The sequence below is a fragment of the Chrysoperla carnea genome, chromosome 3 (genome assembly GCF_905475395.1).
Source record: "Chrysoperla carnea chromosome 3, inChrCarn1.1, whole genome shotgun sequence".
Taxonomy (NCBI): Eukaryota; Metazoa; Arthropoda; class Insecta; order Neuroptera; family Chrysopidae; genus Chrysoperla; species Chrysoperla carnea.
Genome location: NC_058339.1, coordinates 19,655,203 through 19,715,928, shown reverse-complemented (window position 1 = coordinate 19,715,928; position 60,726 = coordinate 19,655,203). Strand labels below are relative to the sequence as shown.

The 60,726-nt window shown below is 29.1% G+C and overlaps 5 protein-coding genes and 1 non-coding gene across 8 annotated transcripts; 3 read left to right on the top strand and 3 right to left on the bottom strand.

Moving 5' to 3' along the window:
• The first annotated feature begins 9,310 nt into the window (after window positions 1–9,310).
• Window positions 9,311–34,793, top strand: LOC123295911. Its single transcript, XM_044877373.1, has 9 exons — window positions 9,311–9,551; window positions 27,429–27,623; window positions 28,481–28,564; window positions 29,542–29,772; window positions 30,059–30,247; window positions 30,481–31,552; window positions 32,473–32,756; window positions 33,355–33,543; window positions 33,698–34,793. Exons 1-9 carry the CDS (start codon window positions 9,311–9,313, stop codon window positions 34,564–34,566), a joined length of 3,354 nt encoding a protein of 1,117 aa, XP_044733308.1. The 3' UTR covers window positions 34,567–34,793.
• Window positions 32,159–32,276, bottom strand: LOC123297052. Its single transcript, XR_006535236.1, has one exon. It is a non-coding gene; the product is annotated as a U4atac minor spliceosomal RNA (small nuclear RNA).
• Window positions 34,794–36,895: 2,102 nt separating the features above from the next.
• LOC123295108 (probable cytosolic iron-sulfur protein assembly protein Ciao1) lies at window positions 36,896–39,244 on the bottom strand. Its single transcript, XM_044876331.1, has 2 exons — window positions 38,598–39,244; window positions 36,896–37,502 (listed from the first exon to the last, which is right to left on the bottom strand). The coding sequence occupies exons 1-2, from the start codon at window positions 39,057–39,059 to the stop codon at window positions 36,948–36,950; spliced, it is 1,017 nt and encodes a 338-aa protein (XP_044732266.1). The 5' UTR covers window positions 39,060–39,244; the 3' UTR covers window positions 36,896–36,947.
• Window positions 39,245–39,388: 144 nt separating this feature from the next.
• On the top strand, window positions 39,389–52,947 carry LOC123295107 (peroxisomal acyl-coenzyme A oxidase 3-like). Of its 3 annotated transcripts, none has more exons than XM_044876328.1 (10): window positions 39,389–39,456; window positions 48,257–48,439; window positions 48,801–48,965; window positions 49,036–49,191; window positions 49,285–49,432; window positions 49,637–49,808; window positions 49,881–50,163; window positions 51,145–51,616; window positions 52,032–52,474; window positions 52,726–52,947. In XM_044876328.1, the coding sequence occupies exons 2-10, from the start codon at window positions 48,296–48,298 to the stop codon at window positions 52,849–52,851; spliced, it is 2,109 nt and encodes a 702-aa protein (XP_044732263.1). In that variant the 5' UTR covers window positions 39,389–39,456; window positions 48,257–48,295; the 3' UTR covers window positions 52,852–52,947. The 3 variants fall into 3 exon arrangements, with proteins under 3 accessions (XP_044732263.1, XP_044732265.1, XP_044732264.1); XM_044876330.1 differs by lacking the exon at window positions 39,389–39,456 and adding an exon at window positions 47,190–47,320; XM_044876329.1 differs by lacking the exon at window positions 39,389–39,456 and adding an exon at window positions 47,190–47,357.
• Window positions 52,948–53,292: 345 nt separating this feature from the next.
• Window positions 53,293–57,062, bottom strand: LOC123295910. The gene is made up of 6 exons (XM_044877372.1): window positions 57,041–57,062; window positions 55,960–56,175; window positions 55,692–55,891; window positions 54,302–54,445; window positions 53,964–54,132; window positions 53,293–53,483 (listed from the first exon to the last, which is right to left on the bottom strand). The coding sequence occupies exons 1-6, from the start codon at window positions 57,060–57,062 to the stop codon at window positions 53,314–53,316; spliced, it is 921 nt and encodes a 306-aa protein (XP_044733307.1). The 3' UTR covers window positions 53,293–53,313.
• A 1,105-nt stretch (window positions 57,063–58,167) lies between these two features.
• Window positions 58,168–59,851, top strand: LOC123295909. The gene is made up of 2 exons (XM_044877371.1): window positions 58,168–58,855; window positions 59,226–59,851. Exons 1-2 carry the CDS (start codon window positions 58,168–58,170, stop codon window positions 59,780–59,782), a joined length of 1,245 nt encoding a protein of 414 aa, XP_044733306.1. The 3' UTR covers window positions 59,783–59,851.
• Window positions 59,852–60,726: the final 875 nt, after the last annotated feature.

Here is a 60,726-nt window from a genome sequence, read left to right as displayed (position 1 = left end):
ATAAGTCTCTATGTTTAAGTAATAACTTTTCAAAATATTAATTATACTTGCAATTTTCACGTCTAGACAAAGTTATCAAATGATTTTCTTGCGAAACAAGTTCTCATTAATTCCGTAAAAATGTAAAATTAGTTAATTTACGAATATGACCTTTCAATTTCTATTTATGAAAAGGATTTTGTAATTATTTCTTGGGAACAGAGGGATTATCCTCCATAAGGCAAAGTAAGTACGTGCCTACCAGGTGCTAGGTTACATAGAGGTACGCACTTGAAATTTTTAAAACAAACATAAAATTAATTGTGTAAGTCACTGTCAATATGCAAAAAATTTGAAGTACAATAATTAAAAAATTTTGAATTCCATAATATCATTTCTGATCACTCTTGACGTATTTGCAATAGAAACCGAGATATTTTCAATATAGAAATCTAATTTATAGCTCAGAATAATTTTTTTTAAAATTATTTATCGCTTTACTCACAAAGGGGGACCCCCTTTTATTGCAAATAACCCTCGGTTTTTATTGCAAATACGTCAAAAGTGATCTGAAATGATTTTATAGAAAATTTTTATATCTACATTTTTTATTTAAAACTTTTTCTATATCTTCGTATCTTTTCTACATATTTTCAAAAAATTGATGTTGGGGGTAGTTTTTTTACTTTTTTCTACTCCCTTAATTGAATTCAATATTTTTTAACTATGTATACTTCCGATTTATGTCAAAATTTGAAAAATGCAGGCTTCCGTTTGAATGGTAGTTTAAAAGTTCAAAATAGTCGAGTACCTTTTTCATTCTTGGAAAAATGATCGCGTGAAAATCGTTCATTATATTCAGAAAAATTCAATTTTCAGAAAAAAAAGAATAGAGACAATAACACTGTTGTATTTCCGGGAGAAAAGAATGTAAATATTGACTGAAGAAAGTAGGTACTGATGAAAAAGTCATTAACACTGATCCTTGACATAACTTTCATGATCAATCCGATTGTCTATTTATGTATCAATTTTTATTATAATTTGTTTCATTTCTATTAAAAATAAACATTTTTTATTATTCAATTATTTATGCAAATATTTTAAATATGTATATAATATACCTAATGTTCATTGTAAATTGCTTCCTTTAACATAAATAAATGTTTTTTTAAAAAATAACTACTGTAAATTATAATTAATAATTAATAATTATGATTTCTTTCTTTATTATTTTTTTGAAAATATTGTTACAACAATAATGATAATTAATATGTTTTAAAAAAAGATTTCCCAGTCGTGATAATAGTATTATAACGCGTCTTGTATTGTATTTTTAACCAGATTTGTGGGAAATAAAATATAAATTTAACAAACACAACTTTATATAACGGGGATTGCCAAAAATTGAAAAAATTATACATTATTTAAGTGATTTAAATTGTGAAGTGTGAATTTAATTAGTATTGTTTACTGTTTTTGTTGCTTAAAAATTCTTATATTTTCCAAACATGATCAAATATCTACGGTTATTTTGAATTTTTTGTGAATTAAAAAAATGATTTTAAACATAAAAGAGATTCCAGTTCCCCATTTCTTCAATTGAAAGCAACAAGGTATCAACGAACTTTTGTTGATAAAATTTTTTAAGATCCATTCATTAATAAAATACCACCCTCTGAAATTACAAATTGAACTATAATACAAATTTATGTATGAGAAACTATGTTTTATATAAAAAATTCACAAAAATTTGAGACGAATTCTTCGGTCATATTCTTCATTAAAATCGCAAAGTGCGATAGTAAGCTGCTTCTTTGGTATGTTATTTAGACCCCTTAGGGGAGTGTGAAACTACGTTTTTTAAGTTTTTAACGTTTAAAATAAATGCAAAATTAGGAACTTTTACGTATTACGCAGGTAGCACAACTTTTTCTTGCTTGCAAAGCGTATTTTCGCACTCCCCTAAAGAGTCCAAAAAATCTTAAAAGATTATATAAAAAAAGTATTTTCTAGAAAACTTTTGTATCGTTTCAAAATTTTTCATAAGGCACACTAGTTGAAGCTACCTACAAATTTTCATCTTTTCTATATACAGTATGTCGCATTTAAGATGAAGACACCCTCATATTTTTGTTAATTATTATAGGAATATTCATTTAAAATTTTGCATAGTCATGCAGAGTAATGGGTCACATTTTTTAAGGTACTTAACCGCAATCAGAACTTTAAACTCAACCTTCTACAAATTGACAAATAGGGCCGATTCTTTATATTTTGCATAGCGTCAGAGATGGCTAGAGATATCGAAAAGCTCGAACAAATTAATTTAGTGAAAATATGATATTAGCATTATTTCTTTGGTCTTCAGTTATTTAAACGTTGATATTTTAGAATTAGTTACTTAATTTAGTCACCACGTTTTAAACCAAACAGCAAAAATAATACGACATTGCATGGTATAACTCGATAGAAACTAAATTTACCTTAATATAGTTAAATTAATGTGAATTAACTTGATAAAAGTATTTTGATCTTTGATATTTTATTAATATATTCGGTAAAATTATCGTTTTAAAATACAATAAAAAAAAATTGAGGGTTTAGTTCCCAAGTGAAAATATAATTTACTTTCATAGAGTTATTAAATCTTTGCTTTCATTTAAAAAAAACACATCTAACTTTATAATAAATAAATATAATATAATAAATAATAAAAGTATAAAATATTATGTATAATTGTGAACATAATAAGATAATAAATATATTTAAAAAAAAAAACTAGTTTTTATATAAATGAGACATTTGATGATTCAAATGAAATTGAGTTAACATGCGATAAAGCAAATAATTGTATAATAATAATTAATAGTCACTAGTTACTAAATGAAACAAAAAAAAATTACAACTACTATTACATACAAAAGTGCTGATACAATTCTTAAATTTTTATTCGTCATTTATTCCAAATTCATTTTAATTTGAAAAAATATTTCAAATAATAATGGTTCCTTAGAAAAATTCTTACAGATTTTGTATTGAACAATTTTTCGAAAAACGAATGAATTAAGTATTGTTCGATTGTAAAAATTTGAAAAAGAGAAACTTTTGCATGCAACGGTATCTTATACGTATGTGGAGGAATAAGAAATAAAAAAGTATGAACATAAAACTGGAAGTTGGTAAACATTTATCATCATAATAATGCAATATCAATATATCTATCGCCGTATGATGTGATACATCAATTATTTATAATCAAGCGATATTGTTATCTATTCGTAATAACTTGACCTAATCGTGCGAATCACATGTTACGGGTTCATGCCGTCTATAAACTACGAGGCTCAATTGCAGCCTTTTTGAAACCCCTGTCCATGTAGCCTACCGTAGCCATTACTATGATCCCCCCTCAATTGAATCGTAATTTTTTTATTATCAATTCAAGAAGATAATTTGTATTTTCTGTACCGGCATAGCGGCATTGTAAGAATACGATGTTCGTAAAAAATGAAAGTACCCAATGTTTGAAATTAAATATCCATCGATTTTTGGAAACTTAAAATGTTCTCAATCAAGTCGCTTCGACCGTTTAGGGGCTACGATGCCACTGAGAAACACACAGACACACAGATAAACACTTTAAACTTATAACACTCCTTCTTAAATCAATATCAAAGTGATGGTCAAGGGCATCAGATGAGATGAAAAGGATACTTAGAGAGCTATCATTTTTTGTGACAAATTTTTGGAAATATTTTAATTGAAATTGAAATATTTGAGTTGACCTTGTTCTTTTGAATTATTGTTTTGAATTACCTAATTATTTTACCATTTCACTTTTTGAAATGAATTGAGCCAGGTTTATTTGACCATTCATTTCCATAGGAATTATTTATATGTTAAAATTTAATGTCATGCCTTTTCCAAACTGAATTGAATTTGAAAATCATCGTCAATTTTTCAGTTTTTCGAGTATGTAACCCTAAGCTCGCACTTGAAACATAGAAAAACTTTAAATTACCTTTCAAATGAAACCAAAAAAGACAGACGGACAGACAAACACACAGAAACACACACATGGCTGTTAAACACCCCTTTTTATAAGTTCGGGGGTTAAAAATAGCCATTTAGTTCATCTCCGCCTTACTAAACAATGATAGGTAGTTTATAGCCAATCCCACAATAAAGTTACTCTGTCATATCGTACTCACTGTTATGTGGAATAGATAGCAATAAATGTATAATTAAATAGTATTTTTTATTTTGTGCCGTAGTTTTACTATAAATTTACTTTGTTTATGAAATCTTAAATACCGATAGATTTCCCTGAATTCGAATAACAAGTTGTACTACATTCGATATTCAATAATAAGAATAATCATAATAGCAATATTATTATTCCCTGGACAAAGAAAATATTGTCAATCTCGTATCAGGTGCGTTGTCTAAATATACCCACATAGAGTAATTTGCTCAACAATAAGAAACATTAAGTAACATACTAATTACTAAGAATTCATAGCTCATTGGAAAAGATATCCTGCATGACGCTAAATTACCGCCTGTAGTTAAGGAGATATGCAAGGATTGAATAATACTAGGGATTTCAATAAAACTTTATAAATACATTTTTTGATTACCAAAGTTTCCAAAAATCACAAAAATTCCTAGGTCATCGAGCTTTTTATTATTATTTTATCGTTCAAAGTTGAATGAAAAAATATCAAAAAATCTAGAGAATGTGATAAAAAAACAATCTAAAATATTTAGACAATCTTGTAGTTTATGATAATACCATAAAAAATAAGCTTGCCGATGATATAAAACAAAATTTTGATTTATGAGTTCATCGAAGATCTATCATTTCATGAACAGAGGCGACTATAGTTAGAGTATTGATGATTGAAGAGCGATATCTATATTGTCAAATTTATAAGCAGCACTTGCACACAATATATTATAAATTTTTGTAATTGCGTAATATTGTCAAACTAAAAATAACACATTATTTGACTACAAAGCATGTATTTGGTTAATATGTATGTTCCGTGCAAAAAACCAAAACTTTTTTACAATACTGTAGGTTTACAATCACCTTAAATATTGATGGTTGGATTATTTCCATTTTGATTATACGTAGTAATTATATAGATACAATGATTTCCCAACGAAATTTAATGATATCACTGAATTTTTAACTTACGTTTAAATGTCCCCTATTTCAAAAAGCACATAAGCACTAAATTTGCAAATTTTTTTTAAATCTTTCGATACAGCCACATGCATTAAAATCTCCGGTGTAACTAAATTCTTACTACCATACCATACCTAAAATCTGGTCTAAGCTCACTCAAATAATTAGGTAGTTCGAGTTTAAAAATAAAGATAATACGAACCTGGAATTATCATTGTTCAAAATGTAATATATCTTAAAAACGAAACAAAAACTCAATCAGTGACTTGACTTCCTTTACAAAAAAAAATTGTTAATAGATAGTTTTAAGAATTATTCAATAATCAATAAATATAACTGTAATGCTTGTTATAAACTAATATCTTTAGATATAATACGCGCCGCTAATGTGATAATTATATTTAAAATGATTGTCTCGTACATTACATTTAGTTTTTGTTTAAAAAATGATAGATCGACTTCAACAACTATAATATTTTTGTAGTTTGTAGTATAATTGAGGTGATTCAAAAGTTTGTATTCATTAAACATCTGCTGAAAAATGTTTAAAATTATCGTTTGTTACTTTTGTTCAACAAGTTTCACATTTTAGCCTTAATAACTTGCAAAAAACTTAGATTGAAAAATTTCTGACTTTTCAAAAGCAATATTTCAGGTAAAAGTAGTCTGGTTTAACGGGATCACCTATATCTGATTTAAACATTGAACTTGATTATAATCAAGATAATGATGTCCCTCTGGCTCAGTGGCCGAGTGAGTAGAGGCGCAACCGCCTTTAACCGTTTGTTTACTGTCTCGGAGGTTGCGGGTTCTAATGCAGGCAGTGGCGATTTTAATTAATGGAGCGGTAAATTGATCACACGGTCGTCGCTTGGATAAAAACGAAATAACCGACTCCACCCACATGAATTTGTATAATTGGATATAGCTTAAAATAAATAATGATTTAAAATAATGATGTGGGTGGCCTCTGTTATAGACGAGTGTCTGAAAAATAGAGGTTAAACCCCATCAACAGACTATATTTGATCAACTTTTCTGCAATTCTGCATAATAGATTATAATGGTATACCCTGTATAAATATTCGCATACAAATCTTAAACCTCAACTTTTAGGTCATTTATCTCGGAAACTACAATCTTTTCAGTTTTGTGCTCGTTGTAATTTTTGCAATATTTTTATAAAAATTCTGCGAGGTCTCTATGTACCCTGCTTGTCTCACGATTTCTCCATAGCATCGTCTCGGTGGTAATTGATTACGTACTCGTAGAGTACGACGAGTAATTTTCTATTTGAAAAAATAGAAAATTACTCGGTTGATTAAAAATGGGCAGTGATATTTGAATCACTTTTATTAAATACATGATTAATAATTATATATAAAAAATGATTAGACAGTGGATTTGATATGCAAAATAATTTATGATTTGATTCATTTCTTTAGATTTAAATGAAAGTTTTTATTTAGGTATAGTGATAATGTAATGACATTAAAATTATTGATGTATTTAATGCATTTCGTCACGATTCATATATATTTTTTTTATTTTTACATGATTTACCACTTAAAATTAGAAAAAGTGGATATGTGAAATTACGGAAACAATTTTTGTCTTAATTGGCAATTAATTTGAAAGAAGGAAGTCAAAATTTGCTAATAGCTTTATAATACCCAGTGCTTAATACAATACAATGTCCAGGCTGCAGGCTGGAATGTTGCCGAAATTAGAACAATATAGGGAACTAACGAACTAGAAAAACTTTGATTCATTTGGGTCTGTGGGCCCGTAATAGCACGGGGTGGTAGTATTTGCTACACTTAAAAGCTTACATATGGAAGTACCTTTTTATATCATGAATATATGTAATATATATCAAGGTATATTAAGTTTAGTCCTAAGATTGTAACGCTTAAAAATATTGATGCTACGAACAAAATTTTATATAGGTGTTCATAAAATCACCTAATTAGTCCATTTCCGGTTGTCTGTCTATCCGTCTCGTATTTTTATAGCGTGCTCAGGACGAAAAAAGTTAGGTCAAGTTCGTAAATGAGCAACATAGGTCAATTGGGTTCTGGGTCCGTAGGACCCATCTTGTAAAACGTTAGAGATAGAACAAAAGTTTAAATGTATTATAAGAAAATAAACATCGTTTGTTTGAAACATTTTTTCGTAAACATCACTGTTTACCCGCGAGGTCGCAAATTAGGCTCGAATTTAACAGTATGTATTATAAGGGAATATCACTTATGTATATGTGTGACATGTATATATGTATAATCAACACTGATTAAACATGGTATTTCACCCGAAAAATTTCAGCATGAGCTTGTGAACTATGTTCTTTTCGGTTTAAAGTTCAAAGTTTATAACGAATAAACAAACTTAACTTTTGGTAATTAACTCCTCAAAATATGTTGTAAAATATAATGTTGAATAGCATCTTAAAGAGGCATTTATAGTGAAAATTAAAAAAACATGAAATCCAATCTCTAGTTATAAATGCGTTCAAATCAGAAATGTATTGGAACACGTATTTGAATAAAGAACTAATAGTTCAGTAATTAATGTATACTAATACAATATAATACAATAGAATAATACATTGTTGTCATTTCTTTTATGTAATTTCTGGTAGGTAATGTACATTACTTCATCGCTTTTAATTTATGCGATACTTGGACTTCTCAATACGTGGGTTTTGCATTATTATTATATTTCAATAGCATTCGTTTTGTTTGACATTTGTTAAATTTTTATTGAGGGATGTACACCATGAAATATACGTACTTGAAACATAAACTATTTTGAGAGAACACAAGACAATAATAGAGGATTCGAAAAGAATGATTTCAGTTTTTATAGTAAAAAATTTCTCCTTTTTAAAACAAGAATATGAAGTTATAGCCCTCACTTATCCTACCTTTTGTTCACAATTTTATTGATTTTAATTTTTCGGTGAAGAACTCGCACCCTTTTTAAAATGAAGCTTTGCCCATGATACTCGCTAACATTGTAACTTTCTACAGGTCCAATAATTAAATTAACCTGGTTTTTATACTTTTTGGATGAAAATTACTCCATCCACCGAGTTTCATCAAATTTCAAAACGAAAAAATTTTTTTAACGATTTTCTCAATTTTTCCCTAAAAAAATCGCAAAAAATTGAAAAATTTTTTTTACCTCCAATTTCGATAAAACTCAGTATATAAGGTAATTTTGATCCAAAAAGTCCAAAAATAGGGTGCATTTGTTCAGTGGTCGAACAGTTTTTGAGATACGGACTAAAATCGATCCAAATATTGTGATATCTCAGAAACTCTGCATCCAATCATCAAATTAACCTGATTTTAATACTTTTTGGATCAAAATTACCCCATCCAAAGATTTTCATCAAATGCCAAAACAAAATTTTTTTTTTTACGATTTTCTCGATTTTTTCAAAGGGGTAAAAAATCGAAAATTTTTTTAAATCTCCAATTTCGATAAAACTCAGTACATAAGATAATTTTAACCCATAAAGTACAAAAATCGGGTGCATTTGTTGACTGATCGAATAGTTTTTGAGATACAGACTAAAATCGATCAAAATATTGCGATATCGCGATATCTAAATTTTCTGTGGTACTGAATAATTGCTGTTAAATAATATATGAAACTCCAACATCGTATTAAAATTGAAATCGTACGGAGAGGCAGTTGGGTACCAGCTAGTTACTAATAAAAAGATAATATTTACATATTATTAAGAAGTTAAAAAACAGTAGATATCATTTTAAAAACTGAATGAAAGAATAGCTTCAATAAGAGCAGAGCGATTGTAAGAAGGCATATAAAATAAATATAATAATAAAATACAATGAATATTCAAACGTGCGACATCGCATTAGTACCGACTTTATTAGTTACAGTATTTATATTATTTATAATATAGGTACAATAGTTGCAGGTGTAAACTATAATGGCGATATTGAAGACGTTCAGTCCGCGCTCAGGTGCCGACGCACAAACATGTGCTTATATTATCATAATAATAATCATAATCATAATATTATGTGCTATAATAACAACAACAACAACAAAAACAACACTTTATCATCTGTTAAAACATCAACAACAAATGTCATTGCCATGCCGTCGCGACGTCAATCTAAAATTCGACAGCAAACGACACAGATCAATTCATCCATTAAAAATATTTTTAGTGATATTATTACAACATTAAGTATGCATCAAAGTGGTGTTGTGGTGATGTGGTGGTGTTTTATATTGTGCACCTGCTTTATTCTGGATGTGTCTGGATCACCGGTCATTCGTATACAGAAAGATTTGGTATCTGCAAAAGATAATGCAAATTCGTCATTAAATTTGGGTACTTAATTTCAATTATTTATTTTTAACTCTTTCGGTCAGGGATTTTTTTTCAAATTTCGATTTCCCTAAATCTTTTTTTATTTTATTTTTCCTGTATTATGTGTATGATCACGATGCCACAGTGCAGACGAAAGCCATAAATGCGCCGAAAATCGAAAATTTATGTAATTCACTCCAAAATTAATTCGCAAGGGTTTTTGGGATTGCTGATTACAAATTTTATATCAAATATACGTAAATTAACCCCCTTCATCCCTTATAGACCAATCTCTGGGGTAAAATATCATGTATTCTCTATTATAATCGACTTACGTATGGTTTTCGAAGGTTTTAGTGTCGCTTATTACAAATTTTATTTCAAGTGTGCGAAAATTCACCCCTTTCATCCCCTATCGACCTCCAATGCACCAAAATTCGAAATTTTGAAAATTTAAATAATTCACTCCAAAATTGACTAGCAGGGACCTTTGGACAGGGTTGCTGATTACAAATTTTATGTTAAATTTACGGAATATTGCCCCCTTCATTTTTATCGGCCATCCCCGGGATAAAATATCAAATTAACGTAGTATAGAAGCTCAATTTTCTTATATTCAATAGCCAATACTTTTCTCAGTAACCTCCAATAGGTTCAAAAGCTGAATGTTATTACTGTTTCAATTACAAACTTGAATAATGTAAAAGAAGAACTTTATATTTCTATTTCAGCACTTTCACACGATTATGACTTTTCCTTTTGTATCTACTGGTGCTTGGGAAAATGCCACTTTGCGACTGAAAGTAAAGAGAAGTATTAGGGTACCGGGCGTCACTGTAAACGGTTTTCATTTCTCAGAAGATCCCTTGTAGAAAACTTAATGATGAAAAAGCCCTGCATAGCTAACTTTTTTAGAAGGTACGCTAAAGAGCCCGAAATAACGAAGGAGCGCAAAATATCAGAAAAATATCGTACCCGATAAACTCTTCTAACTTCTAATCGTTCTCGAAGCCAATAATCCATCGGATAGATGCTCACCATTAAGTGTTTGGAAACTGTTTTAAGCGTCTTTTCAAAATATGTTTCTTATCTTATCTTATCTTATAAATCTCATGTTAAACAAACTTTTTTCAAACAAATCTCAATTCAACAAAATGTATTTGACTGCTCTTTTCTTGGATTTGCTAGAAATTAGAATGACAGCGTTTCGTTTAATTTAAATGTTGAAATCTAGTTTTGAATATATTCTTTTACTCCTCAAAAAGAGTCTTTGGTTTAATGAATGATTACAAATAACAAATTTGTAAATTGATATCAAATATTCATATTAATATAATAAAATAAATTATTAAATTAGAAGAGTAAATGGTAATTTTAATCATGAGAAATTTCTTAAAAAAATTTACTCATCTCCAAAAATTTAACTACAAAACACACAAATCAAAATAACGTTTCTACCTAAAAGATTATATTCAGTTTTAATTTATCTTATTGAGAAAAATAAATTAAATACACATATGTTTAAAAAAATACAAATAAATAAATAAAAAATAATAATAATCAATTCATTTATAAAAAAAAAATCATGAAGCAACAGTAAAAAAAATCTGCTCTGTACGCCACATAACTTCTATATACAGGAATATAAACATAATATAAAAATTTGAAAATGAAAGAATGAAAAGTGTCCGAAATTATTGAGATTGTGTTAATTAAATTAGAAAAATTTTCAAAAATTCTACCGGTAGTATTTGATAAACTATAATAGATTTGTTAAAATGATGTAGCAAATTAAAGTATGACTTGATTTTCCCATCGCTTCCACCATATTTGATTTACATACGTCTTTTAGATTTAAATAAAAAATTAAAATAAAAATTACTTTTAAAAGAAGAAGCTTTTATAGTACTAAAAAGCCAAAAATAATTTTTTCTATGGATTACTCATACTTGACTCATTGTAAAAGCTAGAGGAGCTCATCTTAAAATATCAAAAATAATTCATATGAAAAATTATTTTTTACTTTTTCGTACAATAAAAAGCATATTTCTTAAGTATATTTTATTTTAATATTGAAATTAAAACTCAAAAACGTATGTAAATTAAATATGGTAGAAGCGATGGGAAAATCTAATCATGCTCAAATGTGCATTTAACATAAGCATGAAAAAATTTCAGCTCAATCGAAAGCGAGAAGTGAATCAAATTGCAAAATTTCGGGATATACGTATATGTATACAAAAAAATTAATTTTATTTCATTTTAAATAGACGCAAATAAATCTGATAAAAATCTGTTTCTATGAATTATGTAATAATGTTATATGCATGGACGTAAAAATATTTAAAAAGAAAAAAGATATGACCGAGCAACCAGGATTTTTTCTAAATCAAAAAATAATAAATATGTAATAGTTTAAAAAAAAAACTAAAACTACTTTTTAGTTTAGCTATAAAAGCGTGTTTTTAAATTTTTTTAAATATTATTTATTATGGAATTTTATCTGCACTTCCACATCAAATATTTTTTAGTTTGTCCTGAAGATCCTGATCAGAATAATCGAGCAAACTTAATTAAATTTTTGTATTGACTCAAAAAATCTTTTTGTTTTGGATTATCGTGTTAACGGATTGATGGATGGACGAGCGGACAGACGTACGGATAACCGGAAATGGGCTAATAATGATAATAATAAACACTTATATTAACTTGGGACCAAATTTAATATACCTTTTAATAAAATAACTTGGGACATAATTATTAATCCAAGCAATTGAAAGTAATGAGTTGAGGACAAGTGAAAACAAACAATTGACTGAGTTAATTGTTGCAATACCATGTATAAACAGTGTTGATTACGGAATCGTTTGTTTTTTCACGTCATATAAGTAAAGAGAAATAACCAGCCATACACACATATCACATACACATGACTGATATTTCCATATAATACATACTATACCATATTCGAACCTAATTTTCGCCCCCACGGATAAACAGTGATGTTTTCGAAAAAATGTTTCAAACAAAAGTTGTTTATTTTTTTTACATTTCTTACATTTAAACTTTTATTCTATCTCTAACGGTTTACAAATGAGTCCTACGGACCCATGATCCAATTGACCTATGTTGCTCATTTACGAACTTTACCAAAATGTTTACGACCTAAGCACGCTCAAAAATTTCAACTGGATATCTTTTTTCGTTTTTGAGTTATCGTGATGACAGACGGACAGACAGACAGACGAACAACCGATAATGGATTAATTAAGTGATTTTATAAACACCTATACCAAAATTTTGTTCATAGGATCAATATTTTTAAGCGTTACAAACTTGGGACTTTACTTAGTATACCTTGTTATATTTCATATACATGGTATAATAAAACCATCCAATGTCATATTAATGTCTGTGTTAATCGTTTTCAGTCCTTTCAAGGACAATTTTTAATATTATTACTCGAAATATCAAAAATATTGATATGTTAGTATTAAATTTAAAATAAAAATAAAAAAAACAACTTTCCCATTCATTACTTACCGGCTTTTGTATCTTAAAAAAAGAAACAAATGCACAACCACACACGTAAACTTACATACGTACGTAGTATATACGTTTATAATGTTATGTACATTGTATTGAATTGAATTTAAACTTGACTTTATAAGTTTACCTTTAATAAACGGACAAAGATAGATGATACCTGTTTTGTTGTAGGCGTTTATAAGTATAATATCTATCTACTGCTGATTGTTTGTTCGCTGCATCTTTTGTATATTCAATATTAAAATTTATAAAAAGAAAAAAAAAATCTTTTTTGGTTATGCATTATATTTTTTATATATTTTACAGAGAGTTTTAAGGATATTGAAGATACAATGCACTTTTGACAACACGTATTAACTTCCCAGAAAATTTCGATGATCTTAAACCATAAGTTTAATCCATTTTTTCTGTTTATCTTGAAACAGCTGAACCGAAAGCTGGGGTTGCCAACCGTACCGAAATTCAGATCATTTTATAACATCCTCCAGAAAAGTCCTGCAAAACTAACTATTATGATGTATTCCCTCAATTCGTAAAGTAATAAAAAGATAATAATGTTCTCTACACACGGCTCCATAAAAGCCTGTGTCAATTTTCTTTTATAAGTAGTACGTAAGGAGTCCAGGCTAAGATAGTGATTAAAAAAATAATTAATAAACTTGGCAACCCTAGTAGTTAGTACATTTGGCAGCCCTAGTAGTGAGTACATTTAATTAAGCCGAAAATGTGGAAAATTAGTGGAACAGTTCCTATTTCAAAAATTTGCGTGAGTGTTCTTTAGACCTTCAGGAACATTCAGCCGCACTAACCTCGGCATTACAAAGAAAACTGAGAAAATTAGGGTAGTTTTCCCATCCCCAAAGCACTCCAAATAGTAACAGTGAAAACAAATCAAAGTTTCACTTCAAAAATCGTCTCCCGAAGGTTTTCGAGGTCGCTGATCATGAATTCAACGTTAAAAAGCAACTGAGTACGGTTGCAACCCCATTAAAACTTCCCTTGGAACTGACAGATAAAAAATTTATTAAATTCAAAATTTTACACCAGAAATCGTCTCTTGAGGAGCTTTAAGGTGAGCTGTTCAAGAATCCATGGTCAAAAAGCAACTAAGGATTGTTGAAACCCCAAGAAAACTATCCCTAGTCAATGTCAATGGTAAAAATAATTTGAAATTTCTGAATTTCACCTCAGAAATTGTCTCTTTGCGGTTTTCGGAGTCGTAGTTCTCTAAAAAATCTCTTACAACAAACATCTCATTTATAATTTTTTTTTATATATAAAACAAAATTATGAATAATTTAATGCTTGTGCATTTTTTGACAAATTAGACAGATCCACCTTCGGTATTTTTTAACTATGTTTAAATATATATTATATACATAATAACATAACAAAATTATAATATTATGTAGAAGAAGTTTTTTAATAATCTATTCCGGAAGTGGTTTATCTTTGTTTTAAAATCTTGGTGTCTCTTTTTAAATTATTATCATTATATATTGTATAATTATTAAATTAACTAAGAAGCATGCATCTGCATACTATATACATACTATAATATGATGTATTATATGAGTAAAATTTTAAACAATAATATGGTCATTTTCACATCATATTTAATAAAATGAATAATTAATCAAATTAAATTTTACGAGATTCATTAATCAAAGCAAAGAATACAACTATTTATTCTAATTTTTAGTTATCTTAAACTACCCACAGCATTGATCATGTATGGGATTAAGAATAGCTGAAGAGCTTGATGACAGTAAAGTTCAATTTTTATTTTATTTTATAATTTTTATAGCTGATATAATTTTATAGTACCATGAATCATCAATCTTTAGATTAGATTAGCTAAGATTTGAGTTCGGAGTAAATCTTAGAAGATCTACTGTACTGCGGCTAGTTTGATCTATATTGTACTTCCTTTGCTCTAGAAGCTTTAGAATTTTCCCGACTAGAAATTTTAAAGAAAGACCTATTGGGGTCTCATTGGTTTCCCATGCAAGGCATCACCTATAGGCTGTGACTCAAAGGCTTGACCGTCCCTAATTAGGAATGAGAAAATTCCAGGTTCGATGAGAAAATCCCAGGGTTCCATTAAGATATAACTTTTGTGCAACTTTGGCTTCAATTGGGAATCCTAGAAATTTTCATAACAGAATTTATTATTTGATCAACCGTAACTTGAAAACTACACGTTAAAAAATTTTGTGGCCGAGATAGCTTTTGATTAAAACGATCGGAAGAACATTTCGGGGGCAGTTTGAAAAAGTTTCACAGAAAGAGAGTTTTCTATCTTATCATGCGGGGTCCTTTACCTGGCGAAGTATATGGATAGCCGTAAATGCAGGTCATAAGTTTAAACTATTTGGAATAACTCTGAGAGTAAGAAAAGAATGTACGGTTAAACCATTTTTGTTATTTTTATTATTAGTTCACATTCCAATAAAACTTGTTAAATAAAACTACTAATAACAAACACTATAGTAGATATAAGGCTTCACTGCACCTCCACCATTTCTGTTGAATCTATTTGTTTTAATTAATGTTTACTTTAAAAAAAAAAAAAAAAAATTTTATTTAAAATGGCCTTCGTTCTCTGATGGGCTTTGAGCCCAAGCTGACTCTTAAATTACTCTAAAGGACTAAGATAAACTCAAAGTGCCTTCTTTTAACCGAATAATTGCCCTAATTTTTTTTAAAATGTCTTAAGACTTGATTTGCAGATATTTGGGGTGGTATAGTTACTGATGCACTTGGTATACGTTTATTTACATTTAAAATGAGGAAATATTAGAAATAGCGGAAATACTAGAGTCAAGAGTGAGTAATCCTCGAGAACTGATAGTATTTTCCACGGTCTCTATCACAAATATATCACAATTTACCATAACTAGAAACATTTTTTATGGTCTGATGTGTTAATTCATTCTGAGTTATGATTTTTGTAGATCAATATGATCAAAAGATTCGAATGCGTTAGATTTATCTAGTGGTCCTACTCTATAACTCGGGTTTAGCCAACTAGACAAAGCAGAGTTCAAATTTACAACAATTTTCCATGGCAAACAAATTTTAGATAGATTTACGATTATGAGATTGTTCAAAACAGAATCCTTCCTAGGCGAATTCAACTCGCACCAGTGTTTTGATGTTCGCTCTATTTTTAACATCGGAAATAAACATATTTTTGATACCTTTTTTCGTTTCAGAAATAAATTACATTTAAATTCGAGCAAAAAATCTTATGAGATTATCTTATGAGGTACTAATTACATTGTTTGCGTGATCCATCATAAATTTCGCGAGACTTGAAAAAGGTATTTTGACCTTCACAAAAATATCGTTAGTCACATACTTCTTAAGGTATTTGATTCTTGAAAATTGATTGACGTACCTATAAATCATGTACAAGCGAATAGAAAAAATTTAAGTAAAAAATACTTTTCATAGTACTTCCTTTAAGTTATTACAACAAGAAGTAAAAAATAAATTTTTTCCATGAACCACCTATATTTGACTATTAACAAAAGCTTGAGGCGCTCATGGCTGAAATGTTAAAGAAATATTGTAAGCGCCATTTTCCATTTATTGTTACAAGATAGTGTAAAATAACCTTTCTATTAAATTACGATTTTTGCCCCAATTATTCCTAAATAAATTTTTTGTATTATATAAATACGTTTTTCGACTACCAGGTAGTTCATCATCAGTATGAATTAGCTAATCGTAATTACTCTTATTGTAAATTGTAATAACTAACGAAGCTCATTCTCGTTTATAGTACATCAAATCTATTTTCTACTTGGAATTAGAATATTTAGAACACGGTATTGTTCAAATGTAACTCTTTCGGGACACTTTCTTCAAACTTTCACTATCTATAAGAGAATGAATTATTGTCACCGGTTCAACTGGGTAACTTAATAAAATATAATTTCATAATTACTATGAAATATAATTGTTATTCTAATTTGCTAAATAACGGTTAATTAATTAAATTTAATTTATGTATATTTTTCTAATTACCATTTTTCCAAGATTAGACCACTATTCCGTATTATTGTAGATAGTAAAGAAATTTTTTGTTTTCAGTTAATAAATTTTTACATTTTACAACAAAAGAAATATGGGTGCCTATAACAAATATAAATCAGCAATATGAATTATTTAAAAATAATAAAGCCACAAATTTGTTATCAGTCACTAAATTATATTTTAATTTTTTTAATATAAATACACCCGCACGTTTCGATAATTATTGTTAGAAAGTTAGATCACATTTATAATCACCAATACTCAATGCAAATTATTCGGTAAATATTTCATCCCGGCCATGCGATACCCTTAGAGATAATAACCGCAGTGATATTGATTCAAACTGAGTGAAGATTGTTGACCATAAGGGCCAAGCTTGGAAACCAAAACTGGCCGAGTCTTTTATTTACATCAAATGATAACTTCTAGATATTGGATAAATCCTGGTTTCTGGTTTTGGCCGAAGCTTGAGTGAAAGTAAAAAAAAAATTTAATTTCTGTAATGTATATAGAAATTCGACTGTGCTTTTCTGAAACTTACTAGAGCACAGTTGAGAAGAGTGGTAGGACTCTTGACAGGACACTGTCGATTAAACTATCAGCTTCATAACATGGGGGGTCTCTAATGATCCTACTTGTAGAGCTTGTATGGAGTGTGACGAAAACTCCATACATATTATTTGCAAGGCGTCAGATTTAGAATGTTCGGTTTCAAAACCTTGGATCCATCAATCCTGGTAGAGATCCTGGCGGAGAAGCTGTGAAGACATCTGGCCTCGGCAGAATCATATTTTTATTCGATTTTACAGGTTTCAAGGAGGGCACAGAGGACTCTCAGTCTAGGTGCTAGGGACCCACTTAGGGTGAATGGCTTTACCGCAACCGACTTTTTTAATGTGTCGATAGCAGCGTCAAAATCAGTAGTACGCGAAATATCCTGAGTCATAGTTGATTTCAAATAGTTTTCACGTTATTTTGAATACTCTAGATCATTTAAATTACTCACCTCTTGTGTGTGTAGATTGCGGCCTTTCTTACCGAAGTGGCATAGGTTTACCGCACCTAAAACCGCAACTGAAGCCACTGTACCAACCTCTTCTTTATTTCATAAACTTAAAAATGTTATGGAACGTGTTCTGGTGTTCTGTGCGGTGTATAATGTTCAAGAAAGAACTAATCAAAGTTATCATTTAGCATTGTAATTGTACTATTATTAACTTTTAAAGTATCTAACTGGTTGGTCTATTAGAATTCAATGATCTTTATAAACAAACAAAGCTATTAAAACTTTAAATGGTTTATGAAAGTGCTAGTCATAACGGAGTTTAGCGGATTCGCTAGTTCATTAAATATTTAGTAACCTAACATAACATAAAATTGTGTGGGAGGTTATTTGATACTTCATGTGTAAAATGTATTCAATAAACAATTATTTCTGGAACCTAGTGATGCCGCGAGAGATGAGAGAAACGAAACGATACGAGTATACGTCATCGAGAGACGAGACGATAATAAGAATCCTGACTTTGGTAATTATTCAAAAGACAGAAAAAAGATATTCGAAGAGAGGGAGGCGATAAATGTTAGATGTTCCAATCAATCTTTATTGATTTTTAATCTTCAAAAATCTAGATACTAATCAGAAACCAACAAATTCTTTATAAAAGCTTTTAAGTTCTTCTATTATTTTATTTGGAATTCTTGTCAAACGGATAAATCGATCAGATACTAAGAATTATTATTTTTATTTGAATACCAAAAATATTATAAACTATAAAAACGAGGCTAGACGAGACGATAAAAAGCATTCAATGATAGAAAAGAGGCGAGGCATCTCGCCTGGTGGTAAAACTATACTGCAAGCTTCTTCCTTCTTGTGTTGGACCATAAAAACTAAACTTGTATCAACTTTTTTGATTTAGTATGCAAAACAAAGTTTGAACTTAAGTGTATATCTGACAGAATTGTTAGGCTACGAAAAACTGATTTATTTCTAAAATTACATGTGCTTAGTATGCTTTGAGTGTGCCTACATTGAGACCATTTTCGTCTGTATAGGTTTGATGATTTCTTTTTTCTACGACAGATTCCTAATTTACACAAACTGATTTTTTTTCTTAAATAATTCGTTTATCCATATTCAAATTGAAATCATTTCATATTCAGGCGAAATTTTCGGGAAATTCGCAATTAAGGTCGCAATACAGTTACGCCTGTCCTGTTTTGACTTTGATCATGAATATTATCTAAACAAGTCAAGCCTAAATATTTATTTATTTATTGATAAACAATTTTTGATAATTCAACAATGTATCGTCTAACTAATTATACTTTCACTTAATTCAAGGGCACAAATCGCCAGAAGTTAAAATAATTAGTAAAATGTATCATGTTACCATCAATTTAATTAGAACTGCATATCAAAATTTTGTTGTTTAGAACTACATAACTTCTTACAAACTACCTTGTACCTAAATGAATAGATTTTGTACTAATTTTAATATGAAATATTTTCAAAAAAACTATGAGAACGATTCTTACCTATGCATAGGGTTTGTGTTAATTCGAGAGAGATTTGATGAGATCGAGACTGGGTCAGGATTACCTTACTAAGCTTTGGGTTTCAAACTCTTATTTTATGACTCGGTAATGGACTCTAATTTGGTTTAACAGGCTATTATATCATGAACTGAAAGCATAAGGTAAATACCCGTTAAATAAAATTAAATACATTAAGTTTCGTAGAAGACGGGACCCATTAATTTGCTATCGGTTTTTTATTTTCAATTGGATCCCGCTTTCTATTAAACTTAATGCGGGTATTTAACTTAGGCTTTCAGTTCATAATATATTCTGTTAAACCGAAGTACAGTTGACATTGTTCATAGTATATTTTAATTATATTTTTTATTCTCAATCAATTGTTTCGGTTTTATAAGTGCAATATTCAATTTAAGCCGGGTTTTTGATTTGTTTATATATTTTATTCTTTTTCTTGCAGTTTTTCGTACTTTTCGTTGACGCTGTTATTTAACCTAGACTATAAGTAACAATTATTTTTTGTTTATTAAATAGAATAATTAATATGTACTTAAACAAATTCTTCAAGTATAAAGTTCATAATTTTCATTCATAATATACGATGAACATGAACATGAATGAAGAAGAAAAACAAGTACATTTTATTGATAGATACTTGTAAATGTAAAAAAATTATGAATGTAATAAAATTCATATTATAAATAAGTATATTTATTAAAGAATGAATTAAAAACAATATTTTGAATAAACTTAAACCAACTTCAAAAAAATGCATCATAAAAACAAGCCTGTCCTGATACATTATAAATGTAAAATTTTGACTGGTCGAATAGTTTTTGAGATACGGACTAAAATCGATCCAAATATTGCGATATCTCCGAAACTCTGCATCCAATCATTAAATTAACCCGATTTTTATACTTTTTGGATCAAAATTACCCCATCCACCGAAATTCATCAAATACAGAACCAAATTTTTTTTTGGCTTTTTCTCGATTTTTTCAAAGGGGTACCCCTTAAAAAAATTGCAAAAAATCGAAAAAATTTTTTTATCTCCAATTTCGATAAAACTCAGTATATAAGGTAATTTTGACCCAAAAAGTACAAAAATCGTGTGCATTTGTTGACTGATCGAATAGTTTTTGAGATACGGACTAAAATCGATCCAAATATTGCGATATCTCAGAAACTCTGCTTCCAATCATTAAATTAACCCGATTTTTCTGCTTTTTGGATCAAAATTACCCCATTAACTGAGTTTCATCAAATTCCAAAACAACATTTTTTTCCCGATTTTCTCAATTTTTTCAAAGGGGTACCCTTAAAAAAATGGCAAAAAATCGAAACATTTTTTTTAACTCCAATTTCGATAAAACTCAGTATATAAGGTAATTTTGACCCAAAAAGTACAAAAATCTGGTGCATTTGTTGACTGGTTGAATAGTTTTTGTGATACAGACTAAAATCGATTCAAATTTTCATCTGTCACGTTACCCAATCCTTGTTTTTCTAGGATCACAGACTATAATTTATTACATAAATTAAAAAATAATCATCTGTGTCTATAATTTTATAGAATTGAAATATTTTATTCAAATTAACATGGCAATCTGATCAAATATTAAAACCAGCGAAGACCACGCGTTATATGCCTATAAAAAAATATTCAGCCATTTGATAACCGCCTCCGTAAATTTTTTCGTCGGTTAAAAATATAATATAAATATTATTTTACACTCTCAATGGGATATGTTCGCGGAAATAGTCTTCATGTTTATTCAATATTATCATATAAATGGCAGGCAAACAAGTCAATATGGTTAAACATAAACATTTTATAAATACATAGGTAATATTATTATTATAATTATATAAATATTATATATTCTCAGAAAAAATAATACATATTACTTTAAATATCAACAATTATAAATTTATTAAAAACGAATTAATACCATCATGAAACCAAAAATATTATTTAACCATTCTTGGAAAAAATTCATACCATAAGACCATAACAAACGATAAATAAACAGTCCGAATTGCATTCAATTCTGTGCACATACAAGAAACATGCGACTATATCTTTCCGTCTTTTCATCTTAATCGATGTTATACATCATACAGAACAAGCCGGTACCCGCTCGCAAATACCATTTTGAAAACAAATACCCCCCCCCCACGTAATATACTACAACTCCTCTACTTTCTTCGCCCCTTAGCACCAGCTTTGATATCATTCCTTGGATTGCCTTTGGCCTGGCTTCGTCCTTCGATCTCATATATATTTAGTTTGAGACGGTCAGACCGACAGACAACCGGAAATGCAGTAATTAGGTGATTTTATGAACAACATAGGCGTAGTTACCGTCGTATCAGCCGTATCAATGATAAGGTCCCCGAGCTACAAAGGCCCCTTACGTATCCAAGCAAAAATTAGTAAAATATTATCCACAATGTCACTTAAGGGGCCATTCATTAATTACGTAAGCATTTTAGAAAAACTGAAATCGTCTTCAGCTATACATGATTCGATAAATCAATTTGCCGAAAAAAGGCTAGAAAAGTGTGTATTTAATTTGAATTGTTTGGCTAGCTCAATTTCTAGGAGGAAGTGATAATTTAAAATCAATAAATATTTATTTAAATTTAATCCAAGTAATTTTTATTTATTTTGTGAGAAATCTTCACCCTTCATTTGGGCCTGCCAAATTTATGTTGATACGGGGCCCTCCAAGGCGAGCTACGCCACTGATGAACACCTATATCAAAATTTTGTTCCTAGCATCAATATTTTTAAGTGTTACAAACTTGGAACTAAACTTAGTATACCTTGATATATATCACATATATACATGGTATTAAGATATCCTTTACATGTATAATTATTCGTTAGGTCTCCGAGCTTATTTCTCTCGCAGTATATAATACAGATAATAAGATTCATAGTCCCTAAATACATTTCAGAGGTTTTATTGTTACAAGAAAATCATCAAATTCAACTCTTTCTCAAATCAAATAAAGAGATAAGCAGATAAAAGTTTTAAAATAGTGCCCCGCTCTGAATCACCGGACCATTTAAATTTTCTAAAAAAAAATTAAAATCAATCGAAAAAATGAATATGGATCTATGAGTAATGAATATGGATAAAATAATTAACATAATTAACAAACTTTAGAGTATTTTAATATTACTCGAATTTTATTTGACAGACACACGACTCTTCTTGACTGTTGGAGGCTCTCGAATTTCACCGCAATACAAATAAATTATTATTATTACTTTTTGTTTTTGTTTACTTTTAATCATGTATACGATATTTATTTACATAATGATCTCTCGATTATAATTGGTGATCTGCATCAATAAACATCTTGTCTAGTAATCTTAATTAAAGAGAATTGAAAAAAATACATGGATCCAAAAAGTCCGGGTTCGAGTGTATTTTTTTTCAATTCTCTTTAATTAATAAATTATTATTTGAAAAAAAATAAACTTTTATATTATCAAAAATTCATTCATAAAATTCATTGTAAAATACATCTTTTTTTACAAATTAAATTTTTTTTAATATTCAAATTTTATTTATTTATGTTCTTAGTGATGCCTACATATAATTCATTTACCTTAACTTCAAATATTTATCACGAAGACATACAACACGTATATAAATTAAATTATATACCTATAGGTAGTTGTGTATTTCACCGCCATGGACTGATACTTCAATGTGACTATAGTGGCCCAGCTGGTCCTCATTTTCACAGTAATTTTATAATAAATGTACAAAGTATATAATTTATTTTCAATTTACACACTTACTTCTTGCATTTTGTTCGACATCATAATAAATTTAAAATTGCATGCATTTTAAAACATATCCATTCAAGCAACAGTATATGGTACCTATATGTCTTATACGTCCATATAAAGGTGAAAACATGCTGAGAAATAACTGTAGAAAATCTACCCATTTAAAAGAAGCTAAATCGAGGCTTCCTTAATAACTCCGTTCTGTCAAATATATTAACGATTTTTCAAGTATTAAGGAAAATTGTCCTATAATGATCTCACTAAGAAGAAATGTAATTTACAGCCAAACTAACCGAGATAACGTCGAAATATTTTTGGTTTCTTTATTCTGGCTTAGAATTATCTTATGAAATATCAATGAAAAATTTTGGTTAAATTATTAGCCTTCAGTATTTCGAAAATTAAGCTTTTTCGTCTAAATTCATCAAGCTTTCATCATCAATGCTTTCATCATCAAAATTTTATGGGGTGTTGAAAAATTTCGACGCTTAATATCTTGCTCATGCTCAAAAATTTATAAAAAACTCAATAAACTAATCGCATTTATTTGGAATTAAGATTTATCTGCATAATCATACTTTTTTAGCAAATAATGGCTTGTCCAAAAATTTTACTTTCTATCAAGTCAAAAAAATAACTTATGAATGACCAATTTATTATTTTAAACCATTCGGTTATTTTAGAATTAGGATTTATCTACACGCAAAATGTCTCTTGAATGGCGGCCAATGACAATTTAAATAAATCAGTAACACACATACAAAATTACAAAGCGAGTTAAAAAATTTGTACAACATATTATACGTGAATGCAATTGTCTCCATATTTGTTTACAGCAAACAGATTAATAACAACAAGTACTTAAGGATGTTCAGGTGTACTTTAATCTGAGGTCAACAAAACAGAAATAATTAGTCCTGACTAAATTCATAAAAATCCCATCTGTCATTACAGTGGGGTTCCAATTTGCCAAGTGATTAACTTCATGCTCAAAAGCTCCCAAAACAGATTGGTACTCATAATTAAGCTGTTAGTTGTAAACTTTTCAAGTTATGGACGACAAATCTAAAATTGTATACATGGCCGTTGTAAAATAACCGGGCAAAAATGTTTTTAATTTATTGTCTGATATGCTAAAACTGAGAAAACACACACGATAGGTTAAAAGAGCTCAATTATTTCATTAAGATGCCAAAAAGCGATTTCATTCAAATCCATACGCTAGTTTTTGCGTGAAAACGTAACAAACAATCAAACAAACATCCTTACTTTCACATTTATAGTATACTAGCGGACCCAACAGACGTTGTCCTGTGGAAACGTAACTACAATTCATTAATACCTATACTACGTTTAGCCTGTCTGCTACACTCATCCCGCTAAACCCCAATTTATCTCCCATTTATTGGACCGGCCTGAGCTTCGACCTTTGGCCTGGCCTTCGGCAGTGGAGCTCGCTGCGCTCGCATATGGCTCTAATAAATGCCTATTGACAATAAAAAATACATAGTACACATAGTAAGTTGTAATATAATGTGATATGATTTATATGCGCTCCCACCATTTAATGAGATTTAACTTTTTTGGTGTGGAACCCTTAAAAACAGTTGTAGTGGACCGAATGGTAAATCTAAACCATTCTCCAATCCCCTTGAACTCACACAAAAAATTTCATCGAAATCGGTCCAGCCGTCTAGGAGGAGTTCAGTCACATACACACGCACACAAGAAATATATATATTAAGATAGAGATGAATAAGACACGTGATGGTTATATAGTTCTGTATTCCTGTATTGATTAAAAAATAAAAATTTTTTAATTTAAATATTTAACTTTGTGGCGTCAAAATTGTTAACGTTTCTCGGATCCCTAAAAAAAGCTTAGATTGCCTCTAATAGAATTTCGAAAAAAAAATTTTAACCGTTCATGTTTTCATTCAATGACGAAAGAAAAACGCTAGAACTTCCTTATAACGTCTTGTGTAACAATCTAATAAAATACGGTATGCAAGTCAGTTTCAACTTACAAGAAGGGATCCTCATTGACGCGAATAACAACATAATAATGTCCGCTTATATAGGTATATGTAAATATTACGTTTTGTACACACAATGCTACAAAACAACTGTTGATTGAGTAGGTTTACGTGAAACAAAAATATTATCTTTGTGTATACAATAAATATATACACTGATCATAAAGAAAAACGGACCACTTGTAAATAGTCAAAATTTTCCAAAACAGCTGCGTCTCCAAGAAAAATAATTATTTTCAATTATAATCGAATGAAGACAATCTAGGACTCATTCAAAAGCCTGCACTAAAATCGAAAATATGACATTGGTTTTGATAGCGCTACCTTGATTTATAAAGCTCAAACGAGAATGCGTTCAAGTGTATATTAAAATTAAAAAAGAAATGGACAAACTTTTAAGGACTTTAGTTCAATTACCGCAAATAAAGTTTTGAATTCCGGGTACGCTTTCATGAAAAGGCCCATAAGAATTAAAGGCTAACATTTTCATCTTTTCAATGGTTAGTATAAGTAGTGGAAGATGTTAAAATTTACTGTGCTTTTGAATCATAACTAAAAACCACGACAAAATTTGGAATGAATTGTAGCTGATCCCGTCCCGAATAATTTTCTCGGAAATTCAGGATGCTGTTCAAACTAAAAATTTCAATTTTCAAATGACCCGATTTTTTCGATAACCAGTGTATATAATAAGTATATATGTAGATGTACCTCCACAATCTACAAGAACAGTCACTACACCGTCAACATCATGTTTTAAAAACCAAACGTGGCTTCATAAATATTAAATGCAAATAAATAACAGTACTTGAACAATAAAGACTATTTTAGGTATATACTTACGATAGTCTTTTTTGTATTAATAATAATATCACCTTAAAATACAAGTATACGCAGATAGGATGATAGATTCATATATTATTTTCAATAGGTCAAATTTCCGAAATAGAACCATTTGACTTTATAATTATACATAGACTAAGCATCGCCTACTTTTCCCTACAGTGAGAAGCGTGCCAATATCTAAGGTAACTGCTTAGGTCATTTAGGGAATATAGGGACATTTATCAAAAAAAATTTCAGATTTGACTGGTCGGTTCGCCGATCAAGTCTACAAACCCATCTAGCCAACTCGCGAGTTTGGCTTATTGTATAAAAAAAAAAGTATAACAACAGCCCTATTATCTATCATACGTTAAAAGTCAGTTACCATTCTGTAGCAAAATTCTCTTTGAAATCTCGGATTACCACACAATGGCGGACAAGTCAGCCAATATGTTGGTGAACTTGCTCGGGGAAAGTTCGGGCAATGTGTGACAGCCCTTATTGTCAAATGTCAACGAAATATCTTGCAGGAGACAAACAATAAATGATAATCAAAATAATATCTATTAATTTAAAATAAATTGACTTTTGCACACCCGGTATAAAATATATTTATATACAATATATTTTATTAATATAATAATTATGCAAAATAATATAACAATTTATATCTTTTTTTATATACTTTTTATTTTTTAGCTAAAGGCTATAATGTACATCTGTTGTGAATAGGAGTTCTTTTTTTATTTTCATTTTATAAATTTTGTAATAATTGTTGATAAATTGATGATGTACCTATAATTAACTATTTATTATGTTTTCTGTCTATTTAAAATTAAAGTTTTACTATTTAAATGGCAATGATCAATATAATATAGTTCATTGACTTTTCAATCGGAAAAAACATTCTGATTTACCAATAAGTCCACTATATGTGCAAAATTCGAAATTAGTTTCGAAATATCGCTCTAAATATCGATAAAGTTTATACATGATTTCGAAAAATTAACGTTAAATAATAATAACATTTAGTTAATCTAAATGAAATCCGTCTAATTTAATTAATTTCCAATATAAATTAACTTTCAGGCTGTGCATATAAAGGCAACGTATATTCTCATCGTTCACATGTTCAAACTGAAGAGCCTTGTTTGAATTGTACTTGTTCACATAGTACATTAATTTGTTATTTACGAGTTTGTCCAGATTTACCAGACCCTCCACCGGTTGGTTGCATCGTGCTACAACGATATCAAGTATGTTGTCCTGAATTGATTTGTACCGGTAAGTCCTAATAGAACAAACTGTTAGGGAATGTTATTTTTTATTTTTATCTATTTGATTACTAATATATTGCAGTACCCCTAAGAATTTGTAGTTCATTACCTAAAAATCCCGCCCAAAAACAATGATGCGCTATTTAGATTATTGAATTTTCTATTACTTCTAATGTAACCTTTAAAAAATACCAACTTGTACTAACTGAACTTGTGTTAAATCAACCCAACTAAATTAGAAATAGTGGAACTATAATTCAGAACAACTTTTCAATCAAAATAAGGGGCTCAAAGTGGGCATCTTTTAAATACCCAAGTGGTATTAGCCTAGTGCCCCACAAACGATCCGGCCCTGTAAAAATCTAACGATTTAGACACAAACACTTTTCTGAATCTTATAGTACCGAATAAAGGCGTTTCTGAACACATGCCCTTCATACCAAAATGCTTGTTTTGCTGTTTCTATTACCTCGTATAGCCAAGATTTTCTTTTCGAGAACAAAACTCTAAATTTAAAATATGTTTCTAAACAAAATAAAGTTCTGAAGCTCATGTTCATCATTTCGGTACAAATTAAAAAAATTCTCAAAGTTCTGTATCTAATATCTATCATATACCAATATTCTGGTTTTGATATATCCTATTAGCCCCTTTACCCTTTAATATCGGCCATTTATTCGAATTCTAGCAATAATAGGCGATATTAAATATAAATTTTATTAATTTAAAACACCAACTGTTTTTATAAAATACATATTTTTCCAACATATGCAATAAAAAACATTTCAATAAATTATGTAACTGTAATTTGATTTTAAAGAAGAATTCAATTATACTTTTTAAAAGCTGTTTTATTAATTTCAGAAAACCGTAAAGGAGGAAATCGAATTGAAAGTCGATCGGAACTTGACGCTTCGTTATTTCCACATAAATCTTTAATTGGGGAAGGTATAGTATATGTATAAATATATGTAGGTATTTAACTAAGTTCGTGTAACATAGACCAATAATATATCCATACAAATTTATTATTTTGGTCACGTAAACGGATCGAATGAACCGATTTTAATCATGTAAACAAATGTAACCGATCTATGTAAGCAAATTTTATTAAAGTTTGCATTCATATCAATTTTCAATAAACAATACTTAAAGTCGCGGTAACGAAACTCTAAAAACGGTCAAAGTTCGAAAAATTTGAAGTAAAACGGATTTAAATGCGGTTTTCTACATTCGATTCGTTAGAGGGTCAGAAAATTTTGTGACCTAAATTGATTTAAAAGATAGTAAAATATGCAATTTGCATAAATAATATGCATTTTAAATTAATCGTAAATATACTAAACTCACTAAATTGCCCAGTTGTATTTGCTGCTTTCTATTTGTGAGCCCAGAAATCTGAGACCATTATAGTAAGCTTTTATATATGAAAGCTTTTTTCTTGTCAAGTTTCAGAACCTGAACTGTTTAATTTCTTCTTAAAGCGATATATAATCTATCAATGAAATGCACAGAAAACCATTTTACTTCAACAGTTGAATTATCTTTTTATATGACAATTTAACTCGGTTTGTGTAGGATGATGACCTAAATAAGAAAATTCATCAACCAGTAAACCGGAAATGAATCTAAAGTAATTGAGTTTTATGCAAAATATAGGACATAGTGTAATTTGTTTTTTAGATTATAATTATTTATAGCACCTTTTAGCTATAGGAATTTGGGCACTAGCATGGATCAGCATTTTATTATTTATAAAAGTTGAGTTTTTTAAGTTTGAGGTCAAAAAATAGTTCAGGACAAACCATTTTATATGTATAGATAATATAAATTTAATTTTTAGCTAATAATAAATAAGCGTAATGTTATATTAATATTACTTGAATTTTTTATCGTATTTTTTTATAATTTTTTCATTTACTTAGGTTGTGTGTCCAATGGAACGATCTATGCAGAAGGTTCAGCAATGCTATCCTCATCAGAATGTGAACATTGTTTTTGCCTTGCCGGTCACATGAACTGCGTGAAACCAAAATGTCTACTTCCATTAAAAGGTTGTGAACCAATTTATGAAAAAAATTCTTGCTGTCCAATTCGTTATGATTGTTTAAAACATAATGGAACTACCAGTACAACAGAGAAACATCAAAAAGAAGGTATTATTGTAATAAACATTAAACAAGTGTTTAATGAAAACAACAAAATTTAAAACCCCCGAAAAATCTATCCGGTACGGAACCCTTAACTCGCACTTGAAACATAGCTAAAGATCCTCTCCATTAAATTCGAGCAGTATGTCAAAAAATTTTGCTCAACTTATTCTGTCTACCCTATTACAAATGAGTCTCGAGAATAAATTTCAATAAAAAAGTTGAAGGTTTTCACTAGAGGTTTATCAACAATTATAAATCCTTTCTACTGTGTTAAATTTTTATTTTTTAGTTTGTTACTCGAACGGGAGTATTTTCTATGAAGGTGAGAAAGTAGTGGTACCAGGTCATTCCAAATGCGATAACTGTTACTGTTTTCATGGCAAAATTCATTGCGAACCTTTATCCTGTGCACCAACTTTAATGGGCTGTGAGCCAATAATACCGCCAGAAAAATGTTGTGCAACAAGTTATAATTGTAGTAAGTATAGAATAAATTTCGTTGGAACTGAAAGTTTGAAATTTTAATTAAGACCTCGTTTTAAAAATTTGAAAATTAGCCCCTTTCCATGAAAAATAATCCAATGACTTCGAAGACTCTTCTAATATTTAGACCATAATTGGATAAGGATTATTTTTGTAAATTCAGCCATTAATGAATCCGAATACCTACTATATATTGTATGCCTATAAGTCATGTTTCTGTTATAACAGGTGGTACAATTGAAGTGAAACCTAATGGTTTTTATGCCAAAAATCCTCCTGATGTTAGTAAAAACTATGCAAAATTACGAAAAGAACAACACGTAAAATACATATCAAATGAATCCAATCGTAATAATGTAATACCAACTGAAAAAAATTGGAGGAAAACAATTAGCCAACTAACAAATTTAGATAAAATTCTAAACGAAAACCACACTACAACATATAATTCTCTAATTGATGGCCGCAATAACCGTCGAATAGATCGACCAAACAATCAAACAAATGAAATATCGAATCATATTGATGACGAAATCTTTACAACCACCTCAATGGAAGATTTAACAACAACTTTGAGTACAATTGACACCACCGTATTCACTACAACAGAATCAATATTTGAAAGTACCACAACTGAAATTACTACGGAAAATGATGAAAATATAACAACGACTGATTCCAATGTAATAATGACGACCATAAATTCTATGGACGATGGGAATCAAACAAAATACATTACGAATGAGAATATGTCGTATAAAAGCAAAACTGAAATAATAACAGTTGAAAACTGTAGTATAACAAATGATAATTCTTCAGTAGTACCATCAAACAGTACAATAATTTATACGAAAACGGTAATCACTACAAATTTTAGTAATGGTACGAATAAATTTAAAAATAATACAATTGAAAATAGTACGGAAACGGTAAATGTGCTATCAAATAAGAATTTAGTAAATAGTACACATGATGACAATATGAAAATTGAAGGTGATAAAAATAACGAAACTATAACGAGTAATAATATCCAAACTAAAACTGATGACCAAATATTAGAAGATATAACATCAGAAATTGCTGAAGCTATTAAGGAAGAATTATTAAAAAGTGATGATGCATCTATAAAGGAATTGAATATTACCGGAAAAAATCATGATAATTCAACAATGAACATGTCTATGAAAACATTATCACCAGATATAGAAGCTATTTTAAATATCACCAAAATAAAGAATCATGATTTTGAAGATTATGATTATAATGAACCATCATTGCCGCCATCTCTGCCTAATTTGAAGTAAGTAACTTTATATTATGAAAATACAAACTTTCCCTCCTCAACTTAGCTGCGTTTAGATATAGGTAATGGAGAGTAAACTGATTGCGGATTGTAGGAATCAGGGCCGTAGCCATTGAATTAACACGCAGGCGTCGTTTTTTTGGTTAGATGATCACTATATATACGCCCTTTTTAGGATGAATCCTACAAATTTACATCAAACGCCATAACCTCAAATCTCTGTCAAACATTATTACAATTTACAAGATTAAAGATGTCCCGCTGGGAGGATCGAAAGTAGATTATTTTCCTATTCACTACAACAGGAACAAATCAAGATAAAAAAAATCACGCATAATTTTTTTCATTGGCAAAAAAATAAATGTGCTTTTAAGAATTTTAGCGGGTGCCCAAATATTAAGAATCTGCCCTGTTTGTTAATTTGGGCATGGGCTGCTGCTGAGTTTAAACTTCGTTTCTCTTCATGTTTAAATTATTCGCGCCTACACACATGCATCATTACTATTACCATTATTATAATGTTAAGAGGAATGAGGTACAGTTCTAGTAAATGTCAACCCCCAATTGCTCTTTTTTATTAAACCCCCTATAAAGTAAGGGGGCTTTTCCAAAAATTGCACTCGTCACATGAGGACGGGCACGGTTATTTTTAGTTTAGGTGTCAGCAACAGTGAACTCACTTACGATCATAGGTCACTTTGCTCTCCTAGACAAGGAAGGAATATAATAGTGAATTATGTGTATATATTATATGATCTTCAACATAGCATTAGTGAGAGTACTTAATTTATAAAGATTTATTTAAGGATTACCGAACGAACTATACAAATTGTTTTATGCTATATTATTTAAATATATAAAAACGCATAAAATAGCTCTAAAATTTAAACAATTTACTTAATCTTTATCATTTTTAGAATTATTCCATTTGTAGCAGCAGATGCAGTAGACGAAACAATAGACACTGGTGCTTTTTCAAATTTGCCTAAAGATAAAATTTTAGTTTCTGAAAATCCATTTCGTTATGACAATCAACCAATAAATTTATTTTCGCCACCAATTGAAACAGAGGGTGGTTTTCTGCCAAGGGATCCACCAATAATTGATTCATTTTATGATAATAGCTATCACACTACAAATATTGTGGATATAACTTCAGTTACTCCAGTTCCATCAATTACAAACCCACCAAAAATAAACGGTAAATTCATATATAGGGTGACAGAAAACAATAACATGAGAAGAACAAAGTGACATAGTAAGAAGAAAATTCCTTTGCCGTTTTATGATCCGATTGTCGTTATAGTACCATTACTGTGATATGGCTTCGTTAACTTTCGAGAATTTCTTGATTAATACTAGTCAAATTGAAATGTTTCTAATGAATAGTCTTAAAAAATAAAATTAGCTAGAATTTATCCCTCTTCGCATCATTTTTTCACTAATTTTTTGAATTTACTGAGATATATACCTACGTTCAATATTCTAAAGATATTTTGAACACGCTCAGATAAAAAGAGGATAAATTTGAGTAAATTTTATTTTCTTTAACACGTTAATTATTTTTTAAATAGTCATTTTTTAATAAAAACAGTGTTAATCGGTAAATTCTCAAACTTACAAACGATAATTAACGAAGCTTTATATCGTTAATGTTACAAGAGATCCAAAAACTGCAAAGGAATTTACATTCTCTTTATTATCACTACGTTCTTTGAATGTCATAGTTTTGGAACACTCCATAAAAAGGCAACTAGATTTATTATTCATATTAACAAGTTTTTAAATTGTGATTTTAGAAATCTGTTTTTCAAAAGGAAGAGAATACAAACATGGCGAGCTTTTATCACCACCAGATTCATGTATATTATGCATGTGTTTCTTTGGAGATATTGTATGCCAAGAACCTAAATGCCCTCCATTAAAACCTGGTTGCACACGACTTCCTGTTAAAGATCAATTAAGCTGTTGTGGTCATGTGATATGCGGTAAGAGGTCATAATCTTAAGGGTTAAGGGTCAGTCCGAATTTTCAATAAATCGATTTTTCAATTTTATACTTTATTAAAGTATGATGCTTCGAACTAGCCCTAACCCCTCAATGATTGTTTTCGAATAATAATTTATATTTATTTGTACACAGATAATGAGTCTCCAACTGTTGTGTTAGATCGAATTGATACTACATCAAACTCTCAAAATACAATTACAATAGCAAATAGAATAACCACACCTGATCCATTTCGTGATGTAATTCGTACTGAACCAGCACCTGATTTACAATCACTAATTGGTGATATAATACCATTTTTAAAATCTCAAGAAACTACTACTATTGTAACGACTACAACAGTTGCATCAACTACCCCGTCAAACTTATCTTTCAATGAATACAATAAAACGAAAAATGCAACTACAGAAGTACCAATAACCCAAATTACTACTACAATCAAATCGAATAGTTCTGAAGATAGTCCAAAAATATCTATTCCTGTAAAAGATGATGAAGACGATTTTTCATTCGATAAAGTTTTAGAATTATTATTTGCTTCGGAGACAACAACAAAACCTTTAACCACGACAGTTAAAAGTGACACTTCAACAGATGGAGATTTAATTGAATCAAGAATTGTAAATAATAATTTTGATAACGGAATAAATTATCTCCCTCTTAAATTTCCATCTAATTTAGAAGATAGAATTGAAGTAAATAATGGAATTAATTCATCTATAAAATCAACTGTAACTCCGATAAGTATCTCTACAACAACTGTACCAATACCAAGTCCAACAAGCACAACGGAAAAACAAACTTTACAAAATTTAGATCATAGTATTCATCATAATAAATTAAATGAAGCTCATAATAGTGTAGGTTTACTCAAGTTAGCAGGATGTAATATATATGGACGAATGTATCGTGTTGGTCGTATTATTTCAGAATTATCCGGACCATGTCTAGAATGTATGTGTACAGATATTGGAGTCCAATGTCGCCCACTAAAGTGTTGAAATGTTTTCAAGTTCAGTCAGTACAGCTCAATTTCATTAATAAGTTATCTAAGTATTATCCTGAAAAGGAGTGAGATATTTTTTTGGGGTGGCAACTACTTCATATAAATTTTAATTCTAACATCTTCGTTCTGGTGAATTATTCGTTATAAAGACCCCTTAGGTATTTTTTTGCAATATTTAATAGCAAAAAAATATGCTACTCAGAAATTTGAATTTTAATTGCTTAAAATCAACGCCTCTCCTAAAATATGTCTCACTTTTTCCCGTGGGTTCCGAATTTTCTTTTTAAAATGTTGTAACTTAGATAATTTATCAACTTTAAGTCTGTATTAATGAGTTTTTATGGCTATTTATTCTAGAGACTGAGTTATTGTGTCGGATTTAAGTGTGGGTAAATTCTTTAAGAAAATACTCATAGATTTCACAAAATTAGAGTTGCTACTATAAGGGCGAAAATATTTAAAAACTAATAATCGTTTTTCATTTACAAAAACCATTTTTAAAAATAATAAATTTGATGTAATTTAATGGTAGTGCCCTTCTTCTTTTTAAATACGACAGTGTTTTGACGATAATTCTATTTGAAAAATATAGAAAGTCAAATTGACTTTAGCAATAAAATGCTATTTCATTAGCTCTCCAGGCAAAAATAAACAAAATTATTTTTTTGCAGATAAAGATGTGCTAACTGTGCCTATGGTAGGTATAATTTAAAATGTAAGAAAAAAATTTGTATGCCTTTTCTTTTAGCTAAACTTATCTGATTTAATTTAGGGCATTATATGACCATAGAGTTATTATTATATGACCATAGAGTTATTAAATTTTAAAATCATTTTTGTCAGACAACAAAACCCATGACAAAACTATCAATTTGACGGCGTAAAGTGGTGACTTTAGTAATTAATCCCCCAAATTTTTCACACTTACAACAGTAACCTTACGAGGAAAAGATCCTATCTAAAATTTGCAGAGTAGGTAACTATTCCTCCTTATTTCGAATAGGATTTTCATAGGTACATTTGGAACATCTTTATGATCAAAATAAGTGATTTGATTATCACTCTTTTTGTCGACTGAGCTTATAAAATAATTTTTGCCCTTAAACTCCCGATACACTCATTTTTTTGAAATGGTTGAATAAACACTAAAGTCTACATGGATTCTTAAATAAATGGACAGAAAATTTTTAATTCTGAAAATTTTGTATCGTAAGAAAACAAGGAAATTATCGGAAAATTAATTCACAAAAAGAAATGTTATTAAAAATCAAACAAGAATTGGTATGTTAAGATCCTAGAAACGATCTCAATTTTTTTTTTATATTTAATAATTAAGATATATTAACTAAATAAAAATTATACGTTAATAAAAAGGATTAGTGCCATCATAATCCGAGACTCTCTATTTTATATATAAACAAAATGGCGCTAAAATAAAATACTATAAGAAATAGCAAAAATTTAAAAAATTGGACAATTTGAAAATAGGGGAGTCAAAAATGTTGTATACATTTCGTAACCACTAAATAAACCTCAATAGTACCTAAAAAAAATAATATAAATGTAAAAACCGGTGATACTTATTTTAGTATAGTTAATTTACTTATCAATATTTTGACCACTATACATACACACAATGCCACTAGAGGCTTTTCAATTATTATTATTTGATAGTTTTACGCCATGATAATATTTTTAAAAAAATTATAATAATTACTGTATTATCATTATGTAAAATTAAAATTTATTTACATAAATGTATTTTTTTTTTTCATTATTTTCCAATAAACTTACCTTTTTCTAAAACAGAATTAATTAGTATCAATTCAAGAAGAAATGCTGATTCAACTTGACCATAAAAGTTTGAGTATTTTCCAGAAAAACAGGTAATTTGTAGTTTAGATGGTAACATTTTACATTGTAATATTCTCATATTCTAATACAAATACATTCAAAAAGGTAAAACGAACCCAAACCAGTGTTTGCCTAATTGTATGTGTTTTGACACATCTTACCGCTATACTTCTTTGCTCTTTAATCTACTCCTTAAATCCCTCGTCTATTTCAATTTAAAGACCTCCTCCTCAGACCTCATGTTCATGCCACTAACAGGAGATCTGAGACATTATTTACTTACTTCCGTAGTGTGGATACTATTTTTTTTACCGACGGAGGCGGAAAGTGTATAGTTTTGCACAGTGGGCAGAAAGCTAACACTTTCCACTTTCTGCACGGAAGTCAGATTAGTTTTTTTCACCATTCAATATTATAAAAAATTAAAATTATTTTAATTTTAAAAATTCATATACAAAATTTATATTTACACATAATTCTTGAAAAAAAAGCTAAAACAAGATAACTATCAATCGCCAACTATCATTCCAATTTGTTCATTTGCCACAATTTAACTTCGCCATCATCACTACAAGACGCAAGTAAACCTGCTATTGTAGGATTCCATGCTACTGAATTTACATCTTGACTGTGTGCACGTTCAACGCTAGTAATCAGCGTAAATGTTGGTTCGTTTGGATTGGATTGAGGTGATTCTTTAAATATTCGAATAACATCATCACCACAGGCTGTTGCAATCAAATCAGTCAAAGGACACCATGTAATATCATAAATAGTTCTACTATGATAACCAGAAAGTGTACAAACACATTTCCAAACGGGATCATTGTCGGGTGTTTCAATTCCTTCTTTGTTGTTAGGTAAATATTGCTGCCAAATTTTAACGGTTTTATCATCACTACAAGTAGCTAAACGAGTTCCACTTTTATCAAAAGCTAAACTCCATACTGTGGATTCATGTGATGCTAAAGTGCTTACACAATACCAGTCGTTATCTTGTGGATCTTCTTTAAACATTTTTACTGTATTATCATAGCTTGCAGATACTAATATGTCTAAATGTGGATGCCAAATTACCTAATAAAATTACAATAATTCATTATTAACGTAATTACATTATATGAGCCAAACAAATTTTGTAAATAATTCTCGGAAAGCTGGAAAGCTCTCTTTTTTTACCCGGCTGCGCGGCACAAAAGAGTGGTAATGTGTTTATCAGTTTATATATGTATGTATGTTCCTTTCTTTCGGGGTGGATCGATCTTGATGAGCTTTGAGCCATTAAAGCCATTGAAAACATTCAAGTCTACGAATTTTTAGGTTAACGGGATACCCTACAGTACAAGCAGTAAATTGATGAAAACTTTAAATATAGTGTGTCCTCGGATAGAGGTAACTATACTTGTAAATTTCCTTATTTGCATTTTAAGAAAAAAAGTCATTCTTTATAAAAAGTTTTGCTTATTCTGGAATTTATATACGCATATTTAAAACTTCTTAATAATGTACAGGGTAGCCAAAAATTTGGAATCACTATTTTTATTTTTGCCAAACTACCCTTCTTTTTTTATAAATTGACAAAATGTTACTAAGAAAATGTTACTCAAGAAGATCTTTCCAACTTTGACAATTCCATTCTTATTGAATGTTTATCCGAGAAAATAAATTTTCTTTTTAATTTTCTAGCCTAGTTCACATAAAAATACACTGTCGGATAGTACATGTTAATTGATTTATTATTATTTTCTTTCTTACTTTTTTTTATAATTAGAGCTTTTGTTCAAATAAAAGATGATGCTATAATTAAAGTACACGGATCTTCTTGATATTTTTTATAGTCATAATTTTTAATTGCGAGTAACTTTGCTTAGTAACATTTCGCCAACTTATAAAAAAGAAGGGTAGTTTACCAAAAATAAAAATAGTGATTCCAAATTTTTGGCTACCCAAAAATTTAAATTTTAAATATTCCTACATACTTTTCAGAATAAGCAAAACTTCTTATAAAGAATGACTTTTTTTCTTAAAATGCAAAATAAGAAAATTTACAAGTATAGTTACCTCTATCCGAGGACACACTATAAATCTTTTTATATACACGCTTTCCCCAGATCTCGGAGAATTAATTATCATAGCCGTTTTTGGCATATATTTCCTCAGATAATATTTTACCTTTTTAACGTCTTGTGTATGAGCATTTAATACACTAGCGCATTCAAATTCTTCCCCATACATAACTTCCCAAACCCATACAGATTTATCTCTACTACATGTTGCTAACAAATTACCAGATTTCGACCATGCAACACTTTTCACTTCATTATCATGCCCTTCAAGTGTAACATTACATTCAAATTGTCCAGATTTTTTATCCCAAATCGATGTAGTTGCATCAAAACTTGCAGATGCTAATAAATTTCCACAAGGAGACCAAGACACTTCACGAATGGTACGTTGATGACCTTCTGTTAATATTGTTTTGTTCACCCATTTGGAGTTACCTTCTTGTCCCCATATTCTGATTGTGACATCTTCACCACATGACGCTAAAAGTGTACCTTTAGGATGCCAACTCACATTCCAAACACGTCCAATATGCCCAGTTAACGTATGAAGTAATTCTAGTTTACTCATTATGTGCAACAAAGTGAGGTTATGTGAATTTAATTTAAAGTATATACTTTAAAAAATCAATTAATCTTTTCTAGTAATTTTTATTTAAATATTTATTATTAATCGCATACTAAAAAGTTTTACGTATTTTCGATTTTAATTTTACATTTAAGTTAAAATTCAATATTTTTCATATTGAAAATCTGTTGAACTTAAATAAAATGTTAAAACCGGTCATGTGGTTTCATTTGTCACTGTGACGTTATCACGAATACAATAAATTGTACAAAAAAATATGAGTTTAGTTGTTTTATTATAAAAATATTAAAATAAATTTTATCTCTTAAGTTAATCTTTTTAATTGTTAAATAATTTATGTTAAGTTTCAATTGTTTAAATAATCAACATAGAAAGAAAGGTAAAAAAACAAATCATTTTACTTGTTAACTAAACATTTTTCTAACATTTTTATTCAACATGTGCTTCAATTTAATTAATTTTAAAGATTTTCATTTTTTTTTTTTTACTCAGTTTAATTATAAAAGAAAACCCGCCTTATTTATATTTCAATTTTCAAATGGAATGGGTGTAGAAGTTAATAAACTGAAAACATCTATTTATTTCTATTTTAACTAATCAATAATATTTTATAATAGAATATTAAATATGTATCTATATGGACAATCATTTTTAACAGTATTATGTGGTTTCGTTCCATTAATTTATCATCATAATATTCAACTTACATAATACTAACAATAAATTAATGATACGGTTTTATTAGATGTAATTTTTAATACAGTATATTTCATTTCGGCCATTAAATGAATTATATTAAAGAAAAATATAAGTTTTTTTCCAATTTTATGCATTAAAAAAATGAATATTTGCATAAAATAAGACAACAATAATTTTTTTTAACCATATGTCATTGTTGATTTCGTGCAAGACGTATTGTAAATAAAACCGAATCTTTGGAAAAGGGGTTGATTAAGTCAAAATAATCCGCCTTTAACATCGCGTTTATTAATTATTTTTTTTAATTTTAAGAAATTCTCGATTAAGTTAGATTACGATTGTAGATTAGCATTTTCTCATCTGATCAAGTTTAATATTTAGCTTCCCTTATATTTTCGGAGATATTATTTATTTTCAAAGTTCAAATAAATTAAAAATTTATCCCATATCGGGTTGTTTTAGAACTTTGAACATAAATATTTTATGAGCAAAACATGCCCAAATTAAAGTATCTCAAACGATCAGATTGCATATAAATTACATTGTATTACAAAATTGATGACTTATTTCTATCATTTTCGTTTCAATTTTTGAAGTCGCATTTCCACCGATTTAATTCGAGATTTTGCAATAAATTTAAAGTGTTCTTCTTTCTCTTGTTCTCTTCTTGAATGATCCTGAAAATCTACATAAAAATCAAGATCAGAAGTTTATATCCCTCTCCAAACTCAATAAATTTTGTCCGAACCATTGTAAATACGCCAAAAGTTATTAGAAATGATTTTATAGAAAATTTTGATATCTACATTTTTTATTTAAAACTTTTTTCCATATCTTTGTATGTTGCCGAGATATTTTCAAAAAAGTGATTTTGGGGGTAGTTTTTAGTTTTTTTACCCAATAAATAGAATTCAATATTTTTTAACTATGTATACTTTAAATTTTTCTCAAAAACGAACTTATATTCAAAAATGCAGGCTTCCGTTTTGATGGTAGTTTAAATTTCATTTTATTGGACTATAATTTTTCGATTTTTTTTTTTAATGTGACAATTATGTTTGTTGGAAACGGCGGGAAATATGCTTTAATTTAATATTCAAAATTGTTAGTATCACGTGGGTGTTATAATAATTACATATATTTTTATATATTGTGTTCTAATGGAATATTAATCGTAAATAATTTTGTTCATTTGAGATTACTGTGTTTCGTATTTCAATGCCAACCAATATTTATAATTTTTATTGCAAACACTTTCAAAAAAGAAAAAATTATCATATAAATACTTAAATCATATTATGTAAATATTTTACATAATTTATTAAACTTACTGATAATTTATTATTAAATTCTAAAAGTGTTCTGATTATTAGACATTTCCAATTATCAAAACTTTTATAGAGTTAAAAAAATATCATTTTAGAAAAATAATTTATTAATTTTAAAGAAAGTTGTGAGACTAAAAAAACTGTATTAAGAGATTGAACTTAAAGTCGATTTTGTATATATAGAAGTATACATTTTCCCAAGTACAATTTTGCGTTTGTGGTTAATCGTAGTACGTTAAGCACCCCTGTTTAGAGAAACTCAATCGTCAAGGATTAGTTGCTAGTTAACATTTAACAACTTTGATTTTTGAAAGTGGCAAGATCGTAAAATTTAAATCAATCAATAGTTTCTTCTAGCCGACGCAATGTTTGTATTTAATAAAGATAAATATAAATGTTTCCACTTAAACAACGCCCCCATTTTTTTTAAACATTATAAAAAGTGAGATAATATCTACATAATAGTTGCGTAATACTGGGAATATAATCTATATTTATTATTGATACTATGCCAAGTTTTTTTCCTTTTTAAAAATAGTATTTCATATAAAATGTCGAATAAATTTTATCGGTTATAAATAAAAAGCAATGATAAAATTTGTGAAAATAACGTTGCGGTTATTATAGGAAATGAAATTCGCTCCATTTTTATATCTCTAAGAATATACTCTTATTTTCGATTAATGGATGATGAATTTAGAACTACTAGTCGTCACAAGTTCAAAATTCGTCTATTTAAGTAAGAAGATTATTAGATTTAAAATTTTGAGTATTTTAGAATCCTAGTGCCGCGCAATGCAAACATATACACACTTTTTATTACTTGCAGATAATACTCTTACATATGGCATAATTAAATATGGTAATAACCTTGAAACATTAATGATTATATATAAACTTCTATTCACGGAAGTGCCTACGAAAATTAATATCTTATATATTTAAACGAGCAATTTTTGATATATAATCTCGGAAACGGCTCCAACGATTTGCATGAAAATTGGTATACAGGGGTTTTTTGGGGCGAAAAATCGATCTAACCAGGTTTGGTTTTTAGAAAATGTCATTTTATCCGTGTTTTCAGGAAAAACTGACACTTTGACTGCTAAATATGACTCTTCCTGACATCTATTGGCGACGAAATAAAGTACACTCACTGTCAGAAAAAGTGCCACAGTTAAAACATTCTAAGCGTACGCATCATATGTTATGTTATAATAGTAACACTTAGAATGTTTTAAAACGAGCATTTTTTGTGACATTGAGCATACATTGCCGGGATATTCAAATTGGTACTTGTGTAGAGACATTTTAAATGGTTCTTATATTAGTGATAAAATTTGTGCCTTTTTAACTAAAAAAATACATAGTAAAGCTCGGTCATCCAGGTACAAAAAAAAAATCAAATAAATCAAACTGGTGTAGATAGTGCCTTCTGTGGGCTTTGACAGTTTTCCTCGAATAACTACTCTAATCCAATTCAATCTTAGGGTTTCACCTTGTAATCTAACGGAATAAGTTGAATTTTCTCACAAACCTTTACTTCGATAGTCCAAATGTCTTGAACCGTTTTTGAAATAGAAGGCGCAGAAGATGGAGCGTTCACCTTAACGTACTTCAGTGCTGGATCAATATTTATAAGATATTAAATAAATATTAAGCAGTATTTAATGAAAATCAAGTAAATAAACCGTAGAATAGACAGGCTGAATTATGCATCCTAATCTATTCTGCGGTTTTTTGACTTAATTATTGTTTAAACACTACTTAAATAATTATTTTATATCTTATATTTATAAATATTGACCCTGCACTAAGTTACGGATTACTGAGCGCTCCTTCTTCTACGGCCTCTAAAACTTTCAATTTTATCCTCTAAAACTTTCATAATAAGTATACCATTGCAGGCAAAGAAAACGAAATATTCTCAAAAAACTGATTTTCGCGACCTTTGACATTGAATATCTAAGGACGCGCACACGTGACCATATGTGACAACATTTTTTACTGTCAAAATAAACAATTATACAAAATTATTAATTATGATACCATTATGATAGATAGCTCCCGCCGGGATCGTCGAATTTACAGGTGCGCATGTCTCTTGTTCTTATGCTCTATTATTAATGGTTTCTGAAATAATTTCCGAAACTTCCACTTAAGGGTATGTGTATACATTGATGCATTTCTCCAGATTACTTTTGAAGACAAATAGTTCTTTGGACGCTTCAGGAGACCTGTGTCTTCTCATATGGTTGGATTCTATTTTTATTCAGGTAATACTTTCTAAGTCCAATTTACACAAAAATTAATGAAGGTGAGTAGGAGATAGAAAGCCAATATTAAAAATAAACCGCTGGCGGTTAATATTAGAATCAATAAATTCACGTTAAGTGAATATTATCGGCTAACTAGAAATTGTATTGTCAATATTTGTAATTCATATTATAGATTTCCATTTCCGCATTATCCTTTGATTAACATTGTGTTGGAGATAGTTGTTACGTGAATAAATTTTTAATTCATTGTTTTAAGAAATTTATAGTTAATGAATGCAAATAAATATTTATAAAATTATAGCCCGGGAACCAGAGAATGATTCCAGCCAATAATTTTACTTCGGGTGATATTATTTAGTATACTTCGCGATTATATTGTTAGAAAACCTCGTGAACTTAAGCTTACACTATTAGTAGCGATAACGTAAAATATTAAAATTAAGTGAAATCAATTGAAAATAGTAAAAAGGATAGGCAATATTTTTACATAAATGATCGGAACTTTGAGTAGAAATCCATTACATTTAGCATTAAAAAAATAGTTTATTGCTTATTTCACACTTCGGTTAAAAATTAATATATTAAGTGTGGTAAAATCATTTCCATTTATTTAATTATATAACGCGCTACAAACTGCGGAACAAAACCAGTGGCACAACTACAATATTATGACGAAAGGGCAGACACATATAGAAATATAGCAATTTTGTGCATACCGTGAGACCGGAAGTAGGAATGGTCAAGTAATATTAAAGATCTATAAAAAAGAAAACTAATTTTGCGATATATAATCCTTGAAAATTTTCTCTTAATTTACTCAGAACTTTTCAGCACCCTGCGATACGAACATGAGAAAATGAAGCAAACAAATCTGTCACTAACTTATCTATTTAAGGATATCTATTAAGTGGCAACATGATAACTGCCATTGACTTATAGGCCATTCAGGAAAAAATCCTTAATCTTATTATCAAACTATTGTATTTCTGTTTTGCTTCCTATTTTTTTATATCCTTATTATTTTTAAATTAGACATTGAAGCTGTGAACATTAAACCTAGACCCACAAAATTTTCATTGGCGTACGTAATTATCATTAAATTAAAGAATGACTACTTTTAAAAATGCACATTCAAATCAATTTAATCTACTTTTTATAGAAACTAGAATTATTATTAAGGTCGAATTATGTATTATTTACATTAAAATGCAGCAAAAATTTTATAAGAAATTTTCAATTTCATCAAGATCAAGAAAATATGACATCTAATAAGTGAAAATAACAATTTATTTATTTTAAAACCCCAGTTTTCTACGTAAAACAAAAAGTTAGTAAAGAATCATGTAAAAGGCGCTCAATAATTTATATAAAGTCAAAAAATAAAAAAAATTCTATTTTTTTGATAACACAGGCAAATTTGATCCGATCTGATTGGAATTCTTTTTGAAACATACTTAATTTGGGCCATTCTTTTCAGCTGTGATGCCAGTTTTTCGCTAGCTATCACTTATGAGCTTAATTCTGGGACCGTGACTCCACCTTCTTGAATCCTATTAGAGCTAGAATAATTTTGATCACAAATTTGAAAAGTATGACCCAAATTTAGTAGGATTACATACTTGGTTTATCAAAATTGGATAAAATTTGGATTTGATAGAGCAAAATTAAATTTTTTGGATTCTGATGACGTCATGAAGTTAAAAAATTCGAATTTTTGATAATACAGGCAAATTTGATCCGATCTTATTGGAATTTTTTTTAAAACCCACTAATTTTGGGTCATTCTTTTCAGCTGTGATGCCAGTTTTTCGCTAGCTATCACTTATGAGCTTAATTCCGGGACCGTGACTCCACCTTCTTGAATCCTATTAAAGGTAGAATAATTTTGATCACAAATTTGAAAAGTATGACCCAAAGTTAGTAGGATTACATACTTGGTTTATCAAAATTGGATAAAATTTGGATTTGATAGAGCAAAATTAAATTTTTTGGATTCTGATGACGTCATGAAGTTAAAAAATTCGAATTTTTGATAATACAGGCAAATTTGATCTGATTTGATTGGAATTTTTTTTGAAACCCACTAATTTTGAGACATTCTTTTCAGCTGCGATGCCAGTTTTTCGCTAGCTATCACTTATGAGCTTAATTCCGGGCCGGGCCTTCACTTTCTTGAATCCTATTAAAGCTAGAATAATTTTGATTTCGAAAAAATTCGAATTTTTGATAATACAGGCAAATTTGATCCGATCTTATTGGTTTTGTTGGAGTTATTTTGAATGAACTAAAAGAAATGCAGTTTTTTTTTAAACAAAATCAATGAAAGAAAAGATTTGTTGTTCATTAAAAATATTGTGGATCAAGCAAAATATTAAATGAAGATCATTTTAAAATCTTTTGTGCAATCATTAGCATCATTTTATTATAATACATGATAATAATGCACGTTATGTAAAACGCACGTGAACTTTTCATAATAAATTATTATCTTCCTGCTAGGAAGTCATTGTTTCTCCTCGAAAAATAAATTCGAATTTGGCATTCTATCTCTACGGTTTGTGTCAAGTTTACGCCGCGCGGTAAATCCTGAACAAATGAATCGTAAGATTACTTTTAACCTGAAATTTCAATATTTTTTAAAAACGTGCCCAAAAAATTACTTAAATGATTTTCTGGAAAATTTTCATGAGTTGTTGTAATTATATGGTTATCAATAAATTTTTGTCATAATCATTTTTTACGTAACACCCATTTTTACCGAGATAATATGGAATTCGAGAAGAGAAACTCGTCAACATCTTCTACCTATACCATTAATATTTACTCGTACTTTGGTCTAACGGAAATTTGAGCTACTTTATTCGACGATTTTACTGTTTTATTTCGTTTCGAAATGACTAAAATAATTTGATAAATATATCAGGAACTCTGGTATTGATCTGGCCCTTAAAAGTCATATCGACCACGGCATGTTCTTTATTCTGCCATTTATGATTGATAACAATGAATCAAGAAAAGGAATGTGTCATATTAACTAAATTCATTTAAATTATTCAAAAACAAAATTATACAATAAAATATATTCAACCTTCTATTAATTTTAATTTTATTGTCAGTCGTTTCTTAAGATTATTATAGTTTAATTGGCTTATTATTTATGAAAGAACAATAACATTTTTATTGAACTAGGTTCAAATCGATTATGGTTTAATATACGGAAATTTCATTATAAAAATAATTATTATACCCTGTATATGTATATGAAATATATATCAAGGTATACGAATTTTAGTTCCAAATTTGTAACGCTTAGAAATATTGATGATGGTGTTCATAAAATCACCTACTTAGTCCATTTCCGGTTGTTCGTCCGTCTCGGTAAAGCTGAAATTTGTATAGAATGCTTAGGACGTAAAAACTAAAAAGTAGAGTTGGGTTCGTAAATGAGCACCATGGATCTCTTGTAAGCTTTTTTGCCGACGTCATCACAAAAAAACTTTCATCTCCTATTTTTACTCACTTTAAGGTAGAATTTTCACAAACTTTGAATGTCGTATTTATTTATATCTAATCAAACGCTTAAAACATAAGTTTCATGCTTCCAAATTTAAAAATGACGTAATTTTCGAACAAAATTATACAAATAAATATATCAATAATGGGGTTTTCCAATGAAAAATTAAAATAATTTAAACTTAACACGATCTGGGTATAAAAACAATAGCCATAAAAATGTTTTGTCATTTCGAAAAAGTAAAAATTTCATCCGACTCAATTAAGCGAAATTACATCAGCAACTTGCGCTGCAAAATAGAGTGACCGGTATTCGCTTAGTAGTGCATACATAACCAAAATAAGTGCAATGTCGGAGAAATATTTAAATCTTCTTTGCTAAAATTTGGAAACACTGTTTGCTTGGTTGGTGCTGGTGGTACAAGTAGGTACCATCAGTTTTTTACATTCATAACAACAAGGTATTTTAGCCGTGATTCATAAAACATATTTGTAATCGCAACGCAATGTGTTTGAGTAGGTCCATTAAAAAATATTTTTGAATTGCTTTCAAATGAACATTTTAAAGTGGTTTTTGTGACTGAACTATAAAGGCGTAACTCGAAGGGCTTTTACAAAACTTTGTAATCAAAAATTGTAGAGCCAAAAAGTCAATTCTTGCTCTTTACTAATAAGAGATAGAAACTTGTTCTTCATAGCCAAATCAGCAACGTTTGTTCGAAAAAATTTTAGTTCGAATGATACTTTTAACAGAAATCAGAAGCAACATTTATCATATTCGGATTAGAGAAGTAATTGTTAGTACGAGTTTTTGATTATTAAAAGATCAGCTTCTAAGACCATACGGGATAAATTTCATGTTAAAAAAGGGAAGTCAAATTTGTATTAACGTTTTCGAATATTTGCAGACCTATAGCTAGACCTAAGTATTAGTACAAAGTAACAAAAAGGACGAGCAGGATAAATAAAAATTTTTCTCCTAAAATTTAAGGAGTCTAAAGTAGCAGTCATTTTTGGTGATTTTTGGGGGAATTTTCTGTGGATTTTTTATATTTTGAAACTTAGAAAGAATTATATGTGAATGCACTTTTCTAATCTCCTTAAAATTAGATTACATTTATGAAATAATATATTTAAAAATGGAAATGTATGTATTGCGGAAACATATTTTTTTATTTAATACCACATTTTTTTTAAATAAATATGCCTATTTATACACTTTATAGATAAAATATTTTAACCTTGGTATTTCATATTATTTGATGTGTTTGCTATGGATTTTTTGTAATTGAATAGGTGTATATAGGTATTGTAAGAATTAAATTTTTTTAATCAAATTATTTTATTTATTTATTTGCAGATATAAAAACTAATAGTAAAGCATACGCAACAGAACACAATGAGTGATGAAATTAGTAATGATGATACAAGTTTTATACCAGATTTACCAAATGGACCATTGGATTATTACAGGCAGAAGGCATCATTTGATTGGAAAAAAATGGTCTTAGTCACTGAAAAGCCAAATTTATTACGTTTAAAGGTAAAATTTTTCTCAATACAATATTCACCTGAGTAAATTAAATAATGCATGCAAAATAGTTTAAACAATCCAATCAGAGACAGTATTGGTGGCATCTAATTTTCGCCACCAGGGAGTGCTAGTGTAAGCTTTTTTGAAGTCCACAATATGCTACCACGATTTAAAGTTGTCTCATAGATAATTGATGCGTGAACTATTTCCTTTTGTGACCCATTTATTTTAAATAAAAGCTCTTTGCGCCCATCTATCATGCGACGACCCAGTACGCTAATTTTAAGATATTTTGCATATAAGTTCGAGAATCATTGCTAAATATTTCAATACTATAAAATCGTAAGGTTGGTTTTGTTTTGTTTTGTAGTATAAAATATGGAATGATTTAGAAGACGATCCACTGTTTCAACATTCAACAGAATCACTTCCAATAGACGAAAATAAACGCCTGGTAGCGATTCAACATACTAAGTTTTGTACACATTATAAATATCATCCTGCTGACATTGATTCATATCGATTTGGAGAAAAGGTAAATATTGAATTTGGATTTACATTCGCTAAAATTTCTATAGTCAATAATTTTTAATTACATATTTTAGTATGAATTACTTATGGCTATAAATTCAGCATTATATTTAACTCATCCAGAACTATCGATAAAGATAGCACTGGGTCAAGTATTATTTGGAAACAGTATTTTAAGTTTGGGTACAGAACGACATCTGAAATTTTATAAAGCCGCTAACGAAAGAAAGGTATATTGAAAAATCTTTTTACAATAAACAGAGATAGGATATATATTTATAAAATACTACTTTAATTTGATGGATGATTTTTGATTTGTTTAGATTTTATCATGTTTAGCTTTAACGGAGGTCGCGCATGGAAGTAACACGAAACAAATGAGAACCACTGCCACTTATGATCCGTCCACGCAGGAATTTGTAATAAACACGCCGGATTTTGAAGCAGCAAAATGTTGGGTTGGAAGTATGGGTATGTGTAATATGTACAAACTTCTTCAATAATATGTTTTGAGAGTCAATATTTAGTGCTAATTCACAAATTATTGCACAAATTTTAAAAATCCAAACACTATATCCAGAATCCAATTGTGTCTCTCACTCTACCCCATGGCAGGTGTTTTTCCAAAATTCTTATTTGTTAGAAAACAATTTGGTGAAAAAAAACATTTTCTAGGTAAAACGGCGGTTGTAGCATTATTATTTGCTCAATTGTATACAAATGGTAAATGTCACGGTTTACATGCATTTATTGTTCCAATAAGAAATCCAAAAACACTCGAACCATTTGGTGGTATTATTGTTGGTGATGTTGGTGAAAAAATTGGAGTTAATGGAATTGATAATGGGTATGTTCCTTATTAAAATTTCAAATGAATCAAGTTTTATAAATATAATACTTTTATAACTAACTTATTTAGGTTCATTATGTTTAATAATTATCGCATACCACGTGAATATTTATTAAATAAAGCTTCTGATGTAACACCCGAAGGGGAATATGTTACAAGTTTCGCTGACCCTGCACGAATTTTAAGTGCTATGTTACAAAACCTAACAATTGGTCGAATGGCAATTGCAATTGATGCTGCAAATACTTTAGCAAAAGGTGTGGTAATAGCCATACGTTATGCAGCAGTTAGAAAACAATTTGGTCCTTACAAATCTAAGGAAGAATTTCCAATTTTGGAATATCAACTACATGTGCGTATTATTAAAACTTTAATTCTAGGATAGCCTTGGTATTTTTAACTAGAAATGCTTAAGCTATTAAATAAATTTCCAGGAATAGATATTAATAGTTTTTACACTTAATTTTGCATAATAATAATTTATACCTCAAGTTTTGATATGGCTTTCTTTTCTTTTTTATTGATATTTAAAAAATTTATTGATATGGCTTTCCAACACTGACTACGTTTACATTTTTGCACATAACTTTGTTTAACATAATATTATATGTTAGCCTACGGAAATATAAACACCCACTATATTAATATCTGTATACTCTTAAGTTTAACCTCAGGAAGACGCTTGACGCTGGCTTTGATTGTTGATTTTTTAATGGTGCTCCGACCGGTCGACAAAGTCGGTTTCGTAGTTGGCGAATATGCGGCAAAAAGCGCCGTCTATCCGGCTGTTTATCATTTGGCACTGCTAACACTTGACTGTTGGGGATTATTGTCCATTTTGGTCAAAAATAATCTCTATAAGACTAAGACTATGAATATCAATTCTTTTTGGCATAAGTAAATTGTAATTGTGCTCTTTCACTTTTATGAACAATAACAGTATTGCCTTTATTATTTTACACAAAAACACTGCTCAAATCAGACGGCGCTCTAAACGAAGCATCACGGAAATTACCGAATACCCCCCAAAACCGTGATCAATTCTGTCAGTCAGTCGAGCCAGTTCTGTCAGAATCAATTCTTAGAATAAAAAGCTAAACTATGTTTAGCTCAAATGAGCTTTTTGACATTATAGACATGCACAAAAACATCAAAAAGAACTCATATGAATAAATGTAATAGTTGAAATTAATTTTTGAACTAGGTACTATTGCCCACTTTACTACAATGTACTACAGTGACCTCTTGGACCATAAGCATGAATTTGAAATTATTGAGGCTGTCCTATATTATTTTAATCAAAACATGATGTTTATGATACACAATTTTTTAGCAATACCGACTGTTTCCATTATTAGCTACTGCTTACGTAATGAAAATTTTTACACATTTATTTTTCTATCTATATTTAAAAGAAGTTGAACGCTCAAATATTGGTAGTGAAAATGTATTAGAATCTGTATCAGAAATACACGCAATCTTATCAATATGTAAACCACTAGCAACATGGTCATCATATTATGGTTTAGGTGAATGTCGTGAAGCTTGCGGTGGACATGGATATTTAAAAGTAGCTTCATTAGGTGATATACGTGCAAATATTGAAGCGACAATTACGTATGAAGGTGATAATAATGTTTTATCACAACAAACATCAAATTGGTTATTGCGACAGTGGAAGAATGTATTAAATGGCTCAAATATTGATTCACCATTTAATACCATCGATTTTCTATGTAATGCTCAAAATATCTTGCAGACAAAATTTTATTTAAATAATGTGAATGAAGTATTATCACATGAATGTAAGTATGAACTTATAAATTTGTTTACTGGTATTATACAGGGTAGAGGTAAGAAGGACCATCTTAGTGTATCAAAGTGTCCATCGAAATGCAGCAAATAAGGATGGCGTTGCTGTAACAAAAGTGTATGTTTTAAAAGAACTGTTCAAAATAATAGAGATCTAAACAAATTATTAGTGAAGGACAGAGAAATTCATATCAAATCAATGACCCTTTTGCTACACAGACGCAGTTTTCAATTTCAATTTTAGAACTGTTATTTGATGTTTTCATCTGATCACTTTTTTACTCTAACCCTTATTTAAGATGGCCCTTCTCACCTCTACCCTCCATAACTAGTATACATTAAAAATTCTAAGTTGATTTACGAAGGCTAAAAAAATGATAATAATAAAATATGATTCTTTTATTTCAGTTATTGTAAACGCTTATCAGTGGTTGATTTGTTGGTTAATTAAGGATACACATGAACTGCTGGAAAAGAATGAAAAACAAAATCAATGTAAATTTACAGCACGAAATAATGCACAAGTATATAATGCGCGAGTTTTAGCAAAAGTATACGGTGAAAATTTAGCTTTAAAAATGTTCTGGGACCATATAAATCAACAGAAATTTGATAGAACATTACAACAACCATTAAAGCGACTTTATTTATTATATGGTTTAAATAATTTAGAAAAAAATATAGCTTACTTTTATAAAGCAAATGTAGCCAATGAGAATTTAGTACGAATTATACAAGATGCCATATTAGAATTGTGTGATAAAATTAAACCAGATGCTGTACCATTGGTTGATGCAATAGCATATCCAGATTATGTTATGAATTCTGTACTTGGTAGAGCTGATGGACAAGTAAGTAGGAATTTTCCAAATGGTTTATTAATTACAGTGTCTTAAAAAATAACGTGTAAACGTAGCAATCTAGTTAGAGCAAATCTAGCTAAAATGTATATGTATACACTCTGTGTCGCAAACGACGCACGGGCAATTTACCATGCATGTACTATAATGTAAAAGTTCAAATTTTGTTGATAGGTATATCATCAAATATTTCAACCAACCAACAAGGAATTGAAACTAATCAAACTTTCTTTCATATTTAGGTATATCAACATTTACAAACACACTATTTCCAGAATCCAGGTTCATTGGGGCGACCAAAATGGTGGAATGAGATAATTATTAAAGATGCACCAAATTTCAAAGACGTCATTTTATCAAAGATCTGATCTGTTTTTTTTGTTGTTTCTTTTTATATAAAACAAATTTATTTACAACAAATTGTGTACCTACCTTTTTATTATTATATTTTATTAAGTGTTAAACGCGGTATATTTAAAAAAAAAAACTATAAAAAAAATATGTTGATTTATTTTATAAAAAAAAAATATTTTGAGTATTAAAATAAAGTGTATTTTTAAAATATGATATTTTTATTTCGAAAATATTATTTGAATATTAGACTATGTCACTCATTATTTTGATACGATTTTTGTTAATATTTTTTAACATAAATTTTATGTTATTTTTTTGTGAGAAAAGAAGATCATTTTCAAATAGTATTTATTATCACTTTTTGATATTAAAAATAGGAAACATTTTAAACATCAGAATATAAATGACATAATCTTTAAATTTCAATTTTACATGAAATGACAAATTGTAAAAGTACATGCAAATTAAATAATATTTTAAAGCTTAATATTACTGATATTATTAAGTGATATAATCTGATTCATATGTCTCCTTAGAGGTGATGATATCTGATTCATTTGTCTACTTAGTCTATCTCTGTTTCTTCTGATAATTGGATGTAATTGCCCATGTGTTGCCATACGTGGAGAATATGGAAATCTGTCACCTAAAAAAATAAAATTAATGATCAACAAGCGTGAGCACAAATACTGGCATTTTTATCTTTAAGTATTACAATCGAAGAAATGAGAGGTACATATTGACTCAAGCTCATTTTATACTTTAGCGTAGATTAGACATAATTATACTCTTGACACATGAACCAGTAATTTAAGTCTTGGGGTTTTATAGCATGTTCCACGATCGAATTATCAAGAGAATAAACTTAAATAAACTTTGATCAGGCTATAGGGTGTGTACTAAATAAAAAAAATCTCCAACAATCTCCGCCTGTTAAAGAAATATCTAACATTTACAAATCGTTAATCAAACAAGAGAGAGAGTTCGGCAAGACCGAACGTATGATACAGTTTGATATTTTAAGTATTCGAAATCCCTCGTTTGATGCCACTAAAGTCCGAATACTCAATAAAATAAAATAAGTCAGTAAAGAGAATATTGCAACGAGTTCAAATTACAAACGTACCTGTATAAAATATAAATTGTGAATAAATAAAATTGACTTCAATACGCCTCTGTTGGTTGTTATCATAACTATTATTATTGTTATTGAAATGTTCACCAAACATTAATTCTGGACGGCCTCTTGTATTTATATAAGTATCACTTGCAACCACAACAGGATGTTGTTCATTCTAATTAACAAAAATAAATCTAAACTACTGACAAATAAAACGATTGTACGAATATTTTTGACTTTTTATTAAAACAAAACAAACAAAAAAATTTACAACGTAACAATTATTTCAATTTTTTTAAAGTCTTTTAATTTAGAATTTTGAAACATCAACTAAATATTCTTACAAAGCGAAGTATTTGCCCAGAAGGTTGTTGATCCATTTCGGAAATACTTTCATAAGAAGGTATAGTTTCTAAAATTGTTGGCGCTTCTCTAATAATTTCTTCAAAAATGCTTGCGATTCTCCGCCATAATACCATATTTTCATACTACATATATAATTTTAAATTTACTAGTTAATTGGTATCAGGATTAAATTAATTTTGGAGTAATAAGCGTTGTTCACTAAAAACTTTCAAATATTTTTATTGAAATAAACATTGCGGTCAATTGTGGATACAAATGTCAGACAAAAGGTTGTCGTGACGTTGACTTTAGGATTTGAGATAATCTCAGAGGACAAATTCGTATGTTGTATAATAACGCCTGCTATGTGACAGGTTGCATCTACATGAAAGCTTCCAATTGTTACAGGAATTCAAATCATATTGCGGTATCTTAAACCAGCTAATCTCTGGATTCCAATTATTATGTACCTTTGATTTCATGCGATTTTTTCCTATAAATTTTGTGCAAACTGCACCTAAAAACCATACGAGATTTAATGAATGAAATTCGCCATGTCATGAAGACATTGACAGGCAGGCACCTTGGCACATCCTACAAATTTACGTCAACGGAATTGTGGCGATAGTTTTTCCACATTTTAATCCATATAATTCCATTCAATTAACCACAATTCAAGAGTGCTGGTTGTTTAATTCAATAAAAATTTAATTAAGTTCCTAAGAATGTTTTTATTTTTTTCAAATTTTGTTTCTTATTGAGGTCTTTTATGTTCAGAAATGAAAATTTATTAAACAACTATTTGTGAGTCTATAGTTTTTAGTTACGATTTAATTTAATTTAATATTAAATAGTTTGTATGTTTAAAAAAATTTTCCTTTCGTTATTTACAGGATGCAAATTGTTTAGTAATTTAGTTTATCTGCACATGTTCGTAAGTATGTGCAACACACAGATTACTAAGAAACCATTTGTCAGTAACAACACATTATATCAGAAGTTTAGGAAAAAATGTACCCTATTCTTAAATTTTTCCAAAAAGAAAATGCCTGATGGAATTTAAAATGAATGTAATTGCATGAAAGCTCAAAATCTATTTTAATATTGGGGAATTTTTTAAAATAACCAGCAGATATCATTTTTTCATCTCTCAGTTCGTACAACAATTTTAAGAGATTAAAAAGATTAGCGTTCATCCATTAGAACTATCAAACTTATGGCCAGTAAAATAATAATCAGAAGACTAGCCTATATTATTTTCAACAAAGGTTAGTAAGAAAGGTTTCAAAAAAATATCCATAATTCGTCCAAGTTTCAAACTATTTAGTTTATGCCGCAGGATTGGCTGCGCTATCAGTCTAAGTAAAGTGAGTAATTCAAACTGCTTACCGTAAGTTGAAAAAATATGGGCAACATTTGTACTGGCATATAGGAACCCGTTAATTCATTAGTAGTACTATGTTTACAAACACAATGCAATAAATCTAATATTTGGGTTAATAAACTTAATTGGCGACCCTTCATATCTTGTCGTATTAATCCTAAAACGTCTCTGGCAACAATTTCGGAACCAACATCATTGTTATCACCTTAATATAATATAACACTTTCTTTAATATATCTGTTCTTAAAAAGAATTTATTTCTTTACAAGATACCTAAAACAAGGGCTTGAATATGTTCAGGTATCAATGGTGTTTTTAAATTCATTAAAAACATTCTAAGCGCACAAGCGCCCTCTAATACAACACCATCACCCTCGTCTTCCAAAATTTTTTCTAATCGAAAAGTATTACCATTTAAAATTATTTTATATATTTTGGTTATCCAAAGTCGTCGGCCACCAACTTGAAAAATCCCAGCATATTGAGCATCTAAAATTAATTTTATTATTATATAATTAACTATCATAATATTTTAAAATATTATAAAGGACTTTAGGTTGCAAACTAATATATAATTTTGATTTCACTGAAATGGTTCTAAATACATAATTAGGTCATGATTGGTGTGACGAAAATCACGTATTACTTGATTATCCGCTATTTTCCCAAAGAGCCATATATCTACGGATCCGTGCTGGCTTAAACCGGCATTGGAAATCAGTATTGTTCAATAAAAAGAAAATGAGCATGAATCCGGTCGATTTTTTTAATTATAGAATTCAAGTGATATTTGCTCCGTCAAATGTGCGCCCTATGACAAAAATTGGGGAAATGGATTTAGTATTTTTAATCCATTTTGCAGACTTACTAAAATAATTGTGTCAATTTTTTTTAGTTGTTAATTTGGATAGTTTTTAAAATTACATTTAAATTAATTTTATTAAAATTGTCACATGTTTACTTAATATAATTCGAGGGCCTCTTGACAGAAGAGCGTGCTCGCCAATTTGGCGATTTTGTGATATTTTGCCAGTGCATTCGTTTTTTAACTAGTATGGGAAGGTGAGGCCCAATGGAACAACTATATTATTCATATCTTATTTCAAGTGAAATTACGAACCGAATCACACTTGAACTAAGATATGAGGTCAAACCGACAAGTCATCTAAATGTCGTTATCATTTTCCTTTGATAAGTATATTTACTGGTGTTTAAGCAAGCATAATTTAAAAAGTACCAAAATTTTAATCGACTATCCTGAAAAGTTACGTTTAGGCCAAAACGCACTTCTGGCATGAGGCCCTCGAATTATGAATATGAATAATAAAAATTACCATATGTTCAATTATATTACATTCTTCAGTATCAAATTTCATTGATGTGTTTGTTTTATTGTAATAGATAACACAAATATTGCGAAAGTTATTTTATAATAAAAAATTAACTTTGCGCTGAATTGTAAAATGTCTATACGGAACGTTAATCTAGTAAAAAATATATTACGTAACAATGTAGCTTATATAAGCATTGATTTCCAATAAACAAAATTTTAATATTTTTCTTATAAAAACCGGGACTTCCTTGTACTTGGCCCTAAGCCCCGGAAAATCTAGATTAGCTACTGTACTTTATTTTTTTCATCACTTGAAAGTTTTTGATCTCTGTGCTCGTCGTTTTTCGGAAATAATCTCTCGCCAATAAATTTAAGGTATAGGAAAGCTATTCTAAGGTTTGGAAGCCCAGACTTCGATGTCATAGCAATCAAAAATTGATAAAAAAAACTTTATGACAACATATAATCCGTTTGTGTATTCGATTGTTTTTTTTTTTATAGTTTAAACAATATCCTACCAGGTTACCCACCGACAACCTGGACTTTACGTTCATGTTCAATGACGGATTTTACCGGGTCTAATAGGTATAAAATTTTTGTTGAAATAATTATAAAATTTTGATCATTTTCTATGTATGCAGAAAACCCAGTTGTCGCAAAAGTAAAAAAAGCTATTTGAGGCACCTAAGGACCTCCAAATCTAACGCGTATGTAGAAACCCATCATGGATTATAGATAAAAAATATTTCAAAAATGTACTTACTTCGTTTTAAGTATTTTATGAGTATTTGAACGCAATCTAATGACTTTTTTGATATAATTTGTTTTTGGTCATTATATCTGTAAAAAAACATAAAAAAAAATTATTAATATGTTTACTTGAATAAATAGGAAATATAAAAATTTACTAACAATTATGTTGCAATTTTAAAACTGTTTATTGTTTTAACAAAACAATTTTTGTTAAACATACTTTTTTTTCACGCAGATGTAAATTTATTTTCATAAATAAATCCGCATAACTTTTCTGTAGTAAATACATAATATTTTCATTAAAAATGTGTTAAACAACATTGTCAGCAAAATTTTGATAGGAGCCAAAGTTATTTAAACGTGAAATTTAATGTGAAAATAAGTTTTTTACAAAAATGTTTCGATTAGTAATTGTGGTGAATATTTTAATACAGTTTGGGTGCACGCATCCATTAAATTATGGAGCTCACACACCAGAATTTTATAATTCATTAAGTCCTCAACAACGGTATCAACGTTCGTTCCCAGGATTTTATAATAATGGAATGTTTCAACAACAACTGAATCCAATATTTCATTCTCATCCAATGGAAATGAATAATCGTCCAGTATATCGACGTAATATTTATGATAATAATGGATTCAGACCTCAATTTGAACAGCAATCACCAGTTGGAATGTATGGACCACCACCGACAATGCATCAATCGAAACCAATGGGACAGGATGAATCACATTTAATTGTATTACCGAGAGGAGCAGATGAAGAGTATGCATGGAATCCATTAAAAACAAAAATGATTGATGGTTTTGATGAAGAAGATCAGGATATGATGCAAGAAGAAGAAATGGGTGATGCTTTGTCATATATTGATTCTCAAACACCTACAAGATATACATCGGAAAGAATTTTAAAACCACCAAAACATTCTGCACCATCGCTACATATGGAAATGGCACAACCAACAACAAGAATGCCAATGCCACCTGCACCAATGGGATATAATGTACCACAATCGTATGGTAGCGTGCCAGGAATGCCACAACATCATATGATGATGCCACATTCAGAGAATTATCAAGGTAAATAATTTTTACATCAATGATATTATTTGCTAAGAAGTTAGATATTTTCATATGAATATTAATTCAATATTTTATTAAAAAATGATCCCACCCCCTGGATCGGAATACGGGTTAACTTTGATATCTTAAATAGGGAAATACTAACTTTTGTTACAGATTCCGGTACTCCGTATTTAAAAGATAGCTTTTCTTAAAATATTGAACACTTTTTCAAAATGAAGTATTTTTATCGAGCTTTTCGATTAATTCTATACTTTATGAAGACAAATACACCTGAACGAAGACTGAAGTCACTCCATAACTTGATATAATGTGTTTTTTCGTTTATTTCTTTATAACTTGTTTCAAATTTTTAATTATTTTTAAGGTAATTATCAAATGCAACAATTTGATCAAGAAAATATGTACCCACCACAAAATTATCATCATCAACATCAAAAACGCTACCAACCACATCATCAATATTATCAAAATCCAAGATATAATCAGCAATTCGAAAACCCACATCATTATTTCGAAACACCTAATGAGGATGAAATGATGTACCCATTACCAACACACAAGAAATACGCACGCACAAAAATTGAACCCGCACCACAAGAAGTAATTTTTGCTGAAGACGGTAATGATGACTTTTACGATGATGACGAAATAACTATAGAAGGAGATACTATTGCTTTACTGAGCGACAGCGATAGTCCTATTATAGTTGAAGATAGTTCTAATTCTATTGATAATATTTCATCGAATACTGTTGAACATGAAAGTGTGGAAATATCGGAGGATAATACTGAAAGTGCTGATGACGATATGAAAAATACTGAAAATAATACAACTAATGAACCAGAATATGATAATGTAGAGGAAGAAGATGACTTGGAAGAAGTTCAGGAGGAAGAAGATGTATCAAGTTCGGAAAATTAAAATTTTTTCATAATTGATATAATATATAAAAATTGTTTATAGAATTGAAAAAGCTTTAGAAAATTAAGTAAGTTCATGTATTTAATTTAATTCATCCATTATTTGTATTTATTAAGCTTAAATTATAATAAAATTTCAATAAAAATATTTTTTTTTAAGTGCACGATGAAACTTGTTATTTTGAATTGCTCACCTAAATAAAATTCAACACTTTGCAAAAATTTATTGCAAAATTTTATTTATTGGTTTGTTAATTTATTTTATATTGTGTAAATGAAAATTGCGATATTTCTTCTATTAATAATGAGCCTATTTATTTTTAAATTGTGAGTAAAATTAGTGAAAAATTCAATTCAGAACATTTGAGATTCGAATTTGGAACTTGTTTTTCTATACAAGAATGGAAGCTTTTTTGAACCACTCAAATCAAGAAAAACGCTAAAAAAATTTTATTTTGGAATTTGATGAAACCAGGTAGATGGGGTAATTTTGGTAAAAAAAGTATAAAAATCAGGTTAATTTATTGATTGGATGGAGATTTTCTGAGATATAGCAATACATATTTGGATAGATTTTAGCCCTTTGAAAAAATCGAGAAAAATGAAAAAAAAGAATTTGTTTTGGAATTTGATGAAAGTCGGTATACAGGGTAATTTTGATCCAAAAAGTATAAAAATCGGGTTTATTTAATGATTGGATGCAGATTTTCTGAGATATAGCAATATTCGGATCGATTTTAGTCCGTATCTCAAAAACTATTCGACCAGTCAACAAATGCACCCGATTTTTGTACTTTTTGGGTCAAAATTACCTTATATACTGAGTTTTATCGAAATTGGAGATACAAAAATTTTTTCGTTTTTTTGTAATTTTTTAAGGGGACTTTTCTACCCCTTTAAAAAAATCGAGAAATTTGGAAAAAAAAATTTTGTTTTGGAATTTGA

Bases quoted from the DNA above. Each gene is read 5' to 3' on its own strand.
- LOC123295911 (XM_044877373.1), top strand. From the start codon at position 9,311: ATGCCGTCGCGACGTCAATCTAAAATTCGACAGCAAACGACACAGATC. The intron at 9,552-27,428 runs GTACTTAATTTC...ATTAACTTTCAG, and splicing joins AAATTCGTCATTAAATTTGG to GCTGTGCATATAAAGGCAAC. The intron at 30,248-30,480 runs GTAAGTATAGAA...CTGTTATAACAG, and splicing joins TGCAACAAGTTATAATTGTA to GTGGTACAATTGAAGTGAAA.
- LOC123295108 (XM_044876331.1), bottom strand. From the start codon at position 39,059: ATGAGTAAACTAGAATTACTTCATACGTTAACTGGGCATATTGGACGT. The intron at 37,503-38,597 runs GTAAAATATTAT...TAATTTTATTAG, and splicing joins ATACACAAGACGTTAAAAAG to GTAATTTGGCATCCACATTT.
- LOC123295107 (XM_044876328.1), top strand. From the start codon at position 48,296: ATGAGTGATGAAATTAGTAATGATGATACAAGTTTTATACCAGATTTA. The intron at 48,966-49,035 runs GTAAATATTGAA...TACATATTTTAG, and splicing joins CATATCGATTTGGAGAAAAG to TATGAATTACTTATGGCTAT. The intron at 49,809-49,880 runs GTATGTTCCTTA...TAACTTATTTAG, and splicing joins GTTAATGGAATTGATAATGG to GTTCATTATGTTTAATAATT.
- LOC123295910 (XM_044877372.1), bottom strand. From the start codon at position 57,062: ATGAAATTTGATACTGAAGAAT. The intron at 56,176-57,040 runs GTAATATAATTG...AATTAATTTTAG, and splicing joins GAAATTTGATACTGAAGAAT to ATGCTCAATATGCTGGGATT. The intron at 54,133-54,301 runs GTAAGAATATTT...TTTGTTAATTAG, and splicing joins CTGGGCAAATACTTCGCTTT to AATGAACAACATCCTGTTGT.
- LOC123295909 (XM_044877371.1), top strand. From the start codon at position 58,168: ATGTTTCGATTAGTAATTGTGGTGAATATTTTAATACAGTTTGGGTGC. The intron at 58,856-59,225 runs GTAAATAATTTT...ATTATTTTTAAG, and splicing joins ACATTCAGAGAATTATCAAG to GTAATTATCAAATGCAACAA.